The sequence below is a fragment of the Gavia stellata genome, chromosome Z (assembly GCF_030936135.1).
Source record: "Gavia stellata isolate bGavSte3 chromosome Z, bGavSte3.hap2, whole genome shotgun sequence".
Taxonomy (NCBI): domain Eukaryota; kingdom Metazoa; phylum Chordata; class Aves; order Gaviiformes; family Gaviidae; genus Gavia; species Gavia stellata.
The window spans coordinates 816,503-887,651 of record NC_082637.1 but is presented as its reverse complement, the minus strand read 5'-3'; the positions used below and the strand labels follow the sequence as shown (position 1 = coordinate 887,651).

Genomic DNA, 71,149 nt, shown 5'->3' with positions numbered 1-71,149 from the left:
TTTTACAACTATTGCAACAAAGAAGATACCTTGGAAAACAGTGGATTTCCGTTAAGAGACTCTGCTCTTCTGATATTTTCAACTCCACACTGCATCAAAAATAAGGAGAAAAAAGAGTCAAGTCTGCTAGATCCTTCACTGGTTAGCCTTCAAAATCTTCCTTTCTACTTCACTCAGAAGTTGCCCCAAAATGATGGAACTAAATGCAGTACCATGTTTTTCAATACAGCAAAAATAACTACAATGCAAAATTTCACTTTGCTACCAAAAATCGACGATTCTTTTTTAGTAAGGATAGCAGTGGCTTAAAGACTTAAATCTAGAAAGACAAATTCCCACCTGTTTTGTGTTGCTAAAAATTAATTTGAGTTAAGCCAGTTCAGGTTAATTTTCAATTTACAGAAAAGTAAGATTTGCCCCAAATCATATTGCAAGAAGCAACTACAAAGCAAATTTCAAAACAGGAAAAGTAATTTCAGAGCACCACTATCCAAACAGTTATAAAAACTATAAACCATTCACCTCATTCGCTAAAACTTGGGCATACTCAATATCCAGTTCATAAAGTGTTTCAATGTGGTCACTTGTAAATGCTATGGGGACCAACAACATGTTCTTCTTTCCTCTTTGGCACAGTCCTTTAATGGTCTCATCTGTCTGTGGACCAAGCCAAGGCATTGGTCCAACCTGTAAGAAAAGGGGAGGGAAATAAAGGAAAAAAACCTCATTAAATCATTCTTACAAAGAAAAACCACATTTTCTTAAGCACGGTAACACAGATCAGATTACGTTTAAGATGGAGCCAGTTATTTGTATTTCCCTGCTTTTGATAGCACCTCTCACTTTCTCCATTCATTTTTTTATGAAGACATACTGTCCCATCATTTAAATCCCAAAGAAACAGAACCTGGGCTGGCCTAAATGAGACTCTCATTAAAATAAATGAAAATTTAAATAAAGGTGTACTGTTTCCAGTTCAGTAAAACCCTGACCACGACTGCACAGGGCTTACCTGCCTTTTAAAGAAGTTACCTTTCTGTAGCAAACTGCCCTTACCCCTTTACTATCCATAAAGTATTCGGTGCTGATGTACAATAATATGCAACTTTAAGAACAAGACAACAATGGCATGACAGGTGTAATGACCTTGAGACGTAAGGTTACTTGTGCTACATAATTTTGGTAAAACTTATTACTACCACAAATAGCAAGGAACATAAGTACAGAGTAACACAAGCAGTCTTTGTCAAGAATAATGAAGCCTGTTTGGATTAGGCTCGTACTATTATTACGAATGCCTATATCACAGTGATTACTTCGGAAAAATTGCTCAGAGAGCCTCAAAAAACAACACCTTAAAAATCCAGTGGGAGCTCGATTCTTCCTTCTGACAGAGAAAGACAAATGCCAAACTATATGTTATGAGATCACAGGTTTTCTAATGGACACATCAAAAATCTACTTTAAAATGACGCAATATACAAAAAAGGGAAGAAACTGTGGACAGAGTTGTCTGGAGTGTGTCCAGAGTATCTGGAAAGACTGAATTTGAGTAAAAGATGGGGATTCTGTTCTAGCAGAAATACTTGCTGAAAATGCGAAAAAGGCACTGAGGTTATGATCTCCTTAAGCTGGAAGATCATAAACTCTATCACCTGAAGAGCTTTATAGTCGCAGATGGCTTCACAGCTTCCCTGAGCACATACCTTGGACTGCCACACAAGCCTGTAAGGGTTGGAGTAGTTCAGCTTCTCCATGACTCTCTGGACAGTAGCTCCCACTTCTTGAGGATACGGATCACCACGGTTCACTACCTTCAACACAAAAACACCACTTTTTTCTTCCAGTGAACATGTTGGGGCAAAGACCACCTAAAGACTGGGAAAGGTAAGCACACTGCGCATGATGTGGCTGCACTTGCGACAGGCCATATCGTGTGCCCCGTGTGCCCGGGTCATCCAAAACAGGGAAGAAAAACCACATTCTTGCCCAGCAAAACCTATGATGAAATTGCTTTACCAGAACTCCTCCTCCTTCACACGATAAAAGATAAATTCTTCTATCACCATATATAGATATGGTTACATTTCGGTAACAGCACTGCATTTTTGAAAAATTATCTGAGTTGCAACTGCAGTTGCTGGTTGCTGACAGAGGATCAAGTCATTTATTGCAACCTTGCAAAGATTTTGCTTTCATTCCTTCATGGAAAGTATTATTACTGCTTTCTAGAGGTGAGAAAATAACAAAATTTTCCCCTCCATTACCATCCGGGTTTGAGCTGGCAAGTTCGTGAGGCCATGAAAGCAGCCGTACCGAGTCTGACCTAACCCAGCACCCCATCTTCAATGACGGCCAACAGCGCAAGATCTGAGTAAGCGTACAGGACAGTAATCACAGCTCATGTGCCTCGCCTTCAGCTCTGCGTCAGGCTTCCAGCTGCAACTCACTAACTCACCTTCATATTTCTCTTTTATATTTGCCTGGCACTTCCACAGCTGTGGCCCCACCCCGCAAGCGTGCGAGCCACACACCCTGCCATTCAGCCCAGCCAGTGTGACTCTGGTCTAACAATGACAGAAACAACCTGACGTAACTCACAGACATGGGCAGTGAGTGAGCCGAGAAGAGGATGACGACATCTTTCCTTTTGTCAGGTGGAAACAGGTTCAGTTCCTTCTGGATGTGATCGGTGAAGCACTGTTCAGAAAAAAAAAAGCAAAGACCTGAATCAGAAACACTGAGAGGCATTATGTGATCTCAAATGACCCAAGACAGGTAGCTTCAATGTTCCAGGTTGCCTTAAGAACTTCAAAATTCCCTTCGGTGTGCATGGGGAAATAGCAAGAGACAGCACGTATTACAGAATCACAGAATCACTAAGGTTGGAAAAGACCTGTAAGATCATCAAGTCCAACCTAAAAAAAAAAAAAAAAAAAAAAAACAAACAAAAAAAACCACACCACACCACACAACAACAAACCACAACACACCAAAAACCAACCCACCCAACACCACACAGCACCATGCCCATCAAGCTACATCCCACAATGCCACATCCACACGCTCCTTGAATACCTCCAGGGAGGGTGACTCTACCACCTCCCTGGGCAGCCTATTCCAATGTTTCACTACTCTCTCAGTAAAGAACTTTTTCCTAATACCCAGCCTGAACCTCCCCTGGCACAACTTGAGGCTGTTTCCTCTTGTCCTGTCACTTGTCACTTGGGAGAAGAGACCAGCACCCACCTCACCACAACCCCCTTTCAGGTAGTTGTAGAGAGCGATGAGGTCTCCCCTCAGCCTCCTCTTCTCCAGACTGAACACCCCCAGCTCCCTCAGCCACTCCTCATCAGACTTGTGCTCCAGACCCCTCACCAGCTCCGTCGCCCTTCTCTGGACACGCTCCAGCACCTCAATGTCTTTCTTGTAGTGAGGGGCCCAAAACTGAACACAGTATTCGAGGTGCGGCCTCACCAGAGCCGAGTACAGAAGCACGATCACCTCCCTGCTCCTGCTGGCCACACCATTTCTGATACAGGCCAGGATGCCGTTGGCCTTCTTGGCCACCTGGGCACACTGCTGGCTCATATTCAGCCGGCTGTCAATCAACACCCCCAGGTCCTTTTCTGCAGGGGAGCTTTCCAGCCACTCATCCCCAAGCCTGTAGCGTTGCCTGGGGTTGTAGTGGCCAAAGTGTAGAACCCGGCACTTGGCCTTGTTGAACTTCATCCGGTTAGCCTCAGCCCATCGATCCAGCCTGTCCAGATCCCTCTGCAGAGCCTTCCTACCCTCAAGCAGATCAACACTCCGTCCCAACTTGGTGTCGTCTGCAAACTTGCTGAGGGAGCACTCTATCCCCTCATCCAGATCATCAATGAAGACATTAAACAAGACCGGTCCCAAAACTGAGCCCTGGGGGACTCCGCTTGTGACCGGCCGCCAGCTGGATTTCACCCCATTCACTACAACTCTCTGGGCTCGGCCATCCAGCCAGTTTTTTACCCAGCGAAGAGTGTACCTGTCTAAACCACGGGCCGCCAGCTTCTCTAGGAGAATACTGTGGGGAACAGTGCCAAAGGCTTTGCTGAAGTCCAGGTAGACAACATCAACAGCCTTCCCCTCATCCACCAGGCGGGTCACCTGGTCATAGAAGGAGATCAGGTTGGTCAAGCAGGACCTGCCTTTCATGAACCCGTGCTGGCTTGGCCTGATCCCTTGGTTATCCTGCACGTGTCCCGTGAGCGCCCTCAAGATGAGCCTCTCCATAACCTTCCCCGGCACCGAGGTCAGGCTGACAGGCCTGTAGTTCCCCGGATCCTCCTTCCGACCCTTCTTGTAGATGGGCGTCACGTTGGCAAATATACTGTCAAATATACAGTATCACACAGCGCCCAGACCCAACACACCAAAGGCCCCCATGAACTTCTGATCATCCCAATGGTTTTAAGATGCTGGTAACAAACTGAAAGAACATAACCAATTCAACCCAACTCTCCTCCACCGTCTCTGAAAAGCAGTTACCTGGCCGCGGAGGGCACATGTGTGCAGCTGCTAGGGCAGGGGGAGAGAGAAACGGTGAATGGGCAGCGCACAACCATCCTCTCTTCGCAGCCCCATTACACTTAGACTAAATCAAGAGTATGTACACATGGCGTCAGAGAAGAGCCAGCTCTGCGAAAGGTGTCCCCGATGGACTGTCGAGGCAAGTTTGAGATAACTGTACTCAGAGACCTCCACCTTGAACTCAGCTGACAGGAGAGAACATGGGAGAGATGGACACTTCTGTCCATCAACACCTGATATGTTCTCAGTACTACATAAAAAAAAGCAGGGAAACACCTCTGACCCTTCACTCCCACCGCCAGCGTTTGAACTGAGAGCTGTAACGCTGCATATACACAGCTGGGCTGAGGGAGCGTACAGAGAGAAAAGCTGCCATCACTGCTGGCATATGGTGCTGCAGGAGCACAGAACAACTGTCTGCATGGTCTTATCTCTTAGATATTTTACAGTGAAAAACAGATCAGAAATGTTAAAAAAAAGTTCATTTCCATTTCAACTTTCTCATCAGGGGCTGAGCCAGCCCTTTCAATTACAGCCTCCCCGGGCTTAAGAAAATGCACATTGGTGAGCTTATTAAAAAAAAAATAAGGTTGTATGTACTCTGTCTAATGGAAACCATTTTGCAGGTTCCCTGAAAATATGAAAGGTTCCTAAACTCCACCGAGGGGTTTCACCGAAGGCAAGGAGAATACATACTGAAGGCACAGAGAGTGCATAATAACAATGGCACATCCCAGGACAGCATCACGCTCAGGCAGCTTGTCAGGGGAACGTCACACAGTGCGGGCAGTTCCACTTTGCCTTCCTTCAGTCATTTTTATCATCCGTTCCGCACACCACAAAAACTGTAAAACCCAAACTAGAGGAGAAGCTCCCTAACAAAAACAAAAATGCCATTTTCTCTGCAAAGGAAGGAGCAAGAAGATTTCCCTTAATTGCTCCCGCCACAGCCTGTGCTGTGCCTAGAATTACCTCTTTGCTGCCGGAGGAGAATCTGACAAACCAACATGATCTGTATATGTGTCGACCATAGACCTGCTCTGAGCAGGGGTTTTGACTAATGACCTCTAGAGGTCCCTTCCAGCCAACACTGTTATGATAATATGACTATGATTTTAAAGCAAGATGTGCATGGCAGTCATTTTCACACAATATCACGCCAAAACATCTGGCATGAAATAACCATCCTTCTGTAATTTCATACATAGTAGACAAGACACATTTCATTACTATAACTAAAATGTACCCTCAAATTGAAGCGTTCCTTTTATTGTTCTCAAGTTGTTTGTTTTTTTTTTAAAGAAAATATATAAACACAGCCTAAATCAGCAAATAGGTTCATCTTCTTTTAGTACATTCTCTAGCTAAAAATCTTGTAAGCTTTGTTAGAAGCTAAGGCTTGATCTAAGTGAAGTGCTTCCTCAGAATGTTTGTGTTGCTTAACATTATACTGTGTTTTTACTGGTAGCAAATATTTCTAAAAAGGAAACTCAATAAACAACTGTATTTACTTAGTTCTTTGCTATTTTAAAGTCAGCTGGCAATGCAAAGAGACCAAGTTTCTCCTACATCAACCAACCTAAGAAAACCCCAGGGAATACCAATTTGATAACACATCAGACCTGCTCAGTTCATACTGCTCATTCTGACTGCTAATTTCAAAGGCTCTCATACAAATCCATACCTGAATAAGAAGGGGATGTGTGGGCCATCGGTCAATTATACTCCACTTCATCTTCGGCTTCTCCCCTTTTTTATTGTAGTAGCGATAAATGGCATTTAAACTGCTTCCTGAAACGCACAGAATTAAGAACATAACTTCAGCCAAGGCATTAGCAACTTGTCAGATGAAAACAGTTTTGTAGCAAGGTATTATAATATTTTAAAATGCTACATATTTCAAATGCAACCATAAATCAGAACTGAGAGCCTCAAATGGGAACAATTATATCCAAGTTCATACAATGTACCAATTATATCAAAGTTCATACAACGTACCAGCCAAGAACAATTTGCTAAACCATTCTTTATCTGAAGAACAATTATTGCTCTAGTTTCCATGAATAAAGCTGCTCAGCTGTGTTCCTGAGCCTTCAGTTTATGTTATCTCACAATAACAACAGTAACATAAAGCTATCCTGAGTTAAGAAGTTTCTACCTAAAATTTGGAATTATAGTAAATACAGAGGACCTTGAGTTGGCAATGAAGCCAACAGGAAGGGGCACTTTGAGGAAGACAGGACAGCTTGCACTGACGCTCTGCACGCTCCCTCAAGGCTCGCAGACACATGCCTATGTTCGCCTCTGTCCGTGCTCTGCTCCTGCATGGACACTTGCTCACCTGTGGTAGAACAACTGTACTGTGGGTACTGCGTGAAAGCGATGGCCCTTTCAATGCCATCTTTCTCCATCTCTTCAATTGCTTCTTCTGTCAGAGGATGGACGTACCGGAAGCCAATGTAGTATTTGTGAGGCGCTGCCAGCCAAAGCACAGGAAAAGAAATTGCAGAAAAAAACCCAAGAACTCTCAATAACACATCACTAATAAGTACAAAGTACAGAACCAGACAGTCTGAAACTGTTGAAATAAACTTGTTGATAATTTTCTGACTACTTTCTAAACCACTGTCATATAAACACATCTTTCTTTGGCTAAGTATTTTTCCGGTAACTCACTTTGCTGTTATTAGAATTTAGAAGTGATTTATACTATTGTTTGCTTCTGCAGGAAGAATCACACTTCTGCTTTTATTTAGTTTAGCAGAGGCATGGTTTCCAGACTGTAGAGAGCTCTGACGTTTTACTGGGTAAGTTCTGATTTAAAGGATGTATTGGTAAAAGCATCACCACGAGATGCTAAATGAACACTACTATGCCGTAACACAGACCACAGTTGCAGACGTGCTATAGGCTTCCTAACAGCACAGCTCAACTCGCTTACTGAAATCAGATGTTTTAAATACACCAATATAATTACAATGCCAAAACCTTAGGAAAGACAAGGCTTTCTTCACTGTGCCGTACAAAAGAAAACACATTGCTTAAGCAGTTTGCACATTCCAGGAAATTTTATTTACCTAAACTTTCAAATATAATTGGGCTGCAATTTTGTGTGCCAGCACTGAGGGATCAGCTTCAAACAGGAAAAGGCCCTGCGCCTTATAGCTATCAGCTGCCTGTAAGGCATTTCAAGAAAATCAGATAATTTTATCCCTTTCATGCTCCAGGTGCCACCAGAGAAGTCATCAAACCAGGATGCCTTCAGTGCATGAAGGATTCATATGCCTTTGCTGGATCAGGCCCTTAGTCCCAGCACTGCAGGGACTTTCAGACAGAATTCCCAGGTACCGACCATTTGCTCCACATGCCCTCTAACTCCTCTTTCAGCTTCAGCAAAGACCTGTCTCCCTTGTATTTCCCTCACCTACTCTATCTTCTCCTTCATCCTTTTACGCAGATGTAATTCTATTTCACTTCCTTCCTTCCTTGCCTCCAGTTAACCGCATTATAAAATAAAGCTAAAAACAAGACAATGTGGACCATCATTTGATGCAACTGCTCTGGTCACCATCCTCGCGAGAGAAGATGCCTTCCCCACCCTATGCAGTCTGCTCTGCTTGCACGAAAACCCCCAAGGACTGGGACTGTTGTTTGGGGCAGGAGATTGCTGGTACTGAATAAGGGACACATGTTCTTTCATTCTGTTTTCTGGGTGTTTTTCATAGAAATCTTCATCCTTTAAAACACTTTATTTTGGAGGCAGTATTATTCTCTCCAAGGACAACATTTTAGGTGTTTTCATTTTTCACCTCTAATCTTTTGGGTGTTGGCTTCAAGGTCTGGGGAGCAAGGCTTGGTTAGAGGGAGGGAGGGAGGGCAGGTTTCTTGGTTTATTTTGTTTTTTTTTTAAGTAGAGGGCAGAGGTTCTTTGGAGAACAAAAGCAAAGTTTCTTTTTCAGGATTTCCGGGTCACTAGCTCTGAAATAACATTTAACAGGTTTCTGAAGGAAGCAGATGTCCCGTGCTTGGTCTCCACTCTATACATTTATACAGGATTTAGAAAACAGGTGTAGTCAGCCCCAGTTCTCTGCAGGAGGCAAGAGAGCTCCCAGCTGGGAGCAGTAGCAAATAATGACCCAACTTCAGGAGCCCCGGGAGCCAGTAAGCTCATTAACATTTTTAAATGGCATTAAAAACAAAAGTCTGACTAACCAGAGCTAAGACAGTAGGAGTTTCACCTGGGAAAGAACATACTGGGAAAAAACATGGCCAACTTGGAAACTTCCTGCAATACTCTCACAGTATTATGTTTTGTCCTGGATCACAGGCAGCAAGGAGAGATTTTCATGTCTGTATACATACTCATTTTGTTGTTACAGTTAGAGTCAGAACTACTGGAAACAGAGTGACATCTCCTTCCGCAAAGAGCTGCCAATCTAAAGAAACAACATGGCCCTCTCATCCTGTGAGCTTTCATTCTGCTGACAAGGGAATCTCAGCTAAAATACAGCTTGTAAGAAATACTAAGAACCGTTATAATTAAAAACAATAAAAAAACAAGATGTGCCTTCTTAAAATGTAATTACCATTGCAAGACATTAGCCTATTTGATGCCAGCACTAAAAAAAAAAACCCAACAATAGAAATGGATTTTCCTATCACCATGTTTGTGTAATTTATTCTTACAGACTAACGAGCCTACCCAACCCCACTCATTTAGAAGGAAGAACTCCTGTTCATTTTCAGACAGCTGCCTGTAACATTAAAGCTTCATTTTAAAATTATATTGTTCCCAGATGACATGGGTGAGGCTCTTTATTTACTACTTTATATTAGTCCCATTGCCAAAGTGTAACATGTGAAATGTATACTACAGTCAGTAGTATAGTCAGTAAATGAGTTGATTAATTTACGCAGGAGGGAATTTTACAGGTGGTTATTGATACTGTCTAACATGAGCTCTTCACCAGCTAACTGCAAATACACAGCAACTATAAACTCAACGTCCCAAAAGTCCCGATCAAGGTAAAAAGAGTATGCAAAGTATTTCTTCTTTGCCATGTGTTTGAAGTCTTACCACCACAACCTGCAAGTTACTCATTAACAGGGCTCAGTGCTCCGAAAGTGCTACCTGTGAGCACACAATATTCCGAAACACATAGCTCAGTCTGGAAGCACATCCAACTGTTTCAAGCAATTCTGAAGCAACACAGTACTCGGTATCTCTGCAAGGTTACTCGAAATGCTTAAGGAAATGGTTAGTATTCAAATCAATTGTTAGCAATGGTTAGCACGTTCAATTTCTAAAACTGCAGCTACTGTTAGGTAAAAAAGGAGGTCTCTAAACGACTTATCAGGTGTAAGAACTGTACACAGGTAGGCGTGACTTCAGAAAAAGTAGTCACCAAACAAAAGCAAGTGGGAGCAGTACGCTGAGAAAACCAGATAAACTCTCTAAGCTTTATCTTTAGAACCTGTTGCAGGCCTGACCCTTCAGGGGCTACTGCTGCTAAAAACGCTACTGCCTTGGATGCCACAGCCTGGCACGGTTTTGGCTTCAGACTTTGACTATACTTGCAAAGACCACAACTGGAATTAAGCTAGAGTAGCAAAAAAAAGGATCAAACATCACCCGAATGAAGGCATCAGTGACATGTCACACACTGCAAAATAAATATGGTTCTAGCCTTCCAAGAGCATTACTTTTCATCTTCCAGAGCCTTTTACCAATCTTCTACCTCTAGCCCTTTTCTAGCCAAGCCTGAAGCAGGTGCCACAAAGAATTACAAAATAGCTAGGAATCGAATAACCGTGTATTGGCAAACATGGAGGGGGATTCCCTGACACAGCAGCACCACATCAGCACCACATCAGCAAAGGTCACAGAAACTGAAGGGACAAGGCAGCTTACAGCACCACACATTGTAAAGCTGCTGAGCTGAAGAGAATGAAGCGCTGTCCTCTTTGGCTTCTCTTACTCCATCAGTTTTTCTATTAAAAATGTTTAGTATTCCTACTGGAGTGGCAGGATGAGAAGTATTACCTGTAGCTAACACATCGGGGAGGAATTCAGTGGACAGCTTAGTGATCTTGTCAATTCCTTCTACTCACAAAGGTAGTCTGCTGCTTCAAGAACAAAAAGCATAATGCAGAGAAACACCTTATCAGAATAAATGTGACCCCCAGATAGGTGATTTCAGACAGACTAACCATCACATTACTGTTTCTCCTGGCTTTTGTCAAAGCAGTGATGATCTACTGTCTTTTTTTGTCTGTCCCATGAGAGACAAGAGACAGAAGGTGGCCATCACCCTTGAGCTGCTACGTAAATGTGGAAGTTTAATTTCTAGTGCTGCCACTCATGTTTATTAACACCATGGTTTTAATGTCACATAGCAAGAAACTGTAGCATAAAAGGTACTGTGAGCAAACAATCTATCACCTTCAGCAAGTGCCAGAGCAGAAACAGACTTCTGGTTCGCCATAGCTGCTAACTGAGCAACAACACAAGCTGAAGTCAAATTCAACTAACAACCGATTTGAAAACAGTTTAGCTAAACTGGTGCAAATTCCACCATGAATGCATTTCACCTGAATGAAAAATGACTCGTGTTAACAATTTGGTTGGAGGTTTTAGGGGAGAGATTGAACATGGCTGAATCACAGCAAATTAACATTATGCAAATGACCACAGTTGTCTGTGTTTGCACACCCAGCCCATTGAAATTGCACGGTAAAGCGTTAGCTGAAGCCCTTAGCAAAAGCACATTCACAGAAGCGTCTGCACCCATTTCCCATCACACTAGTGCTACCAGGTAGCTTGGCACAGGGTCATCCGTACAAGTCACAGCTCCTTGCTGTGAGGGAGCAAGGTTCAGAGAGACGGAGAGAGGGGAGGGAGGTTGTGTTCACTGTTCAAGTTTTCTTATCATCAAGGAAGAACTGGCAAAGACGGTATCTATTTCCACCCAAGGCAAACCATTAGGCCTTATCTCCTGCTCACGTCCTCGGGTGAGGCTCACTGCTATCACTCAACCAAGCCCTGCAATGTTCAGCTACGAAACCTTGGCTTTTCTTCCAACCAACCTCCTCTTCAGTCCTGAAATCAGGCCTAATTGGTGTTAGTTCTTTTATCCATTATTAATAGTTACTGATTCAGAGAACGTTTCAAAAGCTCTGGATACATCCAAGCGATAATTGCAGAGGGACATTTCAGAGGAACAAAAGACACGTGAGGCTTTGGAGAACAGTCAGACTCCCAACATCCTCCCATACAGTCACCTATTCTTTAAGCTCAGGCTGGCATAACAAAGGCAAATACAAAAGGCTTTATAGCGTTAAGTTCTGGCCTCAGAGCTGTTCTATATCGGACAGTCCCTGCATAGCATCCTGGCCAAGCTGGCCCTCAACAGGGAAGGGCACTTGGAAGAAGCAGCAGGAGCAGAGAATGCTGCGCCACCCTCTGAGCCCTAACTGCTGGCTGCTGCGAGCGTGCAGCAGCTAAATGACATCGTCCTGCAGTTAGCTACAAGGAGCAGCCACGAGAAGGTGGCTGTGCCTTTTACAGCAGGGGATCCCACCCCCCTGTGAAACTCAATAGCACCAGCGCGCAGAACATGAGCAACCAGGAACCCTAGATCGACAGGCGTTTTTCACTCTGTGTGTGCGCACACATGCGCAGTCTAAGAGGAGCGACATTCTCCCACTCCACCTCTTCCTAAAAGAATTACATGAGATTATACTGCCACTGCCAGTGGTCACAAATCTCCACACCGTTTATGCTAGTGAGAATGCCACTCTGAACACCCTTCACCCATGCCTGCCTTATTTGTTCACTTGAAATACATTCCCCTTTCTTATCACCTAAGGCTCAACTACTTGTCTTCAGTGCAGACTTCTTCAAGCTCAAGCAGGGCTTACAGGGCAAGGTATAACACCTTGCAGTCGTACACACCAACGGAGACTCCTGTCACCTAGCTTTAGCCATCTGAAAACAAGATACTTTGTCTATCATAGTCATCTAGACTTCTTCCCATAATCAAAGGACAGAGATAAGCATACCTGTAGATGGTGATCCCCCCATCTTTGATAATGACCTTAGGATGAACTAAATCACTTTCTTTCCAAGCCCTTCTCTCTCTCGATGAAAGAGGGAGCAGAAACCACCAGTTTAGGCCAGATGCCCAACTTCCTGATGGCTGAAGTTACGCGAGATGAAACATGCCAAAAGCATCTACGGGTGGACTTACCCAGGGCAGCTTTTAAGCTAGTTACCTTGGGCACAGACGGAGGTGGCAGCTGGACCACAGCACATACTGGATCCAACCTGAGAAGGTGGGTAAATGTTTGATTGTTGGCTTTTGGTGCTACACTGCATTACTGCAGGTTGAATGAGTACCGACAGCACTCTCCAAAAATCAAAGCTATTCTCCAATGCAGCCCCAAAAGTGACCATAGCACAAAAATATATTTGCATGCGTGGGAACCCCATGCTTTTGCATATGCTTAGTTTTTAACAAATGAGAACTTCTGCAATATCTTTGTCATGATTTCTTAGCACGACTGAGAACACTGTTCACACTCAATAAAAATGGAGATGCAAAAGCTGCTTTACAAGCGTATACTTTCAACACATGAAGCAAAAGAAACTTTTAACAAGCACAGTAGAGTAAAGAAGTACCAGTGCGGGGAGACATGCTGTCCAGCAGTTTCACCATGCCTTCTCCCTGCACCGCCGTCCACTTCTTGATTGGTGATCCACCTCCAATCCTGCTGTACTGCTCCTGGATTTTCGGTGTGCGGCGTTTGGCAATGAATGGTGCTAATTTACTAAAGCATTCAAAAGGTACAGGTATTAATATCATAACCCAAATCACCACTCCTTTCCCCGAATCTCTCCCCTGCAGTGGGTTTTCCGTGGCAATCTCCCCAAATTATAGCAAACCAGCATTGCATGGCTTGTTTAATGTTATATTCCATCACCCTTCCCAAACACACTAGGCGACAGGAAACCACAATTTGCAATTAGAAGAGAACGATTTTAGCATGCCTGTTTCCAAAGAATTATAACACAATTTCTTGCACGGACTGGTGCCAAGATGAAACAGTCTTAAGAAATGCTGATATAAACAGAAGTTAAATGTCTGAGCCTACAGCTAGGTCAGCAACACCCAACACTGACTGTAACACAGGAGTTCACAGCGTTTCTCACTTTTGAGCTGGAAGCGTCATTAGATCTCTGTCCAGGAAGAGACGAAGTAAGAAATCATGCACATCGTCCAGCCGTTCCGGACCTCCCATGTTTAACATCAAGATTCCTGTTTTAGGTTTCCTATGGAAGCAAGAGATATTTCAAATCCTAGTGACCTGCTGCTTTTTTTTTTTTACTATTATTGTTACAAAACAATCAGCTTATCCTTCTGCATTTCTCTTTTGCAAAAGCAGCATCCTATTTACAAGCTCATCCTGCTTATGTAAAAATATGAATTACAAGCATGAATAGCCAGAGAACAAGTATTTACATGATCTTTACTTTTTAAGGAAAAAAAGTAATCACTTTGCAGTACAGAGTTTAACTGGAAATATACTGAGAAAATTATCTCACAGCTGAAGGCTGTAAGGGTGGTTATAAAACAGGGTCTAAGGAACTATCTCAGCTGAATGCCAGCTGTAGATTCCAACCAAACCAAGCAGCAGCTTGCACAGAAAACAGATGAGCTACCCACACAGGTCTTTGTCTTCATTACTTTGGAGACACACCTTATCTCCCGAAGCAGTGAAAGCAGCGAAGAGCCACTCTACACATAAAATAAACGCCGGATTGGTTTTGTTGAGCTGGTTTTTTTCCCCACAATGGGTTTTCTATCCAGGTGCAGGTCCAGCACACTGTTCTAAGGATAACATCCCTTCCAGCACACCAGAGCAGAGCAGATGGTGGTATCAGCTTTTACAGAAACGGCTGCTGATCACAACTCTCACCCAAGAGGTGGATTTCCCCATCGAATTGTTGCCCCTGCCCGACGGAGCCCAGTGACCAGGATCTCTCGCCTCCTGAGCGGCTGGAGCCCAGGTTGCACAGGGAGCTTTGCCCTCCTCTTGTTAAAGCCAAAGTCTTACAAAGGGGCACTGAGAGGAGCCTAGGCCTGCTCCGATGGGTCGGGACCTCGGTTTCCATTCCCTTCCTCCTGGAGTGTCTATCAGGAGGTTGCTGAATAAAAGTCAGGAAGCAGGAACCAGAATCTCAAATAATAATATCCTACTGTTTGTTCTATTGCTTCTGCACTGCCTCGGGCCTTACCGTGGGCCACCACTGCCTCACTGCATTCTGCAGAGAACAAGGCAGGCGATCCTTGCCCCACAGAACTGTGAAAACAAGAGGCTCGGTGAATGCAGCCAGACAGATAAAAGCAATTACACACACGCAAAAAAACTAGATGAAGTCCCATGACTGCCATGTTTTACTACATAACCAGCTTTGTTATGCAAGTAAAGCAGCATACCATATCAGAGGGAGACAGAGGGCAACAACAGCAGGTCACACCCACCCAGACCTCACTGCAAACTTACCGCACTTCTGGCTGAATTTGAGGTTTTGTGCTTTCTGTCACTGCGGCTGCAGTTGCCCGACCTCTCCATTGTACCGGGACCCCCAACTGACTGCTGCTTTTTACAACTGGAAGAAAGATAACAGCACATTGATAACCTTGCACCGGGCTGAGGGGGCCTCTCCACCAGATAGGCACTAATCCTTCAACAGCTGCTTAAACACGCGTGGCAGCATTGCGCTGCTTGGCATTTGCTCCCTTAAGCTCCAGGTCCTGGTATCAAAGAAAGTCATGAAATTGCAAGCTTCTGCCTTTCTTTAAACACTCTGTATACTAACAGCTTTTCAGATACCAGGCAGTAACCTAAGACCAAACAAAAACCTCACTAATCTTTAAGCTCCAGTCATAAGTCAAAAATAACTGGTGACAACACACAAGAAACTACACAGGGCTGACACTAAAGAAGTAAGTAGGCCAAGCTACCTAACTCCTCATGGTGCAGGCCTACGTGGGCTAACTCTAGAAAAGCAAAGTATTTCTACACCACCTCTACAACGTAGGTTAGAAATTTCTTAATTTAGGGTCCCCAGCAAACTTCAGCAACGTAGGTCAGCACCTGCAAGCCGTAAGCACACAGCTCCTTAGTCTGATGCTGTGTCGGGTACACTGAGCAGCAATTTCAGAATCTGTTTACCCTGGGATGCAGGCAGCCTTCTTTCTCACTACCCAGCTGGGCGAATTCTGTTACTGCGGGATTTCAGCATGAGCCAAAAACCAGGATACTTTAGAAGTAAAGTCTTCCCACATGCTGGTTACAGTCTGCTTTTTCAAAAGCACGCTTTGTTTCCCTCAGGAGTTCGTAGTCATTACATGGTATTTTTCAGTGCAACAATAGTGTGAATTGCCTGAGATGAAAAAAAATTGTTAAATTCTGCATCCTTGGCTCTCCAGCAATCGTTTGGTGCGAAACTTCCCTGGTCAGACTGCAGGAGTTCCAGCAGCAATTGAGCCCCAATAGCATAGACCTCCTCAGCAGCCAATCCACCCGCTGAGAAGAGCATCTTACGCTTCACAGGTCCCTAATAACATCCTGAACAGATGCTGAACGCCCTCAAAACCTGCTGAAATCAATGACAGTGAAAAGCATCTTGCAAATCCAGCTTCTTACTTGGGATTAAGAGTGTGTAGCTGTGGATGCCTGTGTTGGCAGTGATATAAAAGGCTGCAAACTACAGAACTCCAATTCAAGCACTGCTGATGCCCGAAAGACCCTTTTCAAATATTTATATTCTTCTTCCAGTTCTTAGGTTATTGCTTTTTGAAGCACTGACACCATACGTTAATTATACAGAACAATACAAAGAGAAGTTTCAATGGCTGTATTGATCCTTCTGGGCTGTAAATACATACTGGAAAGCATTTGTTTTACTTAAGGTGAGGTCTGGGCGCATTTCTGTCTGCACCATAAAGCACATGACACCGAGTGCACAGGCTGCGCGATGATGATTCCAGCTTGATGGAACACTGGTAAAAGCGTTCTTCTCTAAGTCTTAGAAATGGCATTATGGTATTAGTATCAGCCTCTGGAGCCAAGGCCCAACGAAGCCGGTCCCCGGTGCGTGCCCGTACCCTCCCTGCTCTCGGCGTAAGCCCCCTCGGAAGGTACGTGAAGTTGCTCCAGCGTTACAGCAGTAAGCGGGTAAGGCGCTGTATTTACAAAGAGTACGGAGAAGAGCCCCCGCTGAAGGGGCACACAAACCTGACTGCGTATGGTAAAAACGGCAGCACACACGTATGTGTAGGTAGTGCATGTAACACGCATCTGTTGCATTAGGATAGCTGTGAAGTTGACTTGCAGCTGCGTTTATTATTCGCACCTCCTCACCTTATTTTGAAAACGCAAAATTTTGAAAATCGTTAAACAAGGATGACTTTCACACAAACACTTTCTAAAAAGCAAAGTGCCTCATTGAAGATTAAACTCCTGAGGGGGGGGGGAAAAACCCCAGCCAAACCCAACAGTGAAAAACCGGGCCCGACCGCAGCAAACGACGAATTCCTCTCGGATGCAAAATTCCCGAGCCCCACGGCCCTCCGCTCCCTCCGGGCGGGCACCGCCACCAGCCCGCCCGGCACTGCCCAGGCGCGCCGGTCACGAAGCCGCCTTCCCCCAGCTCTGCAGCGCGGGTACCGCAGCGCGGCCACGCCGCCCCCGGGGCAGAGGCAGCCCCTCAGCGCCGCCGCAGCCCCAGCGCGCCCGGCCTCGCCGCCCGCTGCCCGCCGGCCCCGCTGCCCGCCGGCTGCCGGCGCGGGGATCCGAGGCCCCGGCTCTGCCGGCAGCGTTACGCAAAGGCACTTCGCGGGCGTTGTGTAACGCGGTCCCGGCGGTCCCGCGGCGGTGCCGCTGCCCTCCCGCCCTCCCAGCCCCCGCGGCGAGGCCGGCAGCCCTCGGCCCCGCCCCAGCCCTCAGCCCCCCGGTCCCGCCGGCTGCGGACGGCGCCCACAGACTCACAGTGCCGCGCCGCCCGCCCGGCTCCGGCAGCACCAGCGGCGGCCATCTTGGCGGCGGTCGCCTGCATTCCCTCAGACGGCCCCGCCGCCACCCCTCAGCCTCCACCGCCCCGCCGCCGCCGCCCCCCGGCACCGCCCCCATGGCCGTACGGCAGCGGGGCGGTGCCGGGGGCGGTGGCGGAGCCCAGGGGGCCGGGGTCGAGCCCGGAGCCGCTCCGGCGGTTCTGCGCCCGCTGTCCGGCGCAGGCCCCGTGTGACCGCTACCACAGGGCCGAGGGCTCAGCGGTGAGAGCTCAAGCACCCCAAGATCCAAACAAACCAACCCCAATATCTGAATTTTTGGAAGCTAAACCGATAATGGCATCCCTTGCGTTATGCCGGGGTTACATTTTGACGGTTTTCTTTGCAAACACACATGACAAATAAAATATATACTTGGGCATCTCTTAGGTTTGCACAGTTAGGCTCTAAAGAAGCTGCAGATCCTTTTAAAAAAAAAAAAAATGACGATCTTTTTAAGTCCAGGGGGCTGTATCAGCAGAGAAGCTCATGCACCGCCCCAGATGTTGGTCAGCCTTTGCGGTTAAGCGAGGATCCTCCCCTGCAGCAACCCTCTTCCCTCCTTCCCCCAGAGCCTGGTGGGAGCCCAGCCTGCCTCTTCCAGGGGACATTAAGCGATGGCCTCTTCCACCATCCGACCCTGTATTTGGCCTCTAGTAATTCTCCGCTCCTCCAAGAGCCGTCCCCCTGCCCTGTCACCCAGGTTAGTCCCATCTCGGTGGACAGTTGTGAAGCTTTGGGGCCAGAGGTTACCCCGCCTGGAAAAGGGAAGGACGTGGCCCTTGTCCGTAGCGCAGGATGCGGACGTCAGTTTGAACACAGCAATCCGACTCCAAGTCTGCATCATCACCCAGGCGCTCTGTGCAGGGTACCACAACCACCCAAAGTTCATCTGGGTGCATTTTCACCTGAGCTTTTATGGAAGACACGGGTGAGGGCGGTTGGCGTGTCTGACCGATGCTGGGCAGGACATCCCGTGGGGCCGCGCCAGGTACAAACCGGTCCTGAGCGCTCGAACAGGTCCTGAGTGCTTGGTGCAGGCAGCGCTGGCTGTGCCAGCACCCCACATTGCTTCCTGCTGTGCTGGCACACCTGTACGACGACCACAGGAAGACTGCTACCCAGAACATGGTACGTGCTTTGAAAAAGCTGGTAAAATTACAGCGACAAAACCAGCACGGGGGAAGCGCAGTCTCTCCCAGCCGGAGGCTGCGGTGACTCCTGCGCGGTGAGCAGGGCTGAGGGGCTGAGCCGGGAGCCGGCCGGGCACAGGCAGGGTCGTGCATCGGCGCTCTGCCTACGCTCCCAAGTGAAACGCAGGTGTCGGTCTCAGCCCAGTGCACCGGGGAAAAAAATGCCTAAATCATTATTTATGGCAATGGGCATGGTTTTGCTCTGCAGACTGAAATCTTCGTTAAGAGAAAGAATAGACTCTTCAAAGCTCAAATTCTGCCTTTGCCCGGGCACAGTGGGAAAGCTTTGCAATAAGGCTGCACCTCGCACACAGTGACATGCACTGTTTATGGTGTGCATCATTTATGAGGTTTTTCCTTCGCATGCTGGGAGGAACAACGTTTCTCAGCTGGAAGCAGATATCCCCAGACCTGGATTTATGACCAGCAGCACCTCTGCATGCCATTACAGCGCAAGTTGCGCTTCTCTGTCAGTGCCTGGCGCAGTTTGAGGATGCTAGGAATGAAAGGTGGCAGACAGGGAGGTGCTGGCCCTGCTGCTGACTTGCTCCATGCACTCTGGGGCTCTCACTGCTGGCCCTAACGCCATAGTCCTTGCTCCTCTTTTCCATGTCATAAATTTAGCCAGCAGCTGCAGGACCCGTGCCTGAGGAGCAGGACAGCCAGGAAGAGCTCCAGCTCAGGCAGAACAAGGACTAAGGGCAGTGCACAGAAGGGACTGGGGTAGTACAGCCCCACACCAGGACAGGGCCAACTTCTGTGTTGGGGCTCCTGGCTCATTAGACACACCAGAGCAGGAGGAACAAATACCAGAAGAGTTATCCTGTGCACAAACATTTGATTTGCATCCCACATCTCAGCAGCAGTTTGTCACTCCGTGGCCAGTTTATGGAAGCGGGGAAGGGCCAAATGCAGACCCAGCTCTTGCTGCCCAAGGCCTGGCAGCACCACGCTTCTCCTCTCCGCTCCAGCAAGTGGTGGCTGCTTCAGTCCCGGCTGCCCGGCGGGGAAGTGAGTGAAGAGGAGAAACATCATGTTTGTGAAGGATGCTGGGCCCTTTGGGGTAGTTAGTGCCACACCACTGGCAAGGAACTTCAAACGGTCCTTACAAAGGGTGGCCAGATGAATTTCAACATAGATAAATATAAAATAATGCATGTGAGGAGATGTAATCTAAACAAAGCTACACAATAGTGATCTCAAAGCTGCCGGTTACAAGGCTGAAAGGGCCTTGGAGCCAGCGCTGGCAGTCTGGTTTATCAATTACCAATCCAATTACCAATCTGATTGTGTGGAGATACCTTGAGGGAAAATGAAAGTGAGGATGAGAAGATATTCAAGTTTGCAGATTTGGTTACCCTTTCTAATAAAAAGAAAACCAAGTATTCTTGTATTCCAAGCAGCTGCAGTGCCTTTCTGAGAGCCGTTATTAACGATCACAATTCACAAGGGACATAAGCTGCGCAGGAATTCATGATGGAGCCCAGAGGCAACTGCTGCTCCCTCTAGTCCCTGGGAGTCCTAACAGCCCGTGAGACCAAGGAGCTGCTTCGCTTCCCCCAGTATCTGACCAGTATTGCCCACACATACAAAGTACTTATATTATTAAGGAGGACTTAAACATCAAACTCGAACAGGAAGGACCTAGGAACACGGCTAGCGCAAAGAACACGTGAAGCAGCAAACGTGATTAAATTAGCCCTGAATAAGAACTTGCAATCAAAAAGCTTTGCTGACAGAAAGCTTGGAAACGAGCTTTCTGGATAGCTGCCAGAAACACCTAGGATCATCATCAGTTTTAAATCACTGGAGACATAACCAAACTCAGCAAATTTTGTAAGAGCACAATAAAAAGAAATAAGACACCATACAAAACCACAATGGATGGGACATAGAAATAAAACCAAGCTACATTTATAATTTTTCAATCTCTAATTTTTTTTCTTAATGATCAAAAACCTAGATTGACCCTCGGTCATAAATCAGGAACTACACCAATCCTGTTTAACATAGCAAAGGTTTGTTTTGAAGCAGCATTTCAACATTACCACATTCCTGTCAGCTAGGTTTCAGTGGCTGCCTAAGGAATTTCTCCTTATTATTCCACCGGTAGATTTGCACAGGCTTTTGCTTAATTCAGGGATCTTTCCCATGCAGGTGGTTTGCCCAGCACCACCTCTGCTCCACGAGCAGATTACAGAACTACACCACAGCCTCCATTCAACTCAACAGCATCTTTCATCCCAGTCACCTTTTAAGCTCCTTATCTGATCTGCCTCTTCCACGAGCACCTCTTAAGTCCTCAGACCTTCCTGTGGCAGCTCCCCTGATATGGAGGCTTTTAACCTTCACAAAGCAGCTCAGCCCTGCCAGTTTTAAGGACAGAACACCAACTGCCAACAAGTGATGTTTTTCTAGTAGTATCTTTTCCCAAACTTTCTCCTCCCTTCCCATCACTTCAGGCACTTGAAGGACTTTTTTTTTTATAAAAAGTCTTTATACATTCATAAATGCCTAAATACTCTGAATTACTCTTGAGCTCCCCTCCTTCTCCCCCCACTAACAAAAAAAAACCCCCACAGAAACAAAACACCAAGGGGTAGGATTACTACTTGGAAGCATGTTCAACTTTTGGACTGGGGTGATTTTTCCTGTAGCTCACTGTTAGTAAGTTATCAAGTATGTAAGTTCAGAAGCAAGAAATGCCTAGCATTTTGTTGCAGTCAAGCTTGTTTTCTCCTCTTCCTCTAACTTAAGTACTTGACACATATGCAACAATACCCCAAACCACAGGAAATTCACAGTTCACTATACTTTTGCAGGTATTTAAGAGTCTTAAGTTCTACGTTCAGACAAAGAACAACCCATCAGAAACAGAGTAGGGCGAATGCGAGAGTGAGCTGAGGCATGTTACTGTACATTTTCTTCTATTGTGGCTACAAAAGGACTGGGAAAATGGGTGAAAAGGCTGATTTCAAAGAAAGGTGGCTAAGAAAGAAAACCATTTTAGCAGTGTTAATTTCTCAGAGCATCTTTCATTCATCCTCATGCAGCCTCTACTCACCTCCTCTAGCTTCAAAGGAGCACCACCCCTCAGGTCACACAGCAATGCCCAACAAACCCCAAGGCAACCTTAAATCCAGATGTTTAAATAACCTCACTTCTTCCAACTGTATTAGTTGGCAAGGCAGATGTTAGCTCTGCTCACAAACCTGGCCTCACTTTGGGCACCCGCAGCTACAAGCAGCCAGAAGTCATGGCCCACCCCCTCTGGAGCTGCTGCCTTGGCAACCAGTTATCCAGCACCACATTTGTTCTCCCTACGATGTTTCAACTGGGTAGCTGAGATGGTCTATCCAAATTATAAAAATTCATGCCTTTAAGTTAATTAGCAGGGATTTAGTTTAAAAAGCTGTTTCCGTTTTTTGGAGTATGTGTTTACTGCACTTTAAAATTCACTTTTCCTGTGCTTTTGCCCACATAGATACTGCCTATGCCAGGACAGACTATATTAAGCAAGCTATAAAGACTAAGTGAAAGGAAAGGAACAGACAATTACAGGTCAAGAACTAGTGTCTCGCAGGCCAACTTACGTTGCCGTAATTTATTGGTTGTGATTTAGACCAGTTTATAGATTGTAACATGCAAGATGAAGAAAACCAGTCATTTATTACAAAAATATGGACATCACACAGCTCAACAATTTTATGAATGGCAAATCCAGATCAAGTCTCAGTGCAGGTAGCAAGTGATGCACCTACCAATTTTTTTTCTCCCTAGTAAAAGGAATTGCTTTATTTATGACTAAAAAGCATACAGATGACTCAACACATTAAATATTTAATTAAGCCTACCTGATAACTTGATTACAGCCAGAGAATCTGCTCAGATGCAGTAGCACAAGAGAACATGGAGTCAGCTAAGAAACATGGAACTGCTCTACTATAAAAACATACTTCAGCGTGACATGGGAAAGCCCTGCTTGAACTACAATTCATCTAGAGAGGACAGCAATTCGGTCAGCATACAATGCTGAAATCCATTTCTATTTCAAAGCTACCAGCTTCTTTGGGTCTTCAATCAGTCATTTCTGGTTTGAAACAGACAACAGACTCTTACTTTGAAGGCTCCACCAACATCCCAGTGACCACGAGCTAACAGACAGTGCTCTGACATGTCCCCTCCTACTGTAATTCAGCATCAGCTGGGTGTGCATGGACCCACTACAGCACTTCATCCACAGGTATCAGGAAAAAGTAGCAAAGCCTACCTCACCAGCAGCCTCATCATTTCTAACCAATAAATAATCTGGGAAAAAAACCAACCCAAGTCTCTTGCAGTGGAATTTTGTGGTCAATACTACATACCTCGCTACTGCATAAACTCAAACAGAACTTCCATTAAAAACAGCAGGAGCTAAGAAAGTGCAGCACTTAATATAATTATTCCCATTTTTATACTTTGTTGAGCTCTTTAGATGATGTCTTTTCATCCCCTTATCAAAGGTCAGTATTGGGGAATTTAAAGAGCTCGAACTCCTGATTTCCCCAACAAGAAATCACAAGAGAAAACAGATTAAAATTAAAGCAAATTAAAAAAAAAATCAAATGCCCAGGATATTTTCTTTTAAGTCACAGAAATTAAAAGCAGGAGCGTATCTTGTTTTTTTAAATGACAGCTTATCAGGATCTTTGTTTTATGTTGATTTGAGAGCATAAACGCACCTAACAATTTTTTCTAAGGCTTCTTCCAGTTAATTAGTAGCATTTTCCTTCAAAAAAAGGGTTTTGTTTATTTTCCTTTTCACGCCCTAATTTAGTATTTGTATTAGCAACAGATTGCAATAAGTCTTGTTCTCAGACGGGCTGTAGTATAGCAGAGTATATCGTTCTTTTCCAAGCATCAGCTGCTCAATTTTCTAGTTTATCGCAAAGATGGCTAAGGTTTGCAGCGCTGGACAAAGCGTGGATAGAGACAGACATCTCGGATATGGTGTCTGTTCAGAATCCAGGTTAGGAACCGTTCTAATCCCAAACCATATCCACCATGAGGGCACGTACCGTATTTTCTCTGTGAAATTAAAATCAAGAGAGTAGATATTAAACATATTGGTATTTATATAATAATTGCAGTAACACCATCCTTCCAAGATTATTTTATGACTGATGAGGAAGATGGACCGTGCTCTTTCAGGCAAGATATCTGCACTTAGTTGTCATGTGCTGAGCTACCTGGGGCAGTGTAAGGACTAGAAGAGGAAAAAAGAAGGTGAAAGAGAAAGTCTTAACGATCCTTTTTCAACTGCCTCCTTTTCTCTTCCCGTTACGCTAGCTAGAGCTTAGCCAGTCGAGCCTGTAAAGACCAACCTCTCTTTATTTAAAAAGAAGGGCTTCACAAACGTTGCAGAAGACATTACGAGAGGAATACGCCTGCACAGACCAGTCTAATGAAGGTGATCTGGTCAGGGCAGCATGCAACTGCAGCAAACAACAGCAATTTTAACATAATGGAAAGTGTTACCCATTACATTTTGCCAATGGTTAAATGATTATCTACTTTGGGCCACCAAAGATACATTTCCAGTTTAGACTGCATCATTTCAAGAGCAGTTTTTTTAAAAAAAAAAGTCAAATATATCTAACAAGCAGCACATCTAATCTGTTTTACAAACCTGATCAGTATACCAGTAGTATGGCGTGGGATCAATGCCCTCTCTCTTATAGCCTTCAAGTAGCTCCTCACTGTCCCAGATACGCATAGAGCCTCCAACAATTTCACCGACGTTAGGCATCAGCACATCAACCTGCAACACACAAGTTGAGATCAAACTATTACAATTAAGCTGCCTGCAGGAGGGGGAAGAAAAATAGCCCAAACTTAAACCTGTATTTCCATAACACACTTTAACATGTAATTTTAATTCTCCCTGACAGGAAGGCAGGCAATTCCTTCCAGACCCAGTTCACAGATGGAATAAACTAACTGACTAGGTTCTCTAACTTAATCTCTAATACGCTTGGCCACACTGAACTGTAAAAAACAAAGAAATAAAAAAAAAGCCACAAACCACCACAGAACCACAAACCCAGCACCATTCCTAGCAACCACCACTCTTCCTGGCTGCCAGACAGCTAGTGTTTAGAGAACACAGCCTCCAAGAAGTGACAGAAGTATTGTCATTAGACTAGCACTTACCTGAGGTCGGCAAAGAGCATGCTCACTACGATCTACTGACATTTTATTAGCACTTCACAGCTGCTTTCTTTATTTCTATAGGATCAACAAGCCACACCAAGGTACAACCAAAACAAAACCTGGTAAGAATTCTCCGAGATTTTCCTGGAGTACTTGTTCATTTTTGTGCTCAGTCACACTGACATTCCCCACTCTATCTAGAAGCCTGCAACACTACGTAAAATACCAACTTACGGATTCAGTAAGCCGGGAATCATCATGACAGCGCTGCATATAGAAAGACTTTATCTCTGCAGGAAATCGGCACAACAAGATTGGCTCATTAATGGTGTCTGTCATCAATCTCTCAGGAGCTTCAGGAATATCCTAGAGTTAAAGAAGGCTTTATTAATATTTAAAACCAAAACCACTCCAATACCTCGAGTTCCACATGTATCAGGCATGAAACAAAGACAGTTTCAGACTACATGTATCCACACATTAGTCCTAATATACCTACATTTTTAAAACTAACTTATCTTAGAAGAAACTATATTTAAAAACATGTATGTCGGGGGGGTGGGGTGGGGTGTAGATCTGTTCAATTACAATCCAAGTCTGCCCAATGTTTCAGACAGAAAACCGAGGAAAACCTAACCTGAAATGTAGACTTTCCAAACATCCAGTGAACACTGAAGAGCCTCATCTCCTTCCTCCCCAATACTGTTTTCCACAAACCTTAAGACTATGAAGTTTAAGTGTTTCCTTGTTATGTATATGGGCTATTTTTTAAAAAACCTCAACTGATCAGTTACATAGATGAGGTTATTTGTTTTTATCCAAGTTTTCTGACTGAGATTTGATAAATTGTGAAACACCTAGCAGAAGTTTCATTTTGATCAATTCAGCAGTTTTACTGTTTAAAAACTGGAGAGAAGTGAAGGATGACACCAGAGTAACACTGACAGGGAACATCAGTGATGAGGTGATCACGGCTTGTTAAATAAACACACTTTGTTTAGTCAAAACACTCTGTCTGTTGCTAAAAGGTTTAATGTGAACTTTTATTCAGCCAAAGGTATCACACTTTTCTTAGATTCTGAGTTGAAGTCAGAATATTAGATTTTTTCCTTAACAGGAAAAAAGCCAGCCATGCCTGTTACTTGTTTAATCCAGCTGAACACTGATACAGCACTGATTGCTGTGCAAGGGGGGCAGAAGGCACCAACTATAGCACACACAGCAAGGAAAGCGCAAGGAACACAGGCCTTGTGCAAAGGCAGCTCACAAGAGCAAGCGTCAGCCTGCAGTGGAGGAGAGGAGGTAAGAATCTGTATTTCTCTCTGGAACCTTAAGTTCAGTGCAGTTTGAAGGCCTTTCCCTCCCTTCATCTCTATCACCTTTGATACAGATGGGAAAAACAGCAACAGCAAAAAACCCAACACATCTGATTTTGAGCTGCCAAGGTTCCCTCAGAACACGCTGTGTAGACTTTAAAGTTAAACAATTATATGATCTCCTCCTAAAAATCTCCCTTCTCTTAAATCCTTTGTTGACTATGGCTACACCACCAAGTCCTCCTGATCTCCATCAAATAATTTTGTCTTACATGTTGGAGAAGAGTGAGACAGGGAACAGTTGCACAGGTGACACCACAGATTTTGATTCCAACGTTCAAAAGACATTATGTGAAAACCCAGGCCACACTTGCATTCCCCAATACGACATCACTACACCTCCCATCACAGTTCAGACAAAAATCCAGGCCTCGCTGAAGCTTTGCTATAAACGCCCTTTAACTTAAATGGGACGGGAATTTCACTCCTCATCGATATCATTCCAAACAAAACACAACAGATTCACACAGGAAGTCCAATAGCATCATGATCCAAATACACTGTTCCTCAAAGGACTTATACACCCTTAGTGCAGGGCCATGGGAGTTTGTTTGGTTTTAATTCTGAAAGAGCCTCAGAAAGACTTACTTCCCCAAACTCATAGTAAGTGCCGTCTTCCTTCTTCACATCATGTTCCTTTAACCACTCAATGGCTTCAGAATAGTTCATTCGTCGGAAAGGACGTTTAGGGGGCTTGAAGCCCTGTAAATTAGAGTAGACAAAGACAGTTGGAAGAGTACCATTTTTAAAGAATACTTTTCTAGTTGATCAGCAAGTCCACTTCCAGACTTGAAGCATACACATTACTCTTTCCAGCTCATACATCAACAAATGATTACTTAAAAAAAATAAAAATCAAGCTGAGTACTGGAAAGCTAGAACACAACACAACCATCTTCCAAGCCCAGTAAAGCTCACAGAACAGATGCTGAAAAAGATGGCAGGAGAGAGAAGAGAGGAAGTATTTTCAAAGACGCTTCCGTTTCTGTAGGAATTCATTGCACATGTAGGCGTTTCAAACTGAACCATTAGCAGAGATTCCATGTACAAGGCCACTAAAGAACATTATTGCTCCCCGGTGCACAGAGCAGCTTCAGAACCTGTCTCTGGGAGGTGGGCTGTGCTGCTGCTATTTCCTACCTCCTGCCCCCTGTCTCAGCCCAAATTTAAAACCGAACCTCCTAGTGTTTATCAGGAAAACAGGTGAAAATAACAGGGATGACTGAGTTTGTATGCGCTCTGAGAGAAAAGCTGGTGAGGGAGATGAAGTTAGCAGCCTCTTAAAGCCATCTTCTTTGCCAAGGCAACAGAAGACAAAGGGTCTCTAACAAATGAAAATAGCTTTACAGAGCTCCATGTTCCAGGGTAGAAAGTAAAACAGCAGTTGTTTCATTGCTCCCTTGTGCTCAATCTGCAAGTACCGGCCGATCAATATTACGAGCTCTGGGATAGAGGTTTTTATTCTACTGGTACAGTACACATCGCAATAAATCCCAGCACATTGCTGGCTCCTGGAACTTGCTAACAGGGAACTTCTTTCCCCACAGTCCCCTGCTTCTGGAAGAGTCATTACCAGCCTTGCAGCATTTTCATTCTTTTGATGTTATTTAATGTTTTTCTTTATTAATAATAGTAAACAAGCATAGCTCACTGCCATGCCCTGCCTTCCCCAGATGAACAAGCTGATCAGAAAAGGCTAAAGATCATCTTTTCTTGGCTATTCATGACTGTTCCACATTGCTGCCTACCGGGTTTAGGTCATAGAGTAAGCTTGATGCAGGTGACTTCAAGACTCTGTCTACTACATCACAAACCAAGCTCTCCAGACGGTCCAATAAATCCTCAAAACTTATAAAAGGGCATTCAGCTTCAATGTGAGTGTATCTGAAACACAAAGTCACACCATTACAAAACCACACACAAGCAACAAATCTTTAGCTGTGAAAAAAATTCTTGCGACAAAAAAACACAACCCAAGAACACACACTTTCATCCCCTTTCTCATTTTTCCCGCTTCTACACTGTAAACGAAATAAAGCCGTAAAAAAAAAAGACAACAGTATGAACTGTATTTTCTAAAAAGACAAAGCTTCCTAAAAACGTATCAGCTCTGTTTTGTCCAGATCTTCCTTCACTAAATGTCAAGGTATTCCAACCAGCTGGATATTGACCAAGAGAAGGTATTACCCCCAAATACACTTTTGATCAGTCCTTCCACATTAGTACTGTGCTGTCTGCTCACTGTACATTATGTCATCCAACTGCCTGCTACTCCCCTGCTTTATAAATTCACTTATACATAAATAACAAAGACATATACTCTCTCCATACTCTGCCAAGTGTCTGCGGGTCCTGGATTGCTCAGCTCTGTATGACTGAGCAACACAGAAAACATCTCCTAACGCTGGAATGCAGGTCTCCAGATAGAGCTGGGATGATTGTGTTAAGTATGCCTCTTCACCAAAATAATCCAGTTTGAATAGGGTTGAGCCTCCTTCCACCTGCGTCTGGACTAAAGTTGGTGGTGTAACCTGTTAAAGAACAAGAGTGAAGATTTAAGGACAACGATGACAACACGTAACAGCAGCGATGTAAGGCACACTGTTCCAGAACATCATCAACAAAGCTTCTGTATGCATGCATACAAGTACTTCAGTCTGATATCCTTCAGCACCCTAAAAAAAGGTATGCAGGCTGTTTGTGAATCACCCTGTTAACACTTCCACACCTCAGAAGTGTCTATACACCTTTGAGATCTATGTCTATGAAAGCAATCAAATAATAGTCTCCTAATTAACAGCTTATCTTTTCCCCCTTTCAGGTCAATTAGAAAGTCTACACAGTTTTTCCACAAAAAAGATAGCCTTGGAGTCAGGACATTAGTCATTTGCTGACAAGGGAAAATATACTTACTTCATAATATCCATTGGCAAAGAAATGATCCCTGAAGGCCTGTACTACCATGGAGCGCACCTTGAAGATTTTGGACATATTCTCGCCTCGAATCATCATATGCCTGTTGTTAAGTTGCACATCAACCTCCGAATCCTCATTGAGTAGATTGTCAGCCCCTCCTGCTGGGGCCAGACCAATAAGCTCCCAGTAATCACAGTTCAGCTCATGGCCTCCTGGAGCCTGCCAATTTGAAAAGAAACAAAAATTTCAGAAGTCCACTTTTTGCCCTTTGGATGTCACCATCTGGCATCATAGCAGAGGCGTTAATCCAGTTTAAACAAAAGATGCTAAAAGCCTAACTGCAGTATTTTCAGAGTGACTGCTTTGTAATCCAGTTGTACTACACTTGGAATTGCCATTTGTAACCCACCATGAGTCTCTCATACTTAACATGAATGGGATTGAGTACTACAGGCAGATAATTAGAAGCTTCCAGAGGCATTCAGTTTAAGTATAATAGATCACAGACAGCTGGGTTTATTCAGCTGGAAGAACAGAAAGCTAAGCAGGGGGAAACTACTTACTACCTTCAACTATTTAATGGGTGGTTATAGAGAAGATGGAGCCAGAGTCTCTGGATGTGTCCAGGAAAAGGACAAATGTCTCAAATTGCAGCAAGGGAGATTTCAATTGGCTATAAACAAAAAAATTCTTCACAGGGTGGTGAAATGCTGGAGCACAGACCAAGCCAGACTGCCCTCTCCATCCTTAGGGACATTCAGAAACACATTTGGACAAGACCCTTGGCAGCCTGACCTCGCATTAGATCTTCTTCAAGAAGAGGGTGGACCAGATGACCTTCAGAGTTCCTCCCAACCAAAGGCATTCTGTGGTAACTTACACTGTGTACTAGTTTTGGCTGGGATGGAGTTAATTTTCTTCACAGTAGTTTGTATGGTGCTACAACACAACACACTGGCACAAAGAACCTTCCTGAATGCCTTAAGAACACTTCACACGTACAAAGTGAAGAGTTCTCCCATCTCTTAGAAAAAAATGCAGACCCAAGAGTGCAGTACGACATTCAAGGTATTTTGTTCTTTGTAATAATTGAGCCACATTCTCTACTGGATGGCAAACTTCAAAAAAGCTGAAAAACATTGCTTAGATCACAACAGGGGAAGAACTAGCTCACTATGGGTACTTTTGAGCTTGTCTGTCAGAGACACCTGAGCAATCTTTCTGCACCAAGCAGCATCTCACCACAATGTGAAAATAGGAAGTTTCATGCTGGCTAATCTCCCCTGTCCTATCTGCTGCCACACGGCAAGCAGAGGTCCCCATGCCAGGGCTCAGCCCTGCCCAGCTGCCCGGGCTACATACAGACCAGACCTCTTAATTTCTGGTCTCACCAGCTCCCCCGTGTGGGTCACAGTAGGCTTCTGTCCCCTAAAATAGTATTTTTTTCATCCACAGTATTTTCAGGGTATAAATGCAGATCTTCAAAGTCTAATCAACAGAGTTTTACAAATCTGGTGGTTTTGTTCACTAAAAGCATTGTATCGTTGTGATGAGACATGAAAACATGAAGTGTTTTCAATGTCTGAAACATTATGAGCAGTAAGATACTACAAGTTACTTACGATTACCAAACTGCATAAAGTTGTTTAAAAAAGTGATCCCTGTTCAGCTGCATTTATTTTTAGGAGTCCCAGTAGTGTAAGCTATGAAGGAAAGGAAATCTTGCTAACTTCTGATTGGCAAACACAACAGGGAGTGGGTTCACATTTAACTGAGCTTGGCTCTCTAACCTTAGGTCGATCTCTTGGGGATAAGACCCGAGTGGCAGGGCCAACTACAGCAATTAAGCCTATCCAAATTTCATTTGCAAAACATGCCCATAATGGCCAACAGTAAGAAAATTGAATTATCTACAAAGCACCACAAAAGGTTAACACTTTGACCTTATTTTACACACCACGGACAGCCACAGTGAGGGACCACTTTGCTAATATATTGTCTAGTACATCTTGGAAACATTGTTTAAAGCAATGTAACACTCCAAAATGTGATTTTTTTTTTTTTTCCTCAGACATACTTCTTCTCCCTGTTACCTTACTAGAGTTAGTACACTTACTCAAGAGACCAGACAGGAGAATATGGATTGCCAAGGCACACAAAAGAACAACTCTCACTGCAAGAGTTGATGACAATTTTGAATATATATCTAAAGGATGAGGTAAGCTTACAGACTAGCAAGGTTAAACATACACCTGTCCTCTACATCTCAACATTACTGCTTTGCTTTCTCCTTCAGAAAAAAACGACATTACTACAAGCAACTATCAAGAGCTCATGTCTTAAAAGGACGACTTAAGATTTAATAGAACAAATGTGGCCTGAGCTTGCTTGCTGTTTCTGCATCACAAGTTAAGTTTTGCCACACAGACACAACTTATTTTTGTCTTTATCACCTCTTAATTAAGACAGAAGTCTTACAGTAATTTTCAATAAATAGCCTGATGTAGGCCTACGTGTCCTGATGAGCACACTGAGTTGCTGTCACAGATAAAAGCTTCTTGTAAAAGCTTCTCTCCCACCTTCAGTTTGAATCCTTTTCATGGGCTATCCTTCACACATAGCTGCTTAACGTGGCTTTAGCCCTAACTCCAGATTCAAACAATTTTTCAAACAGTAACAGTTTGTAGATCTAGACTGGAATGAGAAAGGCAGAAGGCATAAGCAGCATCATATTTTGAGACCTAAAAATCACACCTGCCCAGTCCTTAACCTGAGACCAACATTATAAACAACGCTTTACAAAACAAGTTATAGTAAACCACCTAGTTTATACACCTGCCAAGTGCTGGAGGACAAATACAACATGGTGAAATGCCTACAAACCCATCTCAGTAGAGAGCTAATCCCAAACTCTCAGCCTCACAAAATAAAAACTGAACAAACCTCCTGTTAGGGAAAATAAAGCTATGTTGTTTATTTAACATGATTTTCCACTGTTACATTCTAGGAAATATCTATGGAACATATCAGTGGAAAATTGTTGCAGGCAAAAGCAGAACAGTCACATAGTTCACCTGTCACACACTGAACTGTGGGTGACAGCAGCAGCTTTGGGAGGTTTGTTCTTTTCTCTAAACACATTCCCCACCAAAATAATCTAATAATTACTTCCACCTCTGCTTCCCCTTCCATCAGGAAAATGATAAACTGTTAAAGAGGAGGAGACCCAAATACACATCCATATCTAACTAGCATACCTGCTTGCCTTCAGGAACAAGGTTCAGCGTACCATACACTGCAACACTGCTCTCCGTAGAGAGAATCAGCCCGTTGTAACACTGACACTACAGAGAGAGAAAGAGAGACAAAGGCATAGTGAAGGCAATTTTTTATTTTTAGTTTTCCTACGACATCTATTGGAGTCACAGACAAGATTAACTCATACTCACTTCTAAATAGTTCTCACATTGTCAAAAAAACTCTAGGGTTAGGAGATACAATTTAAAAATAACACAACTTAATCAGTAGGTTTAGGAGAACTTCCAATCGTCTATAGAAAAGATGGATGAGGTATGAACACTTCACTTATTTAATGACAGAATAGAATTAAATCATCATAACTTACCAGTTCATCTGAAAGGACACACTGAAGAAAACCTGTACCATCTCTCAAAACAATGAACATCAGATTTTTTCCTAGTTAGGAGAGAAGAAAAAAAATCCCAGAGAGCCTCAGCTTTATTCACTGATCCATTTGAACAGGCCCAATCCCAAGACACATTAATCACTGATATGCAGATTATTACAGAAGGACTGTGATCACATTTTTCTATTTTAAAAAACAAAGATGTTCCAGGTAAACACTGAATCATTAGCACAGTTATGGAAGACTTTCACAGAGCTGTATTTTGTATAACAAGTTAAAATAAGTTTCAAGAGACATCAAGAGCAAAGCCTGCTCCAACCTCAGCAGTGCTGGGATTGCACCGTCACGCCACGACTTCAAATGTCCCTCTGGTCCTGAGGGACTACAAGTCTGTTTGCAGAAGTGCTGAATGCACAGGCCCAAGGTACACCTAACACAGATAAAGTGATGTCCCCCTGGTCACCCACCTCTCCACAAAGGCATACAATTACAGAAATAATTTGCTAGAAACCGCTCACAATGTCCACAACTGCTTTGTCAGGTCTTTCAGTGGTAATTTGAACAAACACCTGTGGAGTCAGAACCACCTCTGCCTGCACTTCCATGCCCCAACTGATGCCACCTTGCTCACTAGAATACCAATCACTTTGACAGAAGTACTACTTGCTAAACTTATTTTAAAATAAGTTACGCTACTTTATGTAACTTTAAAATTCCAATTTGCTGATTTCACTATGAGCAGATGCTAGTTAGCTCCTCAGTTTGCAGGGTTAGTTTAAAACACAAAACAATTCTTCTGAAGAAATTCTGCAAGACTGGCCTCCAAACTGAAAATCCCGTAAGATTTCAACTAAGAAACGTCTGTGTGCTCATACGTCATGCAGAATTTTCAGTGTTGTAGCGACCACTGTGATAAAGCAAAGAGGACATCTAACTGATGGTTTAAAAATTTAAGAATAGGTGCTGTCTGATTCATTGAAAGTGTCGAAACTTTGAAGGCTACTCTATTTTTTCCATCTCTCTGTACAGGTTCAGTAACTTCTAAATGCTTGTGGTTTACCTTGCCTCCGTAATCTGTGAATCCAGCCAAAAATCTTCACTCTCTGGCCTCTGTAAGCCTCCAAAGCATCAATCTTTACCTGTAAAGCAGGGAATAAAAGCAATCAAATAGAAAAATGATTTAACATTTAGATGGCGTTTTCTACATCATTACTTAGAAAACAAGCATATATGACAACTCCCTCCCCAAAACGGCTCCTCCCAGCACCACTGAAGCTAAGTTCCAAGCAGGGCATAAGCACAGCTGTTGATACTGAACAGCTCTTTAGTAAGGAAAGAGTGTTTTAGGAAGTTGTATCACCGGCAGTATGTTCAACAGCATTTCCAGACTTATACTGAGTCCTTTCTATTTAGCAGGCTTACTTTGCCATGTAGAAAGTAAGGACTGTAACAGCTTTTAAAGAAGCCCACTTGGCATTCAGCCAAAAGGAGAAGTGAAAACACAGCTCACACCTTAAGACTAGAGTACTCAGGTACTACTGGAAATACAAGGTGCATTAGATCACCAAAAAACCTGGAAAGGATGCTTCAGACACAGTTTCCGGCATTCTGATTGCACTCTGGATTAACTTCTGAAGACATTCAACGGATGAGTTCAGTTAGCAGTCAAAGAAGCAGAGGACCTGGATCTGACAGAGGTACATCCAGACATGTAGCTGAGGTACTGACCCTGCCACAGTCGGAACAATTAACCCAGCAGGCACCTTCAAAATGGATCATGCCCCAGGCAGTTAAAGACTGCTACAGTACACCGGTCTAGAAGAGACTGTGGTTTCAGCACAGCTGGGCCCAGCTGCCCCCTTCCCAAGGGGCAGCCATGAGAGTGCAGGGCTCCAATCAAAACCATCTTCTACACATGTACGTAGAAACCCCTTCTATACGGAGTCTATCCAAAAAACCTATCACAGAGCAGCACACATAGTGTCTGCTTACTAAGCTAAGGACTGCACCAAATCACCAAATCCAGGAGGACTCTACATACAGCCAAATAAGGACACGTCTCAAAACTTAAATTACGTCCTCTAACGAGCACTGTTTCTTCACTCTCCACCACTACAATTATCAAACAAAGCAAAACTAATGAACTTTTTCTATTTGAAAAATGGTCTCTACGAGTAGACAAACACAGACGCAGAGAAGTCTGATGCATGAACTAAGAAGGTTCAGATACCCATCGAGTGCATGAGAAAGAACAAAGTCTATATACTAGAGGACACAGATAACCAGAAAAACAAAGTTACATTTACAGACAGCAAAAAGATGGTGGCCTTCAACAGCCACCAGAGCCACAAAGCAGAGACAGACTTAATCTTCGCGCAGACAAGGTGCTATAACACAGGCCACGTATCAAGTGCACTGGATCTTACTCACACATTTTGGCTCTGGAAGACTAGGATCGTTCTTGATAACAACCTTCTTAGCTTCCTCCAGGTTCTTCTCTCTTCTCAAGAGATCTTCTGCCTGGTTTTAAAAAAAAACAAACAACAACCTACTAAATAGCTGTAACCAGGCTTTGTAAGATTCCCACTCTTTACAATTACCAGAGACTATAACGTACACTTACAGACACAGATGTCATAAAAAGCCTTGATGCTACCCTGCTGGGGCCTAAACCTGCCCTAATTCAAGACCAGGATGAGAAAAAAGTGCACAGATGCATTTCTTATTTTTTCCTGAAAGCCTAAAGGCAACAGATTGCTTCAAAATTCACCCAGTTGCAGCCGTTTGCTTGTCCTAATCTAAAGAAAGGCAAGTTCTAAATAACGTGTGTGTAAAACAATGACACAGATGAAGAACAAACGGAAGCTTTTTTGGAGGGGTGGGAATGACAACAACGCTGTTTAATGTTTTTAGAAAAGAAAGGTGGTACGTTTCCTCCAAGTGGGCGCCATCTGCAACCTACCTCCTTCTTCTCCTTAGCTTCATTCTTCATTTGTTCCCTGTGCCACAGTTTTTTGACATTTTTCATCTGTGACTTTGAAATAATGGCCCATCTCTGAATCAATCCAAAGAGAGAGCAGAAGAGAAAAGATTACATTTGTGCCCCTTCATGCAACAGAGCATTAAAATAATTTCTACTAGGAAGCTCTAATGCTACAGCACCTCGTTTTCTTTTTGCGAATCCACATAAATAGTAGGAAACGGTTCCTTTCCTGCTGTCATCAAAGCCTAAAAAGGGGGAGAAAGCAACAGAATCAACAGCAGTGCAAGTGAACTAAATCATCCTTAAAGAGGCTGGGCAGAAATCCTACTTCTGATCCTTCTGGTCAGAGCTGCAAAAACCAGTATAAGATTTACATTTAGAAATCCACGGCCAACCACTTGACCTAGCGCACAGTTCACACTCTTCACAACAAACAGGAGGTGTTTTCCACAGTTACCTTTAGAACGGTCTTGAATGGTTTCTTTTGTGTCCCATCACCAGTGGAATCATTGCCCTCTCGTTCAGAAACATACAGCTCTTCTGTAATACATGATAAATACAGGCAGTTGCTCAATGAAAAAAAAATCATCAGCTATGGAAACGTTCAGAAAGAAACTGGATGCGCACAAGGATATAGAATCTTCACAGCTATCAGCAGCGATAAACCTTCAGAAACAACCAGTTGGTCAGACAAGATAAGGATTATTTAATATTCTCCATTCTAAAAATCCGTCCATGCAGTAAATGTGTTACACTAAAGTCTTAGGGACTCCCGAGACACTGAACTCTTCCCAGTCACTGGCTGCACACCAGGAGCCAAAAAGGCAGCAGCCTTCTACAGAAATAGCTTTTCCGAGGCAAGCAGGGAGGCGAAGTTGAGAAAAGTCAGAGGGTTCAGGGCAACGTTAAGCTCACCCATAGCCAAGAAGTTAATCACAAATTAAAGGCACAGGAACACTTCCTCCTCTTCCCGGGGCTGGAGAGAAGCCAGCGCCCGAGCACCCGGTGCCGCGCCCCGGAGCCCTCCGAGCGCCACTGCCGCGCCCTGCCCAGGTACCCCCCACCCCCCGGCCGACTGCCAGAGCCCCTCCGCCCCTCTGGCTGCGTCTGGTTCCAGCGCCGGGGATCAGAGGAGGTGAAGCCCGGGCCCGCCCGCAAGGCCACCACAGAAGCCCCGCCGCCCCCCTCAGCGCTCCCGCACCGCGCTCAAGCCGCCCCTCCGCCCTTCCCACCGGGCCGGGCCGAGCCACCTCCCGGGCCGAGCCACCTCCCGGGCCTCCAGCCCTTCCCAAGGCTTCCTTCCTCCCCACCCGAAAGCCGCGCCCCCGGGACGAGCACGCTGCCCTTCAGCCGCCAGCCAGGGCGGCTGGGACTGGGACCGGGACCGGCAGCCGCCCGCCGCTGCCGCCATCTTCCACCTGCGGCGAGGGGCGCGGCCGACCCAACCGAACCGCACCAAAAAGCGCCGCCGCCTCGCCGGGGCGCGGCCGAGGCAAGGCGCCGCAGAGCCCGTCCGCCCGCCCGCCCGCGGGCCTCACCCAGGACGAGCGCCGCCGTCCTCCCCAGAACCGCTCCCGCCATGCCCGCAGCCCGCACTGCCGCAGCCGCCCGCCGGAAGTGCCGTCACCGCGCTTCCGCCGCCCTGAGCCAACCCGCCGCCGCCTTGCATCAGCCGCCCGGCCCCGCCCCGCGGCAGCCACCGCCCCTGCCCGAGCCCGCAGGGAGGAGCCGGTGGCGGGAAAGGGGCCCCGCCCCCCGCGCGTGCTCAGGCGGGAGCTCGCGTACGTGCCGGGGCGCGCTAACGCGCCGCAGGAGGCAGTGATTGCGCAACAGGGGCGCGCCGGCCCCGTCACGCCTCCGGGGATGGCGGGAGGGCAGGAGGCACCGCGCGCCCCCGGCCCTCGCCCGCCGCCCTCCGCACCGGCCCCGGCGGGGGGCGGGGCTCACGCCTCTGCCCCGTCCCGCAGCACGGGCCCCGCCCTCCCTCCCCCGCGCTGCTTGAATCCCGGCGGGACCTTTCTTCCCCGCTGCTGCCGCCTTTTCCTCAGACGGCGTTCTCGCCCTTGACTGTCGGGGCGCAGAACCACAGAATCACCGCGGTTGTAAAAGACCTGTCGGGTCACCGAGTCCAACTCCAGCCCAACCCCACCTTGTCCCGCAGTGCCACGTCCAGACGGTCCTTCAACCCCTCCAGCGATGGGGACTCCACCACCTCCCTGGGCAGCCTCTGCCAGTGCTTCACCGCTCTCTCCGTAAAGAACTTTTTCCTAATATCCAGCCTGAACCGCCCCTAGCACAACTTGAGGCCATTGCCTCTTGTCCTGTCACTTGGTCCCGCCACCCTCCCGCCTGCTGCGGGCCTCGCTGGGGCGAGCGGGCCAGAGAGCAGCGGAGGGAGGAAAGCAGCGTAACGCCCGTGGCAGGGGCGAGTAACGCGAGAACAGAGCGCTAGCTCGGACAACTGACTGAAGTCGTTCAGCAGTAGAGAGATCACAAGAAAAGCCCTTTTGAGGAATTGCGGTTTTTACCTAGAAACTTAAAATCCTCCTTTCAAGTTGTAGTGTGAGACTTGGGAAAGCGTTCAAAATTAAGTTGGTGTTCATGGTTCTGTATTGGAGACTGTGTCTTTTTGTCCAAATAATAAAACTAGATTGATAAAACAATCTCTAATGCAACAGAGTGAACTCTGCTATTGCCTACCTGGGTGGTAACAGCAGGAACGTTCTCTCACTAGGGGAAGAACACTTCAGGAGGCGCAAAGCCTGCTAGCTTTCAAGCTCCCTTCTCATCTACTTTTACTTAACTTTCTGGTCAGCCTTCAAACAGTCAAACCTCAGCTAAAACAGCTGTGCTTTTCATCACCAGTCGAAGCCAAACAACCATTACGACAAAATGTTTGTCTTTACTACGTCACATTAGAAAGAAAATGAAAACACTCACCTCAACTTACTATTTAATATTTTAATATTGCACCTGGTTTTAGAGTCCAACTCATGGGGGGTGTTTTTTTTCTTTCTTTAAAGACCAATCCCATCTATCTCAATGAGAGATTAATTATCTTTACTTCCTACTTAAACTCCTCTCACCCTTCTTACTCATATACTTACTAGAAGAGAGGCTGTAAACTTTAGGATATTTATTTGCATTAGATTTTTGAAATGTACATTCCATTAAACAAGAGCTGTGTATCATGATCTTTACTATAAAACCATTTCAATAATCAACCTTAGTCTGGGATTTGGAAGTAGATAAAAGTGAAACATCCATACATCTCAACTTGAAGAGTGTAAGTATATGCAAATGTAAAAAGACTCCCATAAAAACACTTTTTACATTGTAAGAATTGACTCACTAGCAAGTGAGATATGTTCCACCTACAAGTGACTGTTTTCTAGTTATCCATTATTGACTGCTGTATCTAAAACTGAAATGAACAAACTTTTGCCAACTCAAAGGGTAGCTTTCCAGAGATCAGATATATCTGTTCATAATACACTGTGTAAGTAGACACAAACATATTCTAGTGTTGGAAAGAGAGGCAGGCAGAGAAACAGAGAGCAAGTGAGAAAAAACCCTCTTAACTATTGACTCTGATCTCTTTATTCCAGGGGAAATGAAGGAATTGGCCATGAAAGGAATAAAGGCATATCACTCATACGAACAAGATGCAAAGAACAACCTCTTTCAATTTAGTGCAGGAAGCTGTAGTCAACTGTTGAAGAAAGGAACAGAAACCACACCTACATATGTCAGAATTCCTAATAAAATCTGACACTGACTGAAGTTTATCACCAGATATATCCTAATCTCAGCTGTACAAGTTCAGATGAGAGTATCTAGGGCCCTCTCAAAAGACTGATCACATCTGATTTGCTGACTGTGCAATTTAATGAAATGGCGCACCCAAGGTAACTGCTACTTAGCAGTTTGCTTTCAAAGACAAAATATGAAATGTAGCTCCAGTTTTATACCAACATATTATTAAAATGTGAAAAAGGTTTGTAATTCCAGGCATCGATAAAAAAAAATTACAATGCTGGGTTTTCATACCCTCGCACACATATCCTTCACTTTCACATTAAATAGAAATCAGTTGCACAAGGATTAGTAGCTCTGCAGAGAACTCTTGGCCTTTCTGTTTCCAGCAGTCCAAACCCAGTTCTGTGATAAAACATAGAAATCTTCATATCCTTACTCCATTTGGTTAAAAAAAATATCCTGAGTTTGTTTAAAAAATAACCCACTTTTTTGTACAATTATTGGGATAAAAAGCCTCTCCTCAAAATGCAGTAAATCAGTTCGTTTCATGAACATCTCTGACTTCTGTCACACTGTTGCCTAGGACCGCATCTAAAGGAGCCCGTTTTTTCCGTATGCTGCGTCCAGAAGCAATAAGATCAGCATACCCCCGCTGATGGGAGAAAGCGTAAGCAGAACGACGGCCAGATACCCCTCGGCGAAAAGCACTTTGCCTTCGCTTCCACTGTTGTTCTTCCGCCATGTATTTCTTCCGGTTCTTCTGAATCTTCATGCATGCAAAGACAGATGAGTTTACGGATTACAAAGGAAAACAGCTTGCTTGCGTTTACTGTCTGGGGAAATAACCCGATACTTTTTTACATCCTTAAACTGCTTATAAGGAGGGTTCTCTTGTTTAAATTTGATTTAACCGTTTCAGGAAGACTTACGGTACTATTTTGAACTTCATTATTTTCATTTATCTTTAAATGTCTTTCACTGAGGTGGACTGAAGATATGTAATTGAAAGCTGTTCCTGTACTCTCATGCTGACACTTCTTTAATATCTTTCTAAACAACACTACCGCAATTTTAACTATTTTCATACTGATATGCTATTTGCCAGCTCAAGGCAGAAGAGAAGCAAGCAAAACAACTATCTGCTATATTCTGACAGATAATAATGGAACTCCAACACAGCCCAAATAAAAACCCAAGTCAGGTCATCAGTAGCTTCAAAATAGGTTTCTGTGGTTTTACAAAGTCAAGTGCTCAGCGAAGACAAATGATGAATTAGCTCACACTCAACTGTGTGTGAGCTCATACACGTACCTCTGCATCACACAGAAGCACACAAGGAAGATACTGAGAAATAAAGACACAAAGTGACACTCTGCTTTGGATGGCAAAACATCATAGCACCAGTTGTCACCCAGCTAGAAGGCAGGCTGGGTCTGGCCTTTGGAAAGCCCTGCTGCCACCCTCCCTGGCCACAGGACCTGAGCTCCAGTCTCGTCTCGTTCTCCCTAGGGCACACTCACTTACTTATCTCCAATATTAGCAGCAATACTGACTCCTGTAAGTAAATACATGCCAAATTAACCAAAATAACCTAAGACTTTACTCACTCTCTCACTTTCCGAAGGCCAAATTGTCATTGATAGGAAACGCTGTGCCACTACAGGAAGTAAGCAAATGGCAATTGATAAAATCATGGTCAGCCAGAGGTACGGTTGTCTCAGAGCATTTGGAGCCGTTCCTAGGAATGAAAAGAGCAGAAATTAGTTTATGACATGATCAAGTAAACTAGTTGTAAAACACAAATAAGATACTAAAAGCCACAGCTTCTTTTCTGAGGACCTAGCATTCAGGTATTCTGTTGTGTATCACAACATGAAGCTTTTATTCAGAGACTCTACTATGAAGACAGCGTAATAGGAAAGAATTTTATAAAGCACTTCTATTACAACATAATAGAATAATTCACATCAAAGCCCTTTTAAGAGCTATGGGAGGCGGCAAGACAAACTGTTGGCTGAGAGAGATGCATGGCTTTTGTCCTGCTTTAGAACAGGCAAAGCAAGAAAAACTCCCCCTGGCATCATTGGTATGTGTGGGGTCTAGAAAGCAAGCGATATTTAGTAGCCAAACACCCAATCTTGTGGAACTTTATCTCAAAAGAAGTAGCAGTCACATCTTTATAAACTTCTGAAATGCATAAAGTATTCAGGTAGAAGGAAGTTACAGAAGTGTAAAACATTACTAAAGGCCAAAGAAAAACATATTAGAGGCAACTAACTTTTTTCAATGGGGTTCAGCTTAGAAATGAGAACATAAAATTGAGAGGGTTTGTTATTTTTTGGGGGGATATTTAGATCCAAGGCAACGCAAGAAAGATTTGTCCCTAGAAAATTAGGAAGCACAGTTTTCCTCAGAAAAAAAAAAAATTCCTAATGGCTGCTACTTACCCCTCCCTGGACTTCCAGCAAAATCCCAAGGAGCTGCTAACAGCATTTGGCTCTGTCTTACTTTGGGCTTTTACTTTCCACTGATCAGTCAGAGCAACTTGGCAAACACATACCCTGCCAGATCATCGCATTCCCTTTACTTTAAGCTGCCCCACCAATTTTAACTTTTCATTTGCAGACTTCTACTGCTGAGCACACCAAGTTCCAGCTCATTTTCATTGAAAGAAAAGAAGTATTCCAATAAAGCAACCTGGCCCCCAACATAAACAAAACCCTTCCTTGGAAGTGAATTAGTATTTAGCACAATTTCCTTTCACAGGCATCAGGTTCATGCCATGACATTTTGGCTGTAGTTCTGCTCAAGTTAGAAAGCTGTGTTAGACAGGAACAAGAAACAGAAAACACGACTGACCTGTGAACTGAAAGCCAGAAGGAAAGAGAACGTGGATTCCAGCACTGTGGAAGTCAAATGTGATACCAAAGTAAAGTGCAATACTGCCAAATACTGAAAAAGCATTAACAAAAGTCCAGTAAGACGTATCCAAGCCAATCTGAAAGCAAACAAAAGCTCCAATCAGTTTATTAACTCAAAATAATATCAACTACTCTGAAGACTGACAGCGTTTTGGTCAAGTCATCTCTCATCCACTTACACATCAGTCAGAGAGAGAGCATCAACAGATAAGAGGGAAGGCAAAAAGGGGAAGCTTTTTGCACATTATTACATTTTTAGCAGACAAATTTAGAAACATGTCTAGAAAGTGTTTTCAGAGCAACAGATATCAGGAAGCTAAGCTTACTTGCCTGAAAATTGACGACAAATATAAGAGAAGATGCTGCTGTGACAGCAAATGACTGATAATCTGAAGGTGCTTCTCCATCTTGTCCCATAGTTTTAAGGTAAGCTCCATACGGTATGAAGAAGATTATCAATGAAGTTATAGCTCCATGAAGCAAACTTAAAAAGAATTTCTTGTAGTTAAAAAGTAAATCTTTCTGTCCCAAAACATACAGTCTAGGGAACCGAAGACTCAGTTTGTCGCTCACATCCTTAATAAAGTGGGAAAAGAAAAAAAAAAAAGTTGCTGCAATTTCTTGTTCTCGGTGTGAGCATTGAAGAGTAAGAAGCTCAGCTATAGACTGTTCCAAAGGAAATGGCAGATTTCTTTTCCTTTTCAAATAGCAGTGTGGGCAGCAGGACTTTGCACAGGGTAATGCATGCAACTAAGGAAGAACCAAGTCTGGAGAACCTCTCTCACAAAGCTATCACACATCCTGTTTCCAAGCTTCTACATTTTTAGCCCGTTATTTGCAAAGACAAGAACGTTCACAGTTGCACAGCTCTTTACAGCTATGTGTTGTGTTGGAGTCCTTTCCCTACACGGTGAATAAGCAGAAGATGGGGGGTACGACTGCATGTCCTGACTTTAAGTCTCTAACAAATACTCAAGTGACAGCTTAATTTGGTACCAAATTTTTTTCTTAGCTTTTATCACAAAAGAAAGCAGAAACATTGATTTGCCTAATCAGCAAGTAAGCCTTGTATGGAAAAACAAGTGGAGAAGGCCAAAAGCACTTGTCCCACTGAATTAAAACAAATGCTACACACCATGACTTCCTGTCAAATAGTAATTTAAAATTGTGCAGCCCCTACATCTCCAGCTCGGAAGGGTAAGCAAGTAATATCTTTTCCATTAATAAAGCCACCTGTTGCTGTGCAGTGGGAATGATGTCATGGAATAGCAGGCACTCAGAAATATTTTTAACAAACATTATTAGCACTGAAGACCTCTGACCTGATTAACTTTGGCTATTTCAGTAACCCTCTGCTTATTGTCTCTTGTTACCTCACACACGGGAAGAGGAATGCATTTTTAAAAACTAAAAGACCAAACAAAACCCCCAAAATGCCTTATACATAAAACAAAGCAACCAGTTTCAGTGTAATTAAACACTTGATGTTAAATGCCTTTGGATTCATCTGTTGTTAACGACGTGGAGAATACCTGGTCAAGCAAGCCAACTAGCAGAACCGGGAGACTAGAATACAATACATTGTACAGCGTGATGAACCAGTCTTCATATGCTGTCTGCAAGAAGAGGAGAAATTTTAGTAGTTAATGATTTCTTTTTGATTACACCTTTTCCTTCTAATTCTTGAGAAAATTCACACGTGCTCTACTACAGCATTAAATTACCCATCTCAGTGTTTACCCAAAAGGCAAGCAGCACCTTCGCTGAAAGCTCTGCTGAAACTACTTTTAGGCTGTATTAAGCTGCCCCACTCCATACAAACCATGAGTGTTATCCGACCTGGAACACTATCAAAACCGAACACACCTCACACAAAGTGTCGGTCTGGTTTATAGCTGCACTTGTGACTGTGATGAGCACTTAGCATCTCACATAAAAAGAAACCAGGGTTCCCAAACTTGTATGTTCTTTTTTTGCTCTGTCCTAGGCATCCACAGTTTCCATCACAGAAAACAGCATTAACCTCAGGCAGGGCTGCTTGCCTGTGACTATGGCCCTGACCCTCCATGCTGGTCCATGCAATGACATCTGCCTGTCTTTTGCTTATGCCCATGGAGATGCATCTCAACTCTTAAAGTCCTTTCAACGCAATCTTTCGACAATATGTGAACTTCAAACACTGCCAGTTACAACAAGCACATGTCAAGCCATTCCAGACAGCAGTTCAAGATAAAAATTTGAGTTTTGTTTCCTACTGATATATACATGCTTCACCTAGGAGTATCTTAAGTAGAAGGGTTGGGAAAGATTTCCCAAACCGCTATATAACAATCTCTTCCTCCCCTCCTCCCTGTACAATCATGATACTGACTTTAGTGTTCTGAAATCATAACCAACTGCTTAGCTTGTAACTAACTAGCTTAGTAGTTATCACCTATTCTCCTGCAGAAGTTATTGATGATAACTTCAGGTTCCCATCATTTCCCAGGTTAAACCTTTGCTATTCTGCACTAACAAAAAGGAAGATCTGCTTGTTAGTATCACACATGAGCATGCCTTCTTACCTGGGCAGAAAAGCCATTAAAGAACGAATACCAGATGTGGACTAGTGTAAAAGCAAAGTTTTTGTAGAAAAAATATCTTAGAAACTTGCACATCCTAATGTAAGACCATCGTCCGTGGACCAGCAGCAGTCTTTGGAGGTAGCGGAATTGCCCAAAAGAGTAGTCACTTGACATGACGGCTTGCATCCCTTCTTGGCCACTGATTCCAACTCCAATGTGGGCAGCTAAGTTAAGGAAACAAATACCACATGCTATGTCGAACAAAGGGAGAGGAACAACATGACTTAGGGCAAACCTTCTACCAGTTCCTGTTCTCTGCTTCAGGTCCTCCTCCCTCATTTTATTTCTGTATACAGCACAAAGGCTGCATTAAAGACTAACACAACAGTGCATAAGCCCTTCCTTGTCCTTCTATTTACTGCGCACATCTCCACGTGGCTTGCATTCTCTCTCAGTGCTTGTTCCATCAGAACGGACGCTGGGAAATTTGACTAAGGGAGAACTAAGTGATGAGACAAAGCAAGCAAACCCCTAAACGAACTGGCCAGGCAGTTTACAAATACACTCCTAACATAAACCATATTCCAGAAGTTTCTTTCTCAGTGGGATTTCTCAGGAAGCGGTTCAAAGAGTGCCAGTTGCAATACAGCACAGCTAATGCCTCCAAGCAAGGCGGAGCTAAGCTATTACTTTGTTCTTTATATTACATTTTTGTAACGTACAGCATGATAATCAATGTAATTTGAGTCTCTTCTCAGGGAATGCCTACAGAAAAAGCTAAAATACATCAGCAAAAACCACTAACCATTTCATCACGGGCTTCCTCAAAAAGGGAAAGCACAGGCACAGAAGCTAACAAAACCCAAGTGATGTTAACGTGGGTAATGAAATAGATGGTAGAGTCTTCTGAACAAAGAGTAATAGCAAAGAGACTGCAGAAGAATGCCCAGAAGAGATCTTTCCTACCAAAAGAAGTTTTACAGCTGCCTTACTTTTAATCATGTTTACATCATTGGCACCGTCCCCAATAGCCAGAGTAATAGCTTTCTTGTATTTCTTCACAAGCTCAACCACCATGGCTTTCTGCTTTGGAGTCACTCGACAGCAGATCACAGCCCTGCATTCGCAGGCCAAATCAACAAAGTTCTGCTGCTGCTGTTCTTTGTAAGCTTCATCCCTTCTTCTCTTCTCAGTTTGCTTTTTTTTCTCTTCTGCTGTTCTGGGGAATTTCAGTTTAAGTTTCTTTTTCTTCTTTTTCTTCTCCAGCAGGATTTCATTCTGTGTAACAAAAATATTTTGTTTCCTTCTACACTATTTCAAATCACACTCCAAGTACTGCCTATGCAACACACTTAACTTCATCATGCTCCCATCACCCAATTTATAGCATTTTAATAAAATGCTCGTGCAGAGGAGTGAACAAAGAGCTATGGAAACAATGAAAAGAATGTATTTGGTGGGATTAACAAAAGCAAAATGCTTGTAATTTAGCGTCACAGCACTTCTTGCAGAGTTCAAAGGAGTATTTCTTCTGATGAGAACTAACTCACTTTTGAAAAACATTCTGGTACTTAAACTTCCCTCTCTCCTATTTCCCCATCTCCTAAAGGAAAGCATGACCATGCTCAACACATGTGGAAGTGTCCTTTAAATACCCAGATTAGCTCTGCGGCAGTTCAGCTGTAGTAGGGGGTAACAATTTTATATGCAATTTTATATGATGCTCCTGCTAGATTACCTTTAGGCATCCCCAGCCTGCTTCCTATGCCTTATACACAGATGTACGTTTCTTTGTACAAAATAAAGGTTTAGGGCTGGAGCGCTGGAACATGGCAGATGGTCCTTAGCTGTTCACCGGACTTTTTCTTTTACAGGTGTCTGTAAGAGCAGCCTGGCAACAGGGTGGGTAACAGTCACTGAATTACTGGCAGTATCTCTCATTTTTTTTCCATTAGACCAGAATCCCCATGAAGAATAAACAGGCTGAAAAATCAGACTGTACTTTTGCAGGGCCTTGGCTTTACTTTGACAGTGGCTATCAGGGTGATTTGAAAGGCCCAAGACATTCCTTATTTTACTGAGCACTATTTTCAACCTTCAAAACCAAAAATATTTCTGAATGTAAATATCAAACAGATGTGTTCAACTGGAGGCACAATGGCCAAAGAATTCTCATTGATTGGTTTAGCAAAGCAGACAAATGAAGAAAGCTCTCAGTGAAGGACACTGTGACTTGATGGTACCTCCAAAATCTCAAATACACAGGAGAATATGTTTTCTACATACCAACCAGGAGCCAGTGATGATTAAAGCACGATCTCTACTACCCTGGAAGAAGGGCTCGTTCATTCTTAGAGAAGAATGGGTACTTGATCCAGCTTTGTTCCTCTGGTTTTCCAACCTAGTTTGAAGAAGAGCACTGGAAAGAGAGGTGGATACTATTACAGGAAAAATCAAGGATAAACTTTAAGCTAGATCAGTCCCAGACTGAAAATCTGCAAGAAATAAATGCAATACATGCTGCAAGGACTTTTTTTACCATATATTAGGTGATGTTCTAAGCAGTGCTAAGAGCAACAGTGAAAAGAGGATCACACTGGTTTCATATCCTTGCTGTTTTGCAAATAAGGAAAAATTTGGAAAAACGAGTCAGGAATAGTTGTGACGCTGTTACAGGGCCCTAGTTTTTCTCCCAGCCCCATGTTGTTTTTCCTTGGGTCTAACAATTTTGACAAATTCTTTATGACTAAATGCTGAATACCTTGGGATTCATTGTGGTTTTATAGCATAGGTCTGTACTGCATACAGGAGTACAGGATAGGGTGAAGACCAGCTGGGGTAAATGCTGAAGTTCAGGGGCAGGTAGTGAGAGCAAAACCTAGCAACTACTCAAGATTTGGACTAGGGAGAGACCTGCTTAGCCCACTCCAGGTGGGCTCCAGGCTTGTCTGAACTTCAGGACAAATTTAACATCAGCGGTTGTTGACCTAGAATGTATAACCTCCTGCAAATAAAGATATTACCACCTCTACCCACAATTAAGAGGTTGCCTTGTAAAATTATAATTCCATAAAAAACAAAAGAAACAGACAATGCACAGCTGAACAACTGCCAAGAAATACTGTTCAGTCATTGAAGAGTCACTGTGGGATAAATCAATGTTACTGCTGGGTTAATTTTAAAAATTGAAAATTTTTAATTCCCACAAAAAAAATCCTTTGTGCTTTTCACTTGCCTGATATCTTCTCCATAGCAGATTGTTGTTTCATCTGTTAAGAGTTCACAAGAAAATCCAATATTTTCAGCAGTTTCTACAATAAAAAATAGGAGAGGAAAGTATTTACTTAAAGTTCTGTCATGAGTAACTGTTGGGAGCAGCAAAAAGTACCTGAAGTCCTTTTAAATAATTTTTGAAGTTACGTTTCAGTATGAGAAGTTCCCTTTCATTACCACAGTGTGGATGAACAGGGGGGGGGGGAAAAAAAAAAAAAAGTCATGCATAGCACAGAGGAGCTGGGAAAATGCTTGTTAATTATTTGTCATACAACAACTGTGTGGCAATGGAGGCGCAGTGGGTGACGGATTTAAAGTCAACAACAGGGAATTTTATTTCCTATGCAACATTTCCTATGAAATGTACATTACTGTGGAGGAATGCCTTGTCACAAGATGTTTTGAATGCAAAAAACTGTTAGCAACCTGGAAAAGTCTTACCAGCCAATTCACAGAAGATCTACCAGGGCCTATTTATGGTGGACATGCTGTTTCCATGTCAGAGAGCCATTACACCAAAGGTGTTGCAAGGATCAACCACAGAGTATGCCACACTACCTAGCCCCGTCCTTACTCTGGATTCCTTGAACCAAGGCTGTTGCCAGCATCAGAGAGATGCTGGTCTAGCAGCACCTCCATCCAGGCTGTAGTACAGCCATTCTTACTTACAAATGTAATGCCATTTTTTGAACTGACTTTAAATGTGTTGTCGGACTGCAGATTAGCAACTAGTGAAAGAAAAGCAAATCAATCTCTGTCAGCAACACTAGTGATTCTTTGAAAAGTAAGTTTTCAGTATAAAAAGACGAGTTTTGGTACCTGCCCTCAGAGCCAAGCAAGCCTGACGTTAAAAGCAAGTTGTCCTGCATTTGCTTTGCATTGGGAAAAGCAGTAGTTGGATATTTCCCTACAGAAGACAGTCAGAAAATCAGTCGTCTAGGCTAATCTGTTGGAGGAACAGAAGTTACACAGAAGCCCATCCAGTAACTCTGGACTGAGAACAGCTGAGATGCAATTCTGCACGTTGTAGAAATTCCTCCAGTTTTGATTTAAATGGACTTTCATACTAAGCTTTTCCAGAAAAACATATACTTTATTTCTAGTCTGCATTTGTCCCAGTTTATCTTCTAGCTCTTACCCTGTTTTTACTAGCTCTTCGGCTGTAAGTAAACCCACCTTTTTTGTCACCAGTAAGCACCCAGATTTTAATGTCTGCTTTTGAAAGTCTGGAAATAGTTTCTGGAACTCCATCCTGTAGTTTGTCTTCAATAGCTGTCGCACCAAGCAGCTGGAAGATATTTGAAATACAGGTATTCACTAGGATAAACATGTATAGAAAACTGGTTTAATTTCAGCAGAGAATGAAACTATTCTGGATATGTCTTCAAGCCGAGGTACAGCTCAAGCTAAGATTTCAGTAAAGACAAACTCTTGCATATAGAAGTGACCACACCGAAATACACGTACTAAAATACATTTCCCTTCATTCTATTAAGCTCTAAAATTTGGTGTGGCTCTAAAGCCAATAAAATACTGGAAAGATCTAAATCAAAATGTCCTAATAAACAAGGATAATTTATTTTCAAAAAAAGATGTTTCTTCTTATATAAGAATAAAGGTACACTAAAAATTTAAAGCTGGACTTACAATCAAGTCTTTTTCTATTTCCTCATATACTTTGTCCAGAGCTTCGTCACGATTAGTTGTAGCTACACTGGCCTCCATGAACTTTTTATTCCATGCTTCAAATTCACCATGACTAATGTCCTTATAGCACACGCAGAGTGTCCTAAGAGTTTCATTTGCAAAAATCTGAAAGATAATTAAAAGAACACATCCACAAAACAAAACTCTTCATTTGCAATCCAAACATTAGAGTTAAGATCATAAGCATTTGGTAAGTCTGATAAAACAAATATGACTGTGCAATTAGTCCTGGGTATTTCAGAAATGCCAAAAATTACATTATAGCTGACAAGGCACTCTGAACTGAAAGACTGAAGAGGTGACAAATAGAACGGAGCGTAGTGATCTGGAATACTGGTAACTATGAAAAAAAGCATGTCGACAAAATTTAAGTTCACTTCTCGTGAAAAGACAATGAATGCCTTTTTAAGAACATGCATGAAAACTTATATTGCTTTATTTCTCAGGTTTAGGATGACGTGTAGAGTAAATTATAGGTCTGCATTCGTTTTAATCGCTTCAGAAAAGGAAATTAATACAATTAGATTATAGTCAGAAATAAACAATTTTTGATTTAAAAACAGCATATAAAATAAAAACTTACATCTAGTGCTTCTTCTGTAGCTTCTCTCTTTAGATTTCTTGGGTGCAACCGTTCGTAAATTACTGTATCAGCCCCTTTACAATATAGCCTGATATTTCCACCTGATTCTCTTACTGTGGAGTAAAATATGAGAGGTTGGACAAAATGTTAGAGTACATTTAAAAAAAGGAAAAGTTTTAGATTAGATTTTTCAGTCTACTGCTGTTAAGTAGCAAAACTACAAGATCATGTTTCTTTTTCATCATCTCTAACATGGTTCAATTAAGTAACTTGGTTGACAAGTGCATTTCCTCTTCTCTTTCATGACAGCAGAGAATATTTAAACTCCCAAGGATTACGTTTTTGATAATAGTTTATATATTATTAATGTCTCACTTGCCCATAGGAGCTGGGCAGAGACATATACTAGAGATACGATGCACCATAATTATAGCCTTAAAAACAACAGCTCTCTAACTGATTCAAGACTGACTTCTTTAAAGATAGTTGAAAGTAAAACTAAGGAGCTATTTATACCTCAATAGCTAGAGGAACATACAACTTGTTTGTTCTCTGGGGAAAAAGGGGAATAAATCATCTTTGCAGCGTTTCTTCAAGCTCCTACTAAAGGGACCCAAGATCGTCTTCAGCAGAGGCCATGTCAAAACATCAGGACTGTCTAGTGGACACGTTTGCACCTAATTACAAAGCCTCTCTTTTGCTATACAGAGCTATGCAGATTAAAATCTATCACAGGACTGTGTGTTACCCAGCCGTAATTCTTGACTTCAACTTCCCTTGCACATACTTTTTCACCTATGAAATATGAGTGACCTTTTCTATAAAGGTTGGTTGTAATCAGCTTACCAATGACAGACATCCGTTTTCTATCACTGTTGAAATCCAAGATAGCAAGGACATCGTAAGTTCTTTCAATTCCCATTTCACTTATAGTGATGGTATTTTGTGTTCGTGAAAGAAAAACATAGCCGAAGTTTCTGGCCGCCATAACCAGGGCCCCTTCGTCTGGGGAAGCTGCTTGGTAATTGAGCTGACCTGTATCATTGAAACAGCGAAAAGAAGAGAAAGCCAGGATATACCTGAGCATTACAGGGGCACTCGGACACCACAGCTAAAAAATTCACACCCATTCTTTAGAGCACTTGAGAGCTGGACATGCAATGCCACATCCTTTCTTCTTCTGAAGTGAGGTCTAATACACCACTGCAGCACCCGGTAGCAGTGCACACAGATGAGAGGAACTAGGGACCCCCTCCTTTTTATTATGTGTACTTTCCAAACGGGTAAGTCGCTGAACCCTCTTCCCTCCAGGTATAAAGGCAAAAACTGTAACTTCTCTGTCTCAAAACAAATATAACTTGAATATCTTAATTTCTCAATACGTTCATTTTAGTGTTTTCAAAGGAAGCTCCAAAAGACAAATCCCTGGCCACAGACACCAATATAATGTATCGGAAACAACTCCAAAAATATTAGCAGGAAAGGCAAGAAAGGACAGGAGACTGCCAGTTTCACAAAGATCTTGCAAAGATAGGAGTAAAGCACTATTATTCTTCAATGTTTTAACTGAATCTTCCAACCTTATTTTTCACATTCATGAATTCTTCAATAGCCACTCATCTCTAAATTTAGTTTCTGTCACATTTTTGTTATTCTTTTCGGTTATTTGCTGCCAATACTCTTAGGACAGACATACATGATTTGTGTATGTCTATGGGGCTTCAAGGAGTAAGAGAATGAAACCATCATGCTGAAAACTCTTGTTTTTCCACACTGTAAACAAGTGTCCAAATGTGTTTGTACTTTCACATATGTATGTGGAACCAGAGACTATGCTAGTGTCATTATCATTTAATTTGAGGTTTATGCTTTTGAGATTTTAAAGATGTGTTTGAACAGAGAGAAGACCTGTAACATGAAAACGCAAGACCTCCGTATAAACTGTTCCCCTACCCTCCTAAATATGCTGTTATTTAAGATTGGCATTTGCCACAACTGTAACTGTCATAACGACAGTCCTCCTCCCATAAAGGGTCAGACAAGTGCAACAGAGGGAACAGCACCGGCTCTTGCTTTTGTTTAATTTAAAAGAGCAGCCTAGCACTCTTTCTCACTTATGGGATCAGCATTGGTTTTGGACCTCTCCCGTGCGCAACTGGATTTGAATTATTGTTTCCCCAGACATACTCACCATCAGAAGTGTCAACCATGACTGTATGACAAATAGCAAGCAGAAAAAAGAACTTTTGAATTTCTGGCTCCTTTCCTGATTTTATTTGCTCTATCAGATAGTGATCATAGAACGAGAACTTTCCATCTGCATACATGTTCCAGCTGAAATCCACTTGCTGCTTAGAAAACAGAAGAAGAGAGAGTTTGAGTTATGTCATGTGCAATTGCTTTGTGCCTACCTGCATCTCTTCACACTTTGGCAAGGGAACGTTTCCTGTTCTACAGGCCATAGGGACTTCAGCGCCAGATCAGACCTACCTACCTCTGGGTGGCTCTGAAGCTGCCCTGCTCCATCCCGGCAGTCTCCTGAAACGCAAGCACCATCAGTCAGAAGGCACAGGACAGAATAACAAAGTTCTTACAACTCATTCACAAAGTGAAAAATATATAGAATATCTACTGTCCTAGAATAGCTCAGATTTTTAAAAAAGCAAGCTCTTTCACAGCTGCAGTACCTTTGTATACTAGTGCCACCGAAGCAAATCTAAGAAAAAAGCACGTGGTGGAATTATCATAAAACATTCATGTTGGCTTAACATGGCTTTCACTGTCAGAAATTCCTCATCTCTCTTCAGAGGTAGGATGTTTAAAAAGCACATGGCGTTAGCACACTGCATTTTTCCTTATCTGAACCAACGAAACAATAGTTTTGGAGCACATATGCTGTGTATTCTAAATTTTGAAATCCAGACAAGATTGGAAATTGAAGTAGCTAACACCAAAATGAAGAAATTGCTGTTCTTACTCCATTTTCTTTTTTGTTTCTAGATTAATTTTGACCCTGAAGCATTTCCACCAGAAGTAAAGCATTCTGTAAATTACTCATTTCTGACATTTCTACTGGGAAGTTTCCACTCAGGTCCATCAGTTTCCCCTTTTTAAAGGGGAAAACACCAACAATTCAATTTTACTGGAGCTTTAGTCAATGCCAGGGCTAAATCGTGGTAGTTCAGTTGAAACTAAAAGCACTCGTATGCACCCAATTTCAAACAAGCATTAAAATTCCTACTCATTTGTATAGACTGCTCAGAGGCTGCCAGCTGTGCTATACAGGGACTTGCAGGGTCTTCCCCCTGTGTTCCCGATACAAATCAGAGCTCCTGTGCTAGCCATGGTTTTAACTACAGGGCACAGCAACGTGGCACAGACTTACCGTATCTTTGGCCGTTTATGCAACATTTTTTAAATGTCATGATGTTCTGTGTAAGTGTTCCCGTCTTATCAGAGAAGATGTAGTGGATCTGCCCCAGCTGCTCATTCAGCGTGGTGGTTCTGGCTTTCGCAGCTGTGTCCTTCTCAGGGTAATACATTTGCAGGTCCCAGTTTATAAAATAGCTTTGGCCCAAACGAATCACTTCAACGCTAAATGGAATACAATGATTTTTCTCACTCCCAGCTGCATCTCATAGTTCAAAATAACGACCTACTATCAGATCCAGGGGACTCTGACTATTTTCCAGGACTCAAATTGCTCATATAGCCCAGGAGCTTAAGAAAAAACAATTACATTTACCAGCACATTACAGAACACCATCACCCCTACACAGGCCACTCAAACTGATGTCGGACCACAGAGCTCAGCTTCAACAACACCGCAGTAACCGGGGAAAAGCCCTTACGGCCTTATCAAGCCAGAGTATCGATGGTGCTGCTCCCATAACAAATAGAAATGCCACTTGGGAATAGCATTTTAAGTACAATATGGAGAAGAGTGGGTAGGAGGCTGGATGACTTCAAATATGTTACAAACAAGTTTGTCAAAGGCAAAATTATTCATACTTCACGGAGCAGTAAGGCCTCTTTTGAGAATAAATCTGGAAAATATGATTTTCCCATCTTCTTTTTTTTTTTCCAAATAGTTTCCTTCACGCACTGTGACTGCAGAATTAGACCGAGAAGTTAAATACTAGCAGGATCAAGGCTCCAGCTTTGTCAGAGATCATTGCTTGGGAAAACGTTTTCCTTACTCGAAGTATAGAGCAGATACGCTTAATACTGTAAGAAAAGCTTGATATCTCTAAATTTGGAGTCAAAGATCCTTGAGTGATGATTTTATATGAAAGCAATACGGATCACTTTCTTGTAAAATCTCAGTGAAGAGGGTGAGTGTATCCAATGCCTTTTCAGTAAGACAGAGAATTAACATGCTTTCCCATCCAATGTGAAGCTGCATTTGTTACCACCAATGGGAAATTAAGTCCATTCACCATTAATCCGTATGTTAAGTAATTCAACCCTATCACCAGTTCAGCTACTAAAAGCCAAGGTTTTTACCTACCTCACATAGAGGGAAATGGGAACCATGGTGTTCAGAACTATGATATATCCCCAAAAGTTAAGAAAGCCACGATACGGAGGACTGAAGTCTTGTGCATCGTAGAGGTACCAAGACGAGTTGCCAATCTGCTGCTCCCAGTAAGTGTGTCCAATAGCAAGGCCAGCCGACAGCAGGATGAGGACAACAAAAATCTACAGTGCACACAGAGAGGCCTGTGACACTTCAGAAACACTTCCTTGACTTAAATCCCAAATCTCATGTTCCAAATAGAATATTACATGTATTTGTAAGTAAGAAGGGGAGCAAACCTTTCCCACAAATGGTCTCTTCAAATAATCTGGGTTGTAATATTAGTCTATTCCCCAAGCATCATTTTCATGTTTTTACGTTTATCTAAGCAGGCAGCAAATAGGGTACGTGAACATGCTCGGAGCAGGGGCAGAACTGCAGTCATGCTGAGTTAAGTGCCTCTGCCTGCTAACAGGCCAGCTCCTCTCTCCTCTTTCCCCATCCCAGGGAATCACACTCAGTAGAGCGCAGGTTGTAGGACAGCGCGTATTCCTCATACACACACCCCGCGGGTGCTGACCAAGGACAAACACCACAGGTGTTGAACCTTTCAGGCTGAACGGACCTCTGGACCCAGGTCAGGTCTCTGTCCGACAGTTTAGTGCAAACAAGCAGAAGCACCTGCAATACTGGGTTTGAAGCACTTTTCTGCATCACGTAGGCTGCCCTATACCTGCAGGTTAGGGTCGCAGATTCCGCCAACAGCAAGGCACCTGTTTAGATTCCCTCCTACTTCAACCCAAATCGTCAGGTCAAAACAAAGTGGAAACATACTTATCACACCAAAAGAAAAAAAAAGTTTCCTAAATTTGCATTCACTCTATTCACTTTAAAATGAACTCAAACATCTGAATTTTAAACAAAAAGGCTTACAGTATAAACCATGTAATTCATAAGGGAGTCAATTTTTGTCCTTTTAAATCTCGTCCTTCCACTATTTTTCATTATTTTTGTATCAGCACCTAAAAATACAAAAAAAAGGAAAGATACAATACACAAACAAGTGCTAGTTTTACTATTTTACAAAACTGGGACATAAAATACAGTCCATGTTTATAAGACAAAGACGTAATTTCACTCTATAGGGCATGCTTTTAAATATTATGCATGTTCAATTCATAAATACCTGCAAATATGACCACTCCATGGCAGAAGTCTGTATTCCTGATTTTACATCCACGTAATAAAATCTTATCAGCATCCAGTGAGTAACTCATGTTTCTCCAGAATAATGTTCCTGCAAACTTATCCAGTCGGTTATTAGGTTCTTCACATTCAATTAGACCTAAAAAATTTGGAGGAGAGTATGTTTAATATACAACAGTTAAATAAAAATGCATTGATTTGTACCCACCGTGGAAGTAGTTTTACTTCATGAGGTTGTTTATTTGAGAAAACGAGTATTCTGAATAAACACCTTCTTTGAAGTTTAGGGTGTACAAATATTCAGTGCTGTACTGCTGATATTTTAAATATGGTATCTTAGGGTGGTATTTTGCTTTCCAAATTGAAACAGCAGAAAGAATTCCTTTCTGCACCAAGACCAGTACACACAGCATTTACTGCCAAATAGGGCACTTTTTGTTCACCTTTCCTTTTAATATTTCTCAAATTTTAACAAATGCCTGCCTACAAGAGTGTATGTCCCTCCGGATCTTACACTTTAGCACGGACGTAGTGTTCAGTTCATTTTGCCATTGAAGACTGACTAGCAATGATCCCACAAGGGGAAGACAATCTTCGTGCAGTATGTTGCTACAGATACATGTTGCCACTGTGCATTGCTATGCTGTGCAGATACCTGAATATTACAGCTGAAAAAGTGACATTTTACTTTGACGCTTAAGACTTGCCCTATTCCTACTGCCTACTTTATGATCGGCACTTGATGCTATATATTTGCATTTCTATTCCCAAAACTGAGCTCATCCTAAAATTTTGGTTCATGCTGCAGTTACCATTATCAAAACTGTGTTTCAGAAACAAATAAACATAAACGTCACCGTAACTGCCGGTTGCTACAGAGGAGCACAGAATGGCAGCTTCAGACCAAAACACTGCTGTCTCTAGCCCTGAACCGCGTCTCTCATCAAGACTGGTGGATGTGCAAGGAAGAGTAAAATTACAGGTGCAGGCCACTGAAGTGCTTTCAGAGTCTCACAGCAAGTTGCAGCCAACAGATCTCCTGAACAAGAGCCGATGTCTTTGTGGGCAGGCTCTCCTTCCATATAAATTTGCTCGAGAGACGTTCTTTGAAAGCACAAACTTTTTACATCCGCAACATCCTTTGGCAAACTGTGAATTTTAGCTTAACTATGTGTTCCGTGAAAAAGCGTCTCCCTTCTGTTTATTTTGAATCTGTCAGTTGCTCATTTCACTTTGTGTTCTTCAGTTCTCATACTGGAGGAAACCAGGACCAGTGCCTACTTGCTTACTTCTCCATGTCACTCTGTTGTCTTTTTTTTTTTTTGTCCTTTTTTTTTTTTTTTCTTTTAAGCATTTGCAATTTTAGGATTGCTAAAAAATTCAGCTTGAGATAAAACTCTGTGTCAGATCTCAGTAAGAGAAGGGATTCCTGCCCTTCAAGTTTCCACATCATGCACAGAAAGCAGCTACATCATAATGATAAATATGAAAAGGGCAATAGAAGATATTTTCCAGATCCAATCCCAACAGCAAACATACTTTTTTCCAAAGAAAACAGGCAGGCAAAGACTAATAAAAGGCTCTATCATCTCTGCTTAGGGTACCACAGCTCATTCATGGCAAAGGTCTCATCTTCAGACAGACTATATTTTGCTCAGCAGCACAGTTTCCTTTCTGCAACTTGCTTACGCTGCCTTGTGACAAAAGCCAGGAAGCCACTAACTCCAGAATCACAAACACCAGTAGCAACACTTCCGTCCCCACCCATGTTTTATTTACTTGTACTGTAAACTGCTTGAGCAATATTTGAATAGTTGTAAGAATATAACTGTACAAACCATTGAAGTCTGCCATCGCGCTTTCTTCTTGAAGATACCTGTGTGTCACCTCAAGCGCCATTTTGAATTTTAAGTTAGTCTCACTAAGAAGAAAGGATAAAAAGGTAATTTTATTAAAAACATGGATACAGGAAAGAAGTTTGAACAAAATTAAATTAAGCAAATCAATATGCCACAGGTACCAACGTCCTACTTGGAAGCAATGGCAAAGTCATGCATTTGCATGGATATGAAGCATTCACGAACCACATCACTAGTTCTTACACCGGCTGCTTTTCTTCACAAGTGAAATCTTACCCCTTTACCTCTGCTCACTGTAGATAAGTGAAGCTTCTCGGAATCATTGTTTTGCTAAGGCAGTAATTAAGTTTGAAATAATGGCTATTTGAAAGCAATATTTAAGAACAGATATTGTTAAAAGCTCCTATAGAAAAAAATCTTTTGGAACACAAACAGATCCTTGTTTTGCATGATGTTGTAAGTCATCATTTTTAAGATTACTAACGGTTGAGCGAGGAATACACTGCTCATTTGGAAAAACTAACACCTCATCAGGTGAGGTCTGTATCATTATGGACTTCTCTAAAAGAATTCAGCACTAGCTTTTCTGACAACATGAACTAAAACATTTACAAAGTAACAGAGACAGTAAAATTTTTGTTATCTAAGCAGTTTCTAGGAAAAACTTCCACAGAAAAACATGTATTTTTGTTTTCCCACTGACAGGGAATAAGAAAAATTTCAAATCATAGAAAAGTCCAGGTTGGAAGAGACTTCTGGTAATCAACAGTCCAGCCTCCTGTTGGAAGCGGGACGTTAGATGAGGTTATCCAGGGCCCTGTCAAGCCAAGCCTTGCCTGTTTCCAGTGAGGGAAATTCCACCACTTCTCTGGGCAACCTATTCCAATGGTAAAAATTATCCACCATGAGAACAAATACTCTTGAATGCAGACAGAATATCCTCTGGAGCTACTTGCATCCATTGCTTCTTGTCCTGTCAGTGTGCATCCTTGTGAAGAGAGTATCTTCTCTGTAACTATCTTTGAGATACTGGAAGACTGATTAAATCACCTTTCTCTTCTCCAGGCTGAACAAATCCAAGTCCTTCACCCTTTCTTCATATGTCATGTTCTCCAACACTTCAGACATCTTTGTGGTACTCCTGTGGACCCTCACTAATTTTTAATGATCCTTGAATTGCGGGAGTCAAAAACTGGACACAGTTTTCCAGGTGTGGCTTAACAAGTGACAAGTAGAGTCTGAAACACACACTTCTTGTCCTTTTACCAGTAAACCAAAATTAAATCCAAGAAATCCTTAAATAGAGCCTTACCCATCTAGTTCAGCTGTCTCTACATAGCAGAGACTGTTTGGTTCTGAGCTGGATAGCAGCAAAATGTCAGCCTAGAAAAACAAATAAATAAGCATCAAATAAATCCAAGTCAAGATTCATACAGAACTCTGTAGAAACATAAACCAAACATATCTAAAGCACTTACAGGAACGAAAGTATTTTTCCTCAGACGAATGATATCACCAACTTTAATATCTTTCCATTTTGTGTTTTTGAACCTAATATCAAGATAGTTTAATAATTATTACTATTCAATCTAGAACACTATGCACTCTATAAATCTTGAAATATTGAACTTTCCTTAGTACAAAAACATTACATCTTGTTTTTTTTTTCTTTTTGGAAACTGCAGTTTAGCTGGGGGATCTATAAGTTAGAAGTCAACCTACCTCTTCTCTTCCCTCTTCACCTATATATGAATTTCCGTCCTTCTCTCTAAAGAAGTTGCTCTTAGCACAGATTTCGTGCCACAGAATTAAGTTTAAATTACTGCTTTGGGCAATTCTCTTCCATTTTCAATTAGGTTTTCACATAGGCATGTGGAACAGTAGAAAACAAAAAGCTGAACTTTCCCTGTCATCTATGGTTTAAGATCTGTGATGAAACTTAGTAATAAGGCAACAAACATTACTTACAAAGTTAATAAAAGGAACAGTACGCACCTTCCATCCCTGATGACTTCGCATGTCCTATTATTAACCTCACTGTCCATCCTGTGACGAGCCTGAAAACCAGGAGTAGAGAATGTACTCCCTACAGCGTATCATAATTAAAGAAATGAACAACACTGGGGGTTTTCTGCTTTTAATATTAATAAAATAGATTTCTTACAACGTCATCCATTAGGTCTTTGACCGCAGTTATTCCCAGCACCAAGAGTAAGGGCACCAGTGTTGTATACCATGACAGGGTAGTTATTTGGGGAATCGACTACAAAAGACAAATAAAATCAGTTCAGTACAGGATTATCAATCAAGCTCAATTCAGAGACATTTAATAGTGATCTGACCAGAGATAATTTTAAGTCAGGTTGTGAAGATGAACAAAACTATCAGGGGAGAGTTTGACCGTGCTGTTCTACCTCAGCATCACCTTCTTTTTAACAACTGTAGTTGCTCATATTTTCTGTTGGAGCTTTGGATTCATGAGTGGAACTTAAGGCCGTTTGTGTTTTACAGAGTAAAAGAAACATCTTTTCCCCATGAAATTCATGAACTCTGCAACTAGCTCATCCTAGCTAATACAAAGCTAGTGTAGGTCTTTCCAGATTTCTATTAAGATGGGCTTAGTTTCTGCAGCAGTACAGATACAGTCCCTTACAAAGTACCCTGCAATTTCCTGACAGGATAGTACTGAATTGTGTCATATGTATTATTCAGCTCAGTAGATCAGCATGGCAAATTCACTTCACAGTTAGTATTCTGTCTGTCTTTCTTACCTGCAAAATGAGAAGAACGAGGAAATAGAAGTTGGCTGCTCTTTTAAACTGTTCAAACAGATTCAGTGGTAGAAAAGTGATAGGGTTGTACTTGTATGTCTTAATTGCATTTCCCTGTTGAAGAAAACCAAATGTCATTTGCAACAGCAGATTCTTCTTACATTACAAATGTACAATGCATATTTTTAAGTAAAGCATTTTACTAGTGAAATCTTTCCTATGAACTTTGTGTTTTTTGAGTTGTACGTTTCCTCAACAGTTTAACATGGGTCACTGTCTTAATGAAATAAGGCAAAAAAGGTCTGTTTCACCAACATGAACATACCCCAAAAAGCATCTCAGACTGCAGCTTTAGCTACACGGAGGACTACAGGGCATTGCACAGTCACAGTGTGGAAAGGTTACAGCCTCTCCCCAGGTAAATGACACAGTGCACATGGCACTGCTGGATGAGCAGAGAGAAGAGGAGGAAAATTCAGTGCTCTCCTCCTCCTAGGCAATCTTCTCTGTAATACCTTTTGACATTATTTGCTAGATACACGATATCACTATTAGGGCTATAATTGGTCTCAGGCATCAAACTAGACATAATGAATCCAGATACAAAGGACTGTTAATGAGACTTATTCAGGAAGGACAATGTCAGATCCAGCAAAGGTTAACTCTCATGAGTGCCAGTCCCTACCTAGTCCAAGCATGAAGAATTTCTATTTGAATAGCTCCAGTTGTAGCAGTTTTACTATTAAATGTTCATACTCATGCATGAAGTAATCCAAACTGCCTCAAGTCTGCAAGACAGGTATCTCAGCAAGTACAAGGGAACCACCGAGCCAATGCATCACAGACAAAGGCGGACAGTCCATGTGTAACCCTGCAGTCCAAGCCTCTGTCACTCGCAACCAGCACCACATACAAGCACCATACCTTTATTACTTTGAAAAGTTACAAAAATCAGGAACAGGAGAAAAGATATTCAACCTTTTGTTTTGATAAATTAGATTAAAATGTCCCCTTTATCATAATTAGGTGGATCCAGAATGACACTGTTTAAATTACTAGACATTCCCAAATGTCTACTTTTAAGACTGTCCCAGTCTAGCTTAATCAAGATATTGCTTAATACTACACTGAGACTTCTTATATGAAAGATGACACCTATGCAGATGTTTGCAACAGCCGTAGTTGAGCAGGTAAAACTAGGAATTTGGACTGAGGACACCTGGCTTCTAATTCTCTTATCTCATGTTAAACAAGTCTCTTGATACCTTGGTTTTCCATTCACAAACCCAAAAGCAGTGATACTTCCCCACCTTTGATGGAAATCCTAAGGAAGTGTTAATTGTGGCTTCTACACTAATCAGCAGTGGTTGGAAAGATCTTACTGAGATTAAGAAAGTATTCACCCTGACAAGTACTATTAGCACGTAATTGAGATAAAGAAAACTTACCGCGTATTTGCTTTTTTTGAAGCACAGAAATATTGTTCTCTTAAACTGGGGCTGTTCGTAGAAGCGTTCGTCATTTGCTTTAACTTGCCAGCTGCAGTCTGGAAGAGACAAGGCAAAATGGGTCAACACCCGATTGTTATAAACATGAGTGCACAAATCTGCCAGTTTCAGGTTCTCTCTCAAATGCCATCTTTTAAAGGTACTTTCAGTTGAAACAAGACCAGTACCTGCTTTTTAGTACATAGTCTAAAAAAAGATTTTCAAGAAATTGCCAGGCTATTTGTCTTTATTAACAATTAAAATATAATCTGACGTAGGAAGAAGTGGTGATTAACAATTTGGAAGTTCTATGAGAAACTGAAAACCTATCAGAGTAACACTCGTTCATGATAAATTCCCTTTCCCCTCTTCCAGTTTGCTTTTGCTGCATCTGTGAAGCCCTAAGCACCCAAAACGTGATTTCTCAGTCTTTCTAGAAAGGAAAAGGTCCACTCAACTTTTGAAAACAATTATTTCATATAATAATACTATGCAATGGTTTTCATTTACAACCATAAAAAAGTAAAAATCTGAAGTGCTCATTTTATTTTGTCAGTCATCGATTTTGTTTGATTGCTTGAAAATTCAGGAATATGGATTGTGTTTTGCGGTAAAATTTAACCAAACTAAACAAGCAATGTCTGCAGCAGCCTTCTGAAGTTGTGGACCATAAGCTGATAAAATTGCTTACAAAGCAGCCGAGAAATCTTGCCTCCTTCTGTCACCTTCAGTATTTAGCGTTTAAAACCTGACTTGACATACAGTCTCTCTAAGGAAAAAGTTTCTAGAGGACCTGCTAACAAACCATCCATCTCCACCTTAAGGTCCCTATCATTAATCTAAGTCCTACAAAGTCCACCTTTAAATGGGGTTCATCTAGGACATATATAGCTTTTGGCTGACCACTATTTACTGCCAGAACGCCTCCTGCTGTCAAGTTATTTTCCATGCCCCCTCTTTCACAGGCTACTTCTTTCCCTCCAAGCTCCTTCAGATCCCTCGCCTGCCTTCAAGCCTGTATCACTGATAGCGCTATTAATCCTGCTACCCACACCCACAAGTTCAGGCCCTGCCCACATCAAAGAAACTCCCCGCTGAACTCATTCAGCAAGTTTTTAAGCCAACTCACAGGAGTGCTTTGCCTGCCTGGGAAGGATGAGACAGACAGTATTTTGAAATTCAGCTTTCCTGACTCATCAATCAAGTATCTCCCCCTTTTCTCCAACCCACAATAATTGTCTTAATGGGTGCTCTCTTTGGTTTCATGGGATACTTGTGACCTAAGCACATCGAGCACTGCAGAGCATGGATGGGGTGAAACTCCCGGAGGCAGAGGTGTGGGGTGGCGACTGGCACACGCTGCCAGGGATGCATGGGGAAGCACGTGTGAAGGAGCTCCTGAGCTGCCATAAGGGCCACTGTAAGGCAGTCATGTCTGATAAGGCTGACTCAGACTTAAAAACTCAAATGCAGACACAAAGCCTTTTTTTTCCCCCCATCCACACATAAAGCAAGTTCTTGTTTGATGGATCTGGGATCTTAACTGTGACTATACAACTTTCATTTCCAGCATATTCGTTGCAAGCTGAGAAGATAGTAGAGAAATATTTATCTTGCTGTAGCACTTGTATTTAAGATTGCATAAATGAAAACATACAACAGATGGTGCATCCTGGTCAGGGCTTACATAGAAGTGCTTAGAGTCACAGGGTTTTAGCTGCCTTACATAAAATTTACAAAAAAATTACTGGAGGACCAGATTTTGGTTTAAAAGAAGATAAGCATTACTGAAGTGCATGAATTGAGAAGGTTATTAATGACAGGACTGAAGAAAATTGTAAATATGTCTACAAGAACATTTCTTCACCGTATTCACAAAAAACATTGCAGTGTTGATAAAACCTTAGCACCCCAGATGGAAAACTGGCAAATTAGGTCTTAAATAAAATCTGCAGAAAGGAAGCTCCCTGAAATTACTTTAAACTGCTTAACAGTGATATTAATACCTAATATTTGGGAAGCTGCATCAGTAATTCATCATCTTTACATGAATATAAAGGGAAAACCATCTCTGTTGAGGGGAAAAAACAAGAAGCAAAACGGATGACGTTTTAGTAGCACTACCTGAATATAATCAGCTACTGAACCAGTCAGCAGGTTCTACAAATTCTGCAACTTATGCCAGAAATTTATCTATTCACCAGAAAAAGCAGGCAAAGATGATTTAAACAAACAAAAAACCTCAAAGGGTGTAAAGAGGAAAAAAAAGTAAAAATCTGGCAAAGTTTGTCAACTGCTTACAAGCTCTATGATTAGAGCACTGGCCTACCAAGCCTGCATGGGAACATCTCTTACCTCCTTAAAGCTTTTGCCCTAGCTCAGAGTTCAAAGGAACTCTGCCATATCCATAGCTCTAGTCCATGTTTTGGATAATAATTTGGGTAACATTAACTGTATAGACAGCAGAGACTTGTGGTTACACTGAATAAGCGGGAGCTGTGAGTCCTTTGGAGAACAGAATCAAAACTCATCTCCCTGCTTTCAGATTCTCTCCAATTCACCAGGATAAAGGAAAGGGCATGGTACACTTCAGAAAAGAAACTGAAGGTATAGGTGGTCCTGTTTTAGTTTTGTTTCTTGTGCTTATACTAGGCCACAAAGCCACCTGTGGCTGCTGGTGCACTGTGTCTACAAAATAAAATATCTGGATAAAAGAAGAGCGGGGAGCAGGAGGGGAGAGCAAAAGTCATGATGAGAACTCAAGAAAATATGACAGATGATAAGAGGCTAAGAAAACTGTGTTTATTCTATAGACTGTGTTACCTCATTCACCGTAAAAAAAACCCAAAACTAAACATGTAATAGGTGGTTATAAAATTGAAAACACCTAATAGGTGGTTATAAAATGAGAAGTGATCAACTGTTCCCTATTGCCACACAAACAGGAAGAAAAGTGTGTGTGTGTGTATATATATATATATATATAAAAATATATAAAACAGGCTGTGGTTAAATAAAAAGTACTCACATTGCAACACTGAAAATAAAAAGGTATTTAGGGGAGTTACAGACTTTCCTTGGCCAGAGGTTAAGAACAGGTATGTCTAAAACATGCCAGAGAGCTTCCTCCCATTTATCCTTCTACGCTGGTGGCAGCACACAGTCTGCACTTGACAGGTTTCTTTGAACTCCTACTCACCTTACCTTTCTGCAGTTCTGAAACTACTGCAAATAAAGAAAATCAAGAGGCCGCAAAATTAGCATTGAGGCTGAAATCTCACCTGTGCCAGACTTAGAAAGCAGAAATACATGCAAACCAACTGACTAAATACAGCAAATAGGCTCATGCTGGTTCAAGTTTCCAGATGATGGGGAAGACAAGTATCTGAAGTTCTGTTCGAGCAGTTCTCAGAGACCACAGGCTATGTACATCTAGGGCCTGCCTTAATTAAGACGAGGTCACCGTGCAGATAATTAGCTTTACGCAACGAGCAGTGGCACAGAACTCTGGTTGCAGATTGGAATGAAGCTGATTTCATTCTGACATTTGTTAAGCTGAATTGCCATCAATTACTCCTCCACAGATTCAGATAAGCCATTCCAAATCCCACCTAATGAACAACCACAAAAATCAAATTGATCTATGCATGGCTCAGCCTCTGTATTCAGGCTCATTTGCTACCCAAATCAAGTTTCTGTCATAATGTTACCTTTTTTCAATGGCTCTCGGCTCTCTTCCGCGTCTCTGTCGATTCGGTTTTGTCCTGGTTCGACCACAGGCTGCCGACTGTCCAACTCATCCTCCGTTTCATCGTCACTGTATGGCATCACCTCATCGTTAGGCTGGGAATCCTCATCAAAGGTGGTCTCCGAATCCCTTTCTGAGATCATGCTGCTAGCACCCTGCAAGCATTTTATAAAAAGTTAGGGAAAGGAGTTAACGTAGCAAGTGCTGGAAACCACATCTCTGTAATTTTACTCTGTTGATGCTGGTCACCAAAAACCACGTTTGAAACCAGTTTCCCTGGAACAGCGTAGAACACAGACTCAGTTTTCAAGCACAGACCAAAGTCATGAGGCAGTTATTTCCACAGCAAGTCCCTCATTACCGTCCTGCTATATGTTATTACACCTGCTCACATGACAGACTAAGGAACACCCTGCACTCGTGACGCAGAACACCTTGAGTGGGATGTAGGAATTAGGGAGCCCACAAACACCTGACTCCCAGTGGCCATTACAGCGTCCCCTGCAGAGGCACAGGAGCCGGAGCCCCGCTTGGCCATGGTGGGGCCAGGCACTGGGCATCAAGCGCCGGGCCAGCGCGAGTCATGCCATCGAGGGTTCGGGTCACGCAGCTGCTCCTCCGTCCCGGTCTGCCAGTCTCACCCAAATCAGTCCTCGCCTCCTCTCTCCTCCCCGCAGTCTAAACATCGGCATTTCTCATTGCAAGACCCCACAACTTCGTGTCCAAATACTCGAGGAAGTTTATAACTAAAATTTGTGGTTCAACACACAAGACCAGTCAGTTGAAGGTGTGATGTGTGTGTGCATGCCTCTGCCTGAAGCTTTTCAGAAAGCACATGTGCTCCCTAGCCCTTGAGCAGTAGCACATTATCTCCCAAATTGGGATCTCTACTTTCCATAGTTTATTTAAATTATAGCTCTTGAAAACCTCCCAACATTGTTGTGACTTGGGCTGTTGCAGTTGGCTGTGATCTCAGGCAGGAGCAAGACAGGCAATAGGGGATCCCAGTCTCCTCCAGCAGTTTTAGATCACAGAGGCAGTTTCTGTAGCTTAAGCTACCTGCTGCAACAGACAGCATCCGATTAACTGCTTGTAAACAACATCCAGAAACCATCTACTCGTGTGTAACTTCCCTCCAACCAACACCTACAAATAACCACCTGCACGATTCCTAGGTGGTCTTCATCTACATTTGGCCAGTTAGTCGCCTTGCTGGGTGTCCTGGCATTTTAATAACCGATCCGGTGCAAGGGTTCAGGCCATTCTGACGAGCACGTCCTGTTCGTTTCTAACCATGTAATACCCAAATTTGTTGTACTGAAGCTTAAATTGCACTTGTTTCTGCAGATCAACACTTCCAAAAAGGTTCTGTCCTGTCTGTGCTAGGCACCACAACAACTGTAAGAAAATTAAAAACCACGAGGAGAAGAGGGGGGTCCATCACCTCAACCATTTCTGCCAGGGCCCCGAGGGCACCAATAAGCCTCTCTGGCCCTGACCAGCCTCGCCCTGGCCCCCCCACACCCATGGGACCAGGAGCCACATTTTGGCTCAGCCTGTGGGTCATGTCTGAGCTGCATTGGAGGAGGGCTGGTCTCCAGCTGAGCTGTGGCTGTGTCCATGTCCCCTTCGGCTCTGCCTTGACACTGTGACCCTCTCCAGCCATCACTTGGCCTGATCCTAATCCTGAACTACACATCAACTTCCTGGCTTGACCCTGGACCTGCCTCATCACCACGGCATTGCCTTACCGCCTGGACTCTCGTTGGACCTGGCCACCCTCCGGGGGTCTGTCCTGCTTGCCTCCTGAGCCCTGGGACTCCCGTCCGCTTGCTTTCCTGTGGGGAACAGCCCTCCTCTTGCTGCTCCCTGGCAACTTCAAAATAAAACAAAGTTAAAGGATTGCTGAAGCCAAGTAACATAACGTGCACAGCAGCTAGCTACCAAATACGCATCTGTTGGCCCATATTGCAAAAAGAGCCTGGTTTTGAGAAGGAAGGCCACTGCCACCCTATACCCCATACGCTGTTGCTAACAAAACCAGCAATCATTGGGGCTGACACCAAACCCTGTTGACATCCATGTTAGCTTCTATTTTTGCAAAGCTGAATTGTCTCCTGTCCTTAATATCTCTTATAAGAGAGATATAAATATTACATGAGCACTTAATATGCTACTCAAATGACACGACTGTTGGCTGGGAGCCCAAAGCATGCAACACGCATGAGCCGCAGCACTGCAGTGCTTGCCCAACACGCAGCCTAATGTTTCAAGACTGCCAATTTACAAAATAAACAAAACCACCAGATATCATATGAATGCACAGTTTGATTTAATATGAATTAATACAACTTCTCCCAAGACCCACCCAAGCGGCTAGAGGTTGCTCATTGACACAATTAGCCAGGAATATGACAGCTAGTCACTAACACAGTTGTGGAACCTGAAACTTTTGTGAAAAGATCGTTTGTTTTCCTAAATAGCCTTGGAGTTATGGAATTCACCTTAAAACGCAGGAGATTCAAGCTCAAACTCAGGCACCTGAATACCTCTACTGTGATATTTTGGTTTATTTCTCATCTTCTTACCCCTTTTAGTCTTTCACGACTACCACCCCATCCCCATAAAATCTCGTATTTCACCTGATACAGAAAGGATGAGAAGTATTAACCAGAAACCTGAACCAAAAATTTATCTCCAGAGCAACCTATTCATTAACAACTTAATACACAGGGCCAGGACAACTTGCACAGACATCATGACAGGAACCAGTCCATGATGCAATCCACGCAGTTTGTCGCACGCGGTGGGCAATGAGCAGCTGGCTATACAAGCACTTGCTGAGCGTGGTGCCTCGCTGCGGTGCAGATGCACTGCAGCGGCTGCAGGTGGGCAGTTGCCCGACCCACTTCAGGGCTCAGGGGCCCGCAGTTACATCGAGGTTTCAATCCCTCGGCAAACCAGGCAAATGCTGCTGAATCGGGTATTAGTCTTGCCTCCTAACAAATTCTGACTTGCTGAGCAATACTTACAGCCAACATAAACATTGACTTTTTCCAATTTTTTTCTATCCAAACAGGGATATGGACAATCCCGCGCTTAGCCAACAACGCCTTAGCTTTGAAGCGAGCCTGGGTCAGACTCTTCAACCACGTGCCTACGTTGGGGTTTACAGACACTTAGATTTCTTTGCACTGAATGTCTGTTCAGGCAGAAGAAATTCCTTATGTTCTCAATCCCGAATTGTTTTAATGTTAGACAAAGCCCTTTAAAGCTGGATGTAACACTCAATTCCTCTTTGAAATATATATAAAATACACGTGACTGCAAGAAGCCCTGCAGTAGTCAAGGACTCTGCCCTGCTAATCCCTTACCTGGGGACTGCTGGAGGGGAAGAGTTGAGGATCCTTACATGCACAGACCTTAAAACAAAAAATACCACCAGATCTTTGAATTGCTCTCACTCTAAGACAAACAAAATAAGCTCATACCGCTGGCACACAGAGATTCAGCCTTTAGTCTATTAATCTTCACTGATTAACTGATTAATGATTAATGAGCTAATTAATCATGCAAAGGGTTAGATAAGATGTCAAAAAAACACTGCATTTGTTTTCTATTATAGATGCATAGCTAAACGGAAATACCTAAAATAGAAACAGAAGCAGCCTGTGATGTTAGCTGGGAACACCAGTGCAATGGTTTGTTGCGGGGAAGTTCAAATTAATTGTACTCACTTTACCTCCTCAAAGAACTAAACTGCCAACTGGAAAACCCTGCTAATAGAGGAGATCTCATTAACTGTTACCCGGCAGGCAGCACAACTCTGTCCGCTGAGCTGCTCTGTGCTGCAGGCAGCACCATTATCATTTCTCCAGAAGGCAGCAAAATAGCACACACGTCAGTGATTTCAGGCAGCATTTACTAACCTGATACCATGAAATGCAGAGGGCACCGATCTCATCACTAACATCCCCGGTGGCCAGCAGAGTCTCCTGGGAAGCATCGCTGCCTGCCTGCTCTGTACGTACCCTGCCCTCGGGGACCAACAGCGGCCGAGGGGATGGTGGTCCAACTGATGGGGAGCACAGGTGGGGCTCTTGGCGAGCGCGTGGCAGCGGAGGAGCCCGGCACTGCCTAGGAGGCTGCAGAAAGGCACCCGCAGTCGGAAGAGAGCAGAGAGGTGTTGTGGGGCTGAGGGCAAAGGAGTCCTCCAGTGACAGGGTGACAAATTGGTTTAGAGTTAAGTTTCTTGACACCTGGTCTGCATGAAAAGGGCTAGCTGGGAAAGTCAAAGCGATGTCAAAAGTTCAGAGGAAGGTGGAGAGTGATCTCGACATGGAAGAGGAGACGGGAGGAACCGACAGCACGGAGCAGCAGAGATGCCAACTAATACTGAGCCAGCCGGGGACAGAAAGAGAGGAGAGCGCACATCCACTGGCACCTGGATGTGGGATGGACACAACGGAAACCAAAGGTGAATTAAACATGGCAGGAAGAGAGGCAGCCACTACTGATTTTTTGCAGCGGTAGCTATTCTGGGGAGAAAAAAGCCACCACAAAAAAAAAAGCTAGAAAGGCTATGCCATGCAAGAGAAACAAACTATGAACAATGTTGAAATAAAATAAAAGCAATGGTCCATTCTTAAAAGGATCTACTCTCAGAAGACAGACAGACAATTTCTTACGTTTGTGTGCACTGCTTATGTTCAGAATTGAGCTGAAATAACAATCGCTAACAAAACAGTCTTTCAAGTAAGGC

General features: G+C 43.0%; 3 protein-coding genes across 3 annotated transcripts in view; all 3 read right to left on the bottom strand.

Annotated features, from left to right (window-relative positions):
* The window catches only part of FECH (ferrochelatase), a 22,745-nt gene extending 5,093 nt beyond the window's left edge, over positions 1-17,652 (bottom strand). Inside the window, exons 1-10 of the mRNA XM_059833939.1 lie at positions 17,623-17,652; positions 15,133-15,238; positions 13,778-13,897; positions 13,247-13,395; positions 6,908-7,042; positions 6,251-6,357; positions 2,602-2,700; positions 1,707-1,814; positions 523-687; positions 30-89 (exon numbers count right to left, since the gene is read on the bottom strand). Of these exons, the coding sequence (XP_059689922.1) occupies positions 30-89; positions 523-687; positions 1,707-1,814; positions 2,602-2,700; positions 6,251-6,357; positions 6,908-7,042; positions 13,247-13,395; positions 13,778-13,875 (921 nt within the window). The 5' untranslated portion in view covers positions 13,876-13,897; positions 15,133-15,238; positions 17,623-17,652. The remainder of the gene's footprint in view (positions 1-29; positions 90-522; positions 688-1,706; positions 1,815-2,601; positions 2,701-6,250; positions 6,358-6,907; positions 7,043-13,246; positions 13,396-13,777; positions 13,898-15,132; positions 15,239-17,622) is intronic.
* A 4,792-nt stretch (positions 17,653-22,444) lies between these two features.
* NARS1 (asparaginyl-tRNA synthetase 1) lies at positions 22,445-37,571 on the bottom strand. The gene is made up of 15 exons (XM_059833710.1): positions 37,529-37,571; positions 36,448-36,530; positions 36,170-36,235; positions 35,970-36,062; positions 35,438-35,527; positions 34,068-34,146; positions 32,987-33,057; positions 32,619-32,705; positions 29,359-29,580; positions 28,777-28,976; positions 28,194-28,329; positions 27,034-27,147; positions 25,304-25,435; positions 24,546-24,677; positions 22,445-23,944 (listed from the first exon to the last, which is right to left on the bottom strand). The coding sequence occupies exons 1-15, from the start codon at positions 37,569-37,571 to the stop codon at positions 23,813-23,815; spliced, it is 1,680 nt and encodes a 559-aa protein (XP_059689693.1). The 3' UTR covers positions 22,445-23,812.
* A 2,713-nt stretch (positions 37,572-40,284) lies between these two features.
* Positions 40,285-66,530, bottom strand: ATP8B1 (ATPase phospholipid transporting 8B1). Its single transcript, XM_009815701.2, has 27 exons — positions 66,350-66,530; positions 62,601-62,698; positions 61,153-61,266; positions 60,546-60,644; positions 60,377-60,438; positions 59,860-59,932; positions 59,694-59,764; positions 58,361-58,443; positions 56,503-56,661; positions 56,250-56,338; positions 55,308-55,498; positions 54,183-54,391; positions 53,292-53,335; positions 52,989-53,145; positions 51,644-51,832; positions 50,798-50,910; positions 50,155-50,319; positions 49,684-49,795; positions 48,470-48,545; positions 47,521-47,653; positions 46,227-46,512; positions 45,235-45,458; positions 44,203-44,286; positions 43,001-43,246; positions 42,609-42,747; positions 41,357-41,487; positions 40,285-40,515 (listed from the first exon to the last, which is right to left on the bottom strand). The coding sequence occupies exons 1-27, from the start codon at positions 66,528-66,530 to the stop codon at positions 40,285-40,287; spliced, it is 3,759 nt and encodes a 1,252-aa protein (XP_009814003.2).
* Between the last annotated feature and the right edge of the window lie 4,619 nt (positions 66,531-71,149).

What these genes read in the sequence shown, in the direction of transcription:
- NARS1 (XM_059833710.1), bottom strand. Translation starts at nt 37,571, where the DNA reads ATGGCGGGAGCGGTTCTGGGGAGGACGGCGGCGCTCGTCCTGG. An exon ending in ATTCGCAAAAAGAAAACGAG is followed by an intron (nt 36,063 to 36,169) that starts GTGCTGTAGCAT and finishes GGATTGATTCAG; the next exon opens with AGATGGGCCATTATTTCAAA. An exon ending in ATTCCCGGCTTACTGAATCC is followed by an intron (nt 24,678 to 25,303) that starts GTAAGTTGGTAT and finishes TGTGTGTTGCAG; the next exon opens with GTTGATGTGCTGATGCCTAA.
- ATP8B1 (XM_009815701.2), bottom strand. Translation starts at nt 66,530, where the DNA reads ATGATCTCAGAAAGGGATTCGGAGACCACCTTTGATGAGGATTCCCAG. An exon ending in CCGAGAGCCATTGAAAAAAG is followed by an intron (nt 62,699 to 66,349) that starts GTAACATTATGA and finishes TGTCTCTTCCAG; the next exon opens with ACTGCAGCTGGCAAGTTAAA. An exon ending in CATAAACGGCCAAAGATACG is followed by an intron (nt 53,336 to 54,182) that starts GTAAGTCTGTGC and finishes CTTGCGTTTCAG; the next exon opens with GAGACTGCCGGGATGGAGCA.